Genomic DNA, 72089 nt, shown 5'->3' on the forward strand with positions numbered 1-72089 from the left:
TGATGGTCTCAAGAGGTGACAAAAGTAAGACTTCCGTAAGTTAATGAATTGCTGCACACTGTTAAAAATGTGCTATGTAAAGGAGGAAAGAAATCAAGGTCTTTTGCCCATTGACTCTTACTGACAAGAGATCAGAATACACAAGGGGAAAATCTACTTAAAAGTTAAAAACCAGAATAAACCTTTACTCTTGGAGAATAAATTGGTTTCATGTCTGCTGGGGGCTGTTTAGTTGCCTGTTTTCTTCTTAAGCCAGTGTGTTAATATGAAATCTATTTTCAGTGTCCTGCAAGAAATATCATTATTCTGAGATACAGCGCTCTGTTTGAAGGGATGGAAACATTGGGGGAAATGTTGCAATTTGTAAATTGCATAATAGTTCTTGAACTTTCAAACTGGTGAGGTATGTAAGTGGAATGGAGGACATTAAAAAATTAACAACTAAGCATACCACCACCTTTGTAATCCATACTTCCTGGGGATCACACCCCAGGAAACAAATTACAGGAAATGAGGGACATTATTCTCTTACAGTGCCAGTTTATGAGTGTCTCACAAACACTCTACCATGGCTTCGTTTTCTTCATGTTTTTCCTTCCATACGATCTGGTACCTTTGTAACAGAAATTGCTATTCTTACTCCGTTGAAGAAAACTTTTGTAGAGAGTATTTCCCAAGTCAATCTGTGTCTGAACTGAATGCAGGCTTATTATGAAAATTATGAAAAATTCTGTCAATTAGATGTTTCTAAGAAATGGTTTTTAAAAAGCCATGTTTATTATTCAGAGAAACCTGTAATTTGCCAAATTTTACCATCATTTTACTAAAAGTTTGTCAGTAATTTCTAGAAATACTTATTTTCTACATCGCCTTCTATTGATTTATTCTATTTATTTTCTACATTGATCCTATTTGCAGGATCAGTATGGATCTCACACTCTATTCCAAGAGCTGAATAGTGATAAAACCTTTCAACTTGCTATGAGAATTTTTTAAAAATATGTTCCTTTCTCATTCATTAATATGTCTGTCATGTTTTAGCAGAAAATGTGTTTTTTTTAACTGGAGAGCTTGTATACAAAAGCCCCAATAACAACAACTGGTTTGATTAATGCTATATGCACATATCTAGAATTTTCATGATGAATCTCAATCTACTCGAACATTAATTGAACAATGTATTGTTAAAATAATTTCTTCTTGTATTTCTTTGTTGGTCAAGTGGAACTAAATTGCATATTCTGAGTTACCGTACTTGAAAATGGTTGTTAAATCTAAAGGGATGGAAAGGAGTTTGGAGTTAGCATATTAAGCACATTTTGCTCTGGACATTATTTTAATTTACATTGCATTGCATTAATAGTTTCTTTTATGTTAGATTTCTCCACTGTCTTGGGTGAGAGATCTGGATATATGAGTGTCCTGGTTTCAGCTGGGATGGAGTTAATTGTCTTCCTAGTAGCTGGTACAGTGCTATGTTTTGACTTCAGTATGAGAAGAATGTTGATAACACACTGATGTTTTCAGTTGTTGCTCAGTAGTGTTTAGACTAAAGTCAAGGATTTTTCAGCTTCTCATGCCCAGCCAGTGAGGAAGCTGGAGGGGCACAAGAAGTTGGGAGGGGACACAGCCAGGGCAGCTGACCCAAAGTGGCCAACAGGGTATTCCATACCATGGGACATCATGCCCAGTACAGGAACTGGGGGGGTGAGGGCAGGGGGGATCACCGCTCAGGGACTAACTGGGTGTCGATTGGCAGGTGGTGAGCAGTTGCACTGCGCATCATTTGTACATTCCAATTCTATTATTATTACTGTTGTCATTTTATTAGTGTTATCATTATCATTATTCGTGTCTTCTTTTCTGTTCTATTAAACCATTCTTATCTCAACCCACGAGTTTTAGTTTTTTTATCAATTTTCTCCCCCATCCCACTAGGTTGGGAGGGGGACTGCGTGAGCGGCTGCATGGTGCTTAGTTGCTGGCTAGGGTTAAACCACAACAATGAGAATGATGTTCTCAATTGTTGTACTGCAAAAAGTCAACTTTTCTGTTCTCTACTAATCTGAACTAAAAATAGAATTCTTATTTTAATGGCATTTTAGACACATAGTCACTAAAAATTGATAAGTCAATATAGAATTTAGCACATTCAGAAGACAATGTTAATAACAGGTTGAAAGTTTCGTCATCCGCTGTCTACATAACTGACAGCAAAATCTGACTTTTAGTAGTATTGTGTCCTTTACACTTTCTTCCCAGATTAAAGGGTATGTGAATACATTTACAGATATATTCAGGCCCCTTTTTCATGGTCTGAGTATCAAGAAAGGGTGTCAGTTTAAAAGAAAATCATGTTGATGCTTTTTGGCAAGCACAGATCATCCCATTGCACTGAGTTGCTCAGAAGTCCAAAATGTGAGTGAAGCACCTCTGCAGAAGGCATACATGGAATTGATTCAACTGTGACATAAGGCTTTCCTGCAAACTTTGATCATGGTTGCCAACAAAGCCTGAACCATTTTTCTGTCCACAGGATTCACTAATTCCCAGCTAATTGCTGAAGGCTTACTAATTAGCTAAATATTTCAGAATATCTCTCTTCAAATCCAGAGCCAGCAGTGGACTTTCAAGGATAATTTTTTTATTTTCTTTCTCTTTTGAACCAAACAAATTAAGTAAATTTGGGTAAAGCCCATCGTAAGTGTGCAGCACTTCCAGGCTAACAGAAGTATAGTACCTTCAATGTGAAGAAGTGCTGTATTAAATTCTTGGACTTTGTGACTATTCATAAATAAGCAAACATACTTCACTATGTGGAAGTATAGTATTTTAGTAAAAATTATTAACTTTGTTAAGATTTTTCAGCTCACTAATAAACACAGAGAGAGTTGAAAAAAGTTTAGTGCAGACATCAATATTCTGTCATCTGTTCTATTCTTCATTGCCTTCAATGAGAAGGGTGGAACAAACTTCTAGAGACACATAATAATACATTAGAATTAGATTCTGATGTCATCTACAGCTCTTCCAAGAGCTCAACCATCATGGAAGCAAATCTCAAAAGATTTGTCTAGCATCAAAAGGGATGCTGTTCATAGTTCTGAAGCAATGATAGCCCACAGCTTCACTCAGCTATAATGTGAAAAGTCATAGAAGTGAACATGTTCAAAAGACTTTGCCAAATCTATAAAGCTGTATAGAAAAAAAAAAAAAAAAAAAAAAAGAACAAACAACAAAAAACCCCACCCAAACCTAAACCACATTGGCATTCAACAGCTTAAAAAAATGCATTTATAAAAAAAAAAAAAAAATCAAACTAAAAAATCTTCAACTCAAATGTCATTTTCCATCTTAGCATATGGATTTAAGAGTTGGAAATCCACCAACACTATAGACAGACTTTTGAATACTTTCAAAAGGCAAATGCTCACAAAAAAAAAATAATACTAGATTTCTGTGGATTAGCAGTATAGCAAATGCCAACAAATGCCAAGATTTGTCAAACTGACTGATGATTTTTTTTTTTTTAAATCTCTAATCATAGTCAGAAAAGGAGAAGGAAATATATTGGACCTATATGAAGAATTAAGTCAAAGCATCTGGTATACCAGGTATGGCCCAGGGGTGGGGGGGACACACCAAAAGATTCTCTCCATCAAAACAGTACATATTAAAAATAGAGAGGAAAACCTAAGAAATTTACCAAAGCAGAGGACCTCCCTACAGGAATAGAAAACAAACAATATTAGCAGAACCTGGGCTATGTCCTAAGCCACATTTTATGATCAATATATCAAAATGGAAAGTGAAGTATATCATTCCAGTGAAGTATGCCAGGCAGCTCTTCATAAAACAGAAAAGGGGAGGGGGAAGCCATGAAAAAATTCAACATAATTGGAAATAATAATAAGTGTTTTCAAGTTCTCTGTTAAAAATGAAGTATCTGTAATAAAACCAAAGTATTTCTTTTATGGGTAAATTAAGCTTTTCTGGTAAACAAAGGTGTTGTTTCCCAACATATTTTCATTCAGTCTGTGCATTGAAATATTTGTATTTATCATTCTCAAGTATATAGTGGAGGCCTTCCCCTTGTATAAACTGGAAAAGACAAACTCATCTGCTAGTTCACATGCACTGACATTCTGAACTGTGAAGTCTTCTCTACCACCTATACATCTTCCTTTATTTCATACTTGTTATCTTAACATACACCTCAGTTCAACAGAGTGCATCCCCTAACTAGGGAAAAAAAAAAAAAAGTAAACCATCATTAATTCTAAAACTTGGAATAAACTTGAATATTGTTATCTTTCATTCTTTTTCTGCTTTCCTTTCTTTTGTGAGGTTATTCCCACACTGCTCAGTTCATAACTCTTTTCGTTCCCTTTCCAAAGCATCCATGTCATTCAGTGACCACTGCCTCATCAAATTAACCCCTCTATTGGCCTCTAATTAATTTTTAAATGCATGGAAACAAAATGATCATTCATTGATCACACTTGTCCCTGCTTTCCTCTGTGAAAGACATCAATGCTAACTTTCCAAGATCTAGGGTTTTTACATGCCATACCGATTTTGATACAAACATTTTGTTTGTTTACATTGCTATCAGGTCTTAGGGCTAAACTACATAATAGATTTAATACAGTATTATCATTTCTATTCAACAAATAAATTATTTTAATGCTTTCTGCTGATATAAAGTGTATGAGTTGATAGATTGCTGCTCAATTAGTTTCATTATTGAAAGTTCTTCATCTACTTAAAACCATTCACTTCATCCTTACATTGCACAGAAGCTATGACTGAACAGCTCAGTCACATGGACTTGATAATTCTCTGCTAAAAAATCTTGAAGATCTTCTAACCCAGTGAACTGAAATGAAACATTGGAAGCTATCTCCATGAGTAATTCTCACAATTTTGATGTTTTTGGAGGGAAAAAAAAGGGAAGAAAAAAAAGCATACCAACACTCACCAATTTGTTTACAATAATGTCTGTAGAGATTCAAAAGAAGATAAATAGCAGACCAATGCCCAGAGAATAGAGGGAGAATTTTTTTTTAAAATACCTGTGAAAGTTTTCCACCATCTCCCCCAGCAAATATGTATGAGTTAATTTAAATATCTATCTTGCCCTAGTACTTCTCTTGGGAATAAAAAAGTCATATTCAAGTTATTGGAAAGTATTATTTGTAAAAAGAAAATTTAGACAACCAGTTTTGTAAAACTAAATGCACAAATATCTGTATTTGTCCCAAATGGCATTTTTACATAGTGAATTAACATGATACTTAGCAGGGAGGAGAATGTCAAGCATATTAATGGAATATGTTACATAGGTTGGGAGAGGTAAAGTAGATTGAAGAAACATGCTTAACATTGCTGACTTTCATAAAGATGTCAGATGTAGGAGCATTGCACAACACTGGCAACAGGCTGGACACCTTACCGATCACTTTTAGTGAAGGTGCACTAGTGAAAACTTACCCACAAAACCACCCTACAACACTCATTAGGGACCATCATTAGTTCCAGGAAGTATCAATATACTCTGCTTGCATAGGTATTTTTTCTTAGATGGCATATATAGATTGTCTATATATTTTTATAGACAATATAGATATATTGAAATTTAGTCTCAGCTAGGCTTCTCAGTGCCACTTTAATGGCAGGACAAATGCATTCCTTGCAGACCCTACAAACTGGATGTTTTTCTGCAATGCCAAACTGCAGGGAAAGCGATCAGTTTTAGAAGCGGATTTTTGAGGCTACGCTGTTGGAGAGACAGAAGCCTTATCTCATTATCCTGGTTCTTCTGCTCTCTTACAAGCAATGTTCAAAGATTCCTGTGGGAACAGAAGCTGCCATTTAGTGATGATTTCAGTTCCTACCTAGCTATGTTTACTTTTCAGATAAATGGTTTTGGGGTTGAGGTGGTGGTGGTGTTTGGTTGGTTGGTTTTTTCCAAATTAAATTTAAAAAATTGCAATGAAAACAGGAAAGTGGGCAGAATGTCAAAGCAAGGGGGAACAGAATGACAACCACCACAACTAACCTGTAAACATAGTGGAATCTTTCATTGTCCATAATCTGTTATAGATTTAGCACTGCTTTGATGAGTGACTCATTTACAATATTTCACTACTTCTATTGGCTGGTGATTTATCTAAGGCTATGGTTTGAAAATAGAGCAAGGCTGACTTTCAGAATCCTAGCACCAGATTGAAAATTATACAGTCACGGAATAGTAAGCACCCATCTGCTGTAAATTCCTTCTATTGCTTTAGAGGGAGTTGTTTTGAGAGCTTGTGGGGATTTTTGTTTCTACTGTGACACACAGGGGTTGAGTCAGGCCCAGTTTTGTTAGTCAACACCACACTAATCTTCTGTGGGTTAGCTGGTCTTCCTCCAGTAAAGTACAGGCTGCATGAGCTTTCTAACAGTGTCCTGGCAGTTTCCACAGAAAATAGATCATGTGCTTGGAGTTATTTGGGTCATATCTGTACTATTTTGAGATCTGAAAGTACACAGAAGCAGCATTGACAGTCTCAGAGCCCAAAGTGCATGGTGCTGTGCCTGTTTCCTGCTCTCTTCCTGTGTCCAAACTACAGAATTCAGACCAGCAAGCAATGATAAGTGTATTCCCAACACAAATTTTTGCATCACTGTACATGTATTCCTAGCATAAATTTCCAAGTTCATAGACCACTGCAATTCTCATGAATATGCAGTTACCCAAATCCTCTGGAGGAACAATACATAAAGATAGAAAAAGCAAACTGGGTATTTTTCTCCCCTTCCAAAACCTAGTTGTTTGTCTTCCACCTTTATTTATGCTATTATATATGCACTTTTTTTTAACCTCTGAAATTTCCCTATTTTCCCCTATATTTAGGAAGGAATACAGGTGTTACGACTAAGATAAGACTAAGAAGTAAGTTCTGGTTAGAGAATAGTTTCTGAACAAAAATAATGCAAAAAAAGAGGAGATTGAAGAGCAGACTCAAGAAAGAAACAGGCAAGGATAAAAAAAGGCACAGATAACAAGAAAAAGGACAAAGTAGTGCAAAGAAGAGCCAGAGGGAAGGAAAGTAAGTTGATAAAAGGCAAACGGCAGAAAGGAAGAGTGAAGGTGACAGAAGAAGAATAGACACAGGAATTAAAAACAAAACCCCTAAAACTCAGCATTTACAAAAAGGTCTTTCCAGATAATGCTCTCAGATCAGTTTCAATTTCCTTCCTTCACTATGTTTGTTGGTTTCCATACAATCTTGTTAACAGTGACAGGAAATAATTTTATTTTAAATTTAGAATCTAAGTCTTTTCACACTTTTGTTACCATTTGGATAGCCATTATTCCAGGCTAGCATGATAGAGAAAGAATTCACTGATGATTTAAATTCTCCATCTTGAATTTTCAGCATGACTGAGAAGAGCTATGTACGTAAGTTCTATTGAATGTTCTGTTAGGATTTTATTTATTACGTAGGTCCTTTCTTATTTACATGATCTCTCTAAATTGAGAATTTTCTCAAGTCTTTGGTCCATCACCCATATTTAGACTCCTTTAGATTTTCTTCTTTGGTGGAGACAGATATAAGACCCAGACCTATCACTTCTCAATTACTTTTAACAATATTTCTGTCCTATAAAATGCTGCATTTAAATAGTTAGCAGATAGAAGACATCACATGTGCCTAGGGCTAGCCCTAAGGCTAGACAGAATGCATACTCAGATATGAGATTCAAAAAATGATGCTGTGCTTTACAAATGTATTTAATTTGAATTCCAAAGGCTTACTAAAGCAGACATGTGAAACACGTACATATATAAATATATTATACACACACACTATTTTTTATTTATCTATATAATCTTTTATTTGTATATAAAGTCTAAAAAACTTTTAGACATGTTTTTTAGACATGTTTGTATTTGCAAAACCACTTAGTTGGGGATGAAATCCCAGATCCTTTTAGTCTGGGGTTTTTTTCAGCATGGTTGTGTATGGCTACAAGTATTCTTGAAATCAATAGAATTACAGTGAATTTTAATCAACTTAACAAAAATGTACAGAGTATGACAACCATATAGACCATTGCACATAGCTTACTTTCCTGATTTCTTCAATGAATAGAAATAAACTAGCTTACTACCACCTAGACTTCTTCCTGAATTGTCTTGCTTTCAGTTATTTTAGCCATCACTTTGATTTTTGAAATATATATTTGACTCAATAGTTTAAAAAAAAGGAGGTTTCATCTTGTGAGGTAAACTTAACTATTCTAATAAATACTTTCCAGCTGACTTTTAAAAGATGAACACAAAATCCTCTTATGGCAGCAGCTACCCACCTGACTTCCCCTACAAATGTCACAGTAGATGACTGGGAATCGTCTTTCTGAGAATGGCTTTACAGTGACTAACACTAGTTATTTTACTTATATTGTTCTGCTTATGGGCAGAGCAATATATATATATATATAATGAAGGTGTCTAATTCTTAGCTGATCAAGTGGGAAAATACACAATTCCAATCAAAAGAACCAAAACACTTTCTACATTGTTGAGTAGAATTTACATTCATTCACTCCATTATGATGTGTTCTCTTAGCCACCACCCTAGAACTACTCATTGCTCATTTGAAAACCTGCTGCTAAACCAGTCAATTTGGATCTGCTTTCACCAGTCAGCTGATACTTGCAATTTCCAGCACAGATGAGAAACAGCAATTGGTTTTGAGGCAAGCAGTGAGATTCTCAGCAATTCTAATTTAGAAAGATTTTTTTCTACTGCACCAGCCACCACTCTTTTGACACTCAAAGTATAATCTCTCTGATCACAGAAATTAACTTCTGCAGCTTGTAAAGGCATATATACCTTGAAATTATTTTGACTTTCAGTACAAGTAAATCCCCAAAGACAACCTAAGTTTCAAGGCAGCAGATGTATACCCCATGAGAATTCTCTGCCGACCTTCTTTAACAGAGGAAAACTGCTTTCTTGTTCAAGTCTCTTGGGCATTTATTTTTTTTATCAGAAAAAGGAAGACTATGACAGAAAATCCCAAGCTTAAGTGATACTAGTTGAAATGAAAGTGAAATTACAATCTTTCTGATCACACAGTGTTGCTGTTAGAGGGCAAGTGCCGTCGTATCAAGGGTTATTCTTCCCTATTTTCATATGCCAGGAATCTATTAGAAAACCTTGGTTTACATTTTTTTTATGTATATGAACTTATAAAAAAACCCAACCCAAACCAAACAAACATAACATGAATAATAGTAATGTTAAAAAAACAAACAAACTTCCAAGAAAAAAAGACTTCAAAATATTGTCACTTCCCTGTAGCCAATTTCCAGCTGTTACAAAATTTAACAAGGGGATTACTTACCATAGGGAAACAGCCTGCTGTTTTTCTGTAGTACACAGTGTGACAGACACAATGTTAGAGCCTGACCTGAAGCAGAGGTCCCTGAGCTTCATCAGTATTAACACTTGGTATAGCTAAAACTTAAGTCATGGATGAGTTGGGTCTTCTGATCGTACAGCTACACTTCTTGAATACAATAGGTATGTAACCTTCAAAGTGACAAAACTACGGTGAATGCAAAGAATACAGCAAACTTATAAGTACAACAATAGTTACTGCTTGACAGGAACTGTCCTCAGTTTCTAAGGCAACAGCAGTAAATTAAAATGCCTTCTGGATTTATGAAAAAGTTGGTCTTAAAAGAGTGAAAAAGCAGCAATGGCTTGCAATCACTGAAATCATTTGGAGAACAAGGTTTTTGTGCCTAGCATCTTAAGAGCTAAGAGTTTACCATATCTTTTTCAGCCACACCTAATTATGGTCACACTTTAATGAAGAGCTCAAGTTATAATTTGTTTGTTTCTTTGCATAGGGGTTTTTTTGGTTGTTTGGTTGTTGGGGTTTTTTGTTGGTTAGGGTTCATCCTACTAATACTGCAGCATTCCCTAGCAAGGACTTCAATGAAAGACCAGGGAAATGGGGCAGAAGAAAAGTAGGGTACCTCCTTCCAGTGTCAGTGCAGGTCACACATTTGCAACCAAGATGAAAAGATATGGAAAGTGGATTGTAGACTTACGGCCAGTGAAATAGTGTAACAAAAATAATTTACCTTTCCTAGTCAGAATAATAATCACAATTTTTCAGATGCTTCCTAGCATTATAAATTAATGATCTACAGCTGATTTTCACTTCTTTTAATGAACAATAAAATTAGTGAATTTTACATATTGTACTGTTCTATACAATCATTAACACCTATCTACAATGTGGTAAATGACAGAATTTTAACTCCCTTAGTGTTCAGGATTTATTCTTAAATAGATCAACTTTTTTTTTTTTAAATTATTCATTAATCAAAATTATTCAGCAGCATGATTCATGATTATGTTTCTCATTCATGAGCAGTTAATTGCTATTTGAAATATGAGCTATGCTGATTAAATTCTATGGTTACATGGTATGCTTTGATTTTTGGGGGGGGTAAGATCAAGTTCCTACATCTAGGATTTCTTTGCAGAAATAGTTGGCATTTTCCCTTAAGCAGTAATTAGATTTCCAGATTTTTCTAACAAAGAAGTCATTAGGTATATGTTTTCCAGGAAGAACCCCCAAACAGATGTCAGCTCAGTAGGAATAAATTCATTTAACATTTCAGCTGGATGTGTATGGAATTTCCCCACTGAACTTTCTGGTAAATACTCATCTCTGCTAAATGTGATAGCCTGGATATCTCTAGTTGTTTTCAGAGAAATAAAAGAGAAGAAAAAAAAGTGCCATAAATGTCAACAAAACAAGAATTTAAATGGGCACTGGCAATTTCTAACTATGCAAGTGTATGAATGCTAGTCTTTATTTATTTATTTATTTTAGATGCTGAAGGTCTCTGCTGTCCACTGGTACCTCACTTCATAGAGTATAAGAAGGGCTGGTTAAAATTTGTCATGGCAAATGTGAGAAATCTAATCTCTTATTCAAACAATGAAACCCAAGAACCAATCTTAGATTTAATGCTAAAAATATAAGAAAGTAAATACTGGAGGTTGTTTAGATCTGCCTGATTTACTATACAGGCTGCGTTCCCTTCCTTATGCAATACCACTGGCTTAGAATCATGGGCTTTTTAATAGCACCTTAAATTAAACTTAATTCCACCTTCATATCCTCTGCACAAAAAAGAATGTTCAAAGGTTAGAAGCCATTATGAAGTTTAAATCAGTTTGAATTACTTATCATGTTTCAGACTTATTTTAAATATCTTCTATAATACACACATTAAAGTCTCTGGCAAGGGCACTATTAGATCTGTGAAACAGTACTATGAAATAGTAATATTATTATTAATAAACTAATAATAAACATAATTAAAATACAGAAAAATTATGCTTTCTCCTCCGTAATAAAATTCTTCCACATATTCTGTCTATTTATGGCACATCACAATGATTCAACAGTACAGTTGACGTTACCTGTCCAAATAGGCAATAAAGTGTCAAGCTAAATAGTTTTTCCTTAACCACCAAGAGTAAAGGACATGACAAAATGCCCTTCTTTGACAAAATAATTGCAAATTTATGACATGTCACATTTTGTTGACAAATGAAAGCTACTTCAGAGGATTTCTTCTGATAATTACATGGTGTTATCAAATGACCCTGGTAGTGATTAGAACAACTCTGACAAACTATTTTTGGTGGAGAAGTCTTATCTGCATCTTAAACATAGTCGGTTGAATGCCTTCTGGTTCGCTGGAGGCTTTGCCCTGATAGCGTGCATATGTATAGCCTATTATCCTATTAGCACCATAAAATCAAAGGTTTGAATGCCTGGACTGTGATGGAGAGTGCATCTCTCTTACAAAGACAGTTTGAGTTCATCCACAACAGTGGTTCAGAGACAAGAGTATGTGGAGATGAAAAAACTACTCATGGATGGCAAACTCTCTTCATCTACTTCTTAAGTCAAAACAAAACATGCATTTCTCAGTATTAAACCTTATTCTACCTATTTTCAGGAAATAAATTATTGTTAGGAATTTTATTTTAGGCTTATGTTTTACTTTAAAGTATGGATGAAGTGAGATTCAAAATTAAGCAAATGCTATCTTGGTAAAATCACTGCTCTTGTGCAAAAAATGCCATTTGCTAGCAGAATGTAACACGAGACATAGCCTCTTCTCAGAAAGCATCAAAAGGTGATGTACCCAACACTGTAGTGACTATTGTTTCTTTCCCGTGTCATTTCCAAGAATTCACAAACCAAATACACTTCCCAAATGCCTCCAAAATTTGAAAGAAATTAACTTTATAGGGACACAGACTACTTTTCAAGCAAATTGCTGATCCCTAAAATATAAGTTAGGCAGTCAGGGGTACAGTCTGGAACAATTTATAAAAAACTATCTGTATAAACCCATACACTAGACCTAATCAAACAAAGCAGATAATGGGATAATTTTCCATTTTTTGCTACAGATGCAAAATAGATTGTCAAGCAAATATGAACTATATTTCGTTCCATCAACCCTATGCATGTAAGTTCAGAAAAGCTAAATTTCATGCTTCTCTAGTTACCCTAAAAGTGTGATTTTCCAACTCATTAAGGAAGCAAAGGAAGGAAAGGTGAGTGGTACATTGTTGCAGGTTAACAGTATTAACTAATGCAAAGAAAAAAAATTCCAGAAAGTTACAGTGTACTTGATGGAATAACAGCTGGTAAAATATTATACAGCAATTTTCATGGGATTTACTGTAAACCAGTAAACTACAGTAGGGCAGAGGGCTGACAATGAAATTAAACCAGGCTATACATCAACAGTAATTTTCTTTTCAGCAGCTTTGAACTCTGCAATGGATTATGTAGTGAATGCATGTGCATGACATTACGCTGTAAACATATGTAGACCAGGAAGCTACTAGCTCTGCAGATCTAAACTGGAGTCATTTTAACCATATAGGAAAACTTTGAGAACATTAACTATATTGTTTGTTACAAGAAGAAAAAGGAAAACAAACTAAACAAACAAAAAAAAAAAGAAAGCAAAATTTGCACAGAATTCACTATAAAAGAATGTCCTTTATAAATGTTTTATGCAGATATCCAATGACTTTCAAATAAATGACACCATTTCCTCAGTAATCCTCTTAGCCAAAGGGTGAGTTACAGTGTTACTCTTATTTAATGGAAGATACAGAAAATTAAGAAAAGTTCATTTTTCATAAAAAATAACCCCTCTTGTTATTTGAAGTTGTTTGTTTTAGAACTGTCTTCCCAGTGGCACAGTAACAAAAATATCACATCACCAGGGAATCTACATTCCCCAATAATGAAACATCACTCCCGAAGATAACATCCTCATGGCTGCAGTATTTGCAGTGAAATCTACAACACTTCAATATTTTATGTTCACTTTCAAAAATTCTGTTCTGATCAGATGAAAAATCAGGCTTAAAGAATTCCATAGAGCTGAAAGCACAAGAGATACACAACCAGCTGAAGCCAAAACTCCAGTGACTTTGATTTTTACAGCCGGGATAGAAATGTGACATGCATATCCCAGAGTAGAGATGTTAAGCAAACCTTACATGCAGCTAAAAATTAATTTAAGTATCGGTTCATGCAACTGATATCCCCTCATCAGCATCATCGAGATGCCCATAGCTCCACATGTACATTTACAGCTAGAATGTACTCCTGTTATGGTTTGAATGGTACAAAACCTCTAAGCCCATACTGTAAAACTAGTTCATGGTCTCAACAATCCATATTTATCACATTCAATGTGATAAAACAGATTTCTAGAAATGTTACATTCAACAATTAAAAAAAAAATTCTAAGCAGCATCTGCTGTTCCCATTTTGCCCTATTGTCTTTTTTCCTTATCCCTTTTAATTTATTTTAATGTCATACAGCATTTTAAGACACAAGAAGGGGTCATTCAAAAATATTTATAGGCTTATTTAGCCAGACTGCATTTGCTTCTGCTGTATCAAGTTTATATCCCATAAAATAACACAGTTAATCACATTTAATACTGCACCTCAATATGATTGTATGAACCACCCTTGGAAGATGCCACAGAGACCATAATGAGATCATCTATGGGGGATACTCTGTTATAGGTACTCCTTTATATTACACATGAGATAGTGGAAGGGCAAAAGAGAATGATTACTTATTTCAACATATATTCTCTTATACAACCAGACTGGAAAAGACATTTGAAAGAGGCATTCCTGTCATGGTATCAGCAATATTTTATAAGTCCTCAAGAGTTACAATGCTGTCTCACAGTGGGACAAAACAGCCAAAAGTAAGAAACAACTTGGACACAACTGCAAGAAAAGTATTGCTGTAAATACAAAAATTCTTAAACATAAAAAAATCATAATTGCTGTTTATAAATTATTAAAGCAGTCCTTTTTTTAAATCAGATATTTGTAAAGAACTGTAATAATTTTCACTCTAAGACTTGATTCACCTTTAATTTGGTTGCTATAGAAACTTGGGACTCGATAATTGGATACTGTGCTATAAAAAATTACAGAATCCACAGATGTCCAGTGAGGCATCCAAATTCCTTAGGTAGCCTTGAAAATCTTGGCTTAAAAACATAGATACTTGCTGTATCAGAAGACTTCTAGAAAGTTAAATTAAAAATTATTTTTAGTAGGATATTTCAAGACCAGAGTGAATAACCTGAATAACCAGACTAACTTGGTCTGATTTGACAGTTGGCCTTGCTTTGAGTGAGAATTTAGATTATAGACCTTCTGAGGATCCCTCCAACCTGAATTATTCTGTGACTTTGTATAAATGGTTCCTGAATACATCTGCTGAAAGATGGGCGGACAGGTAATGTTTAAGGCTGAGTACAATACTACACAGAGAAAAACTGGTTTACAATCTAGATTGTATCATCAGGTAAATCAGCTCTCTTGAAAAAACACAACCTGCTGCTGTTAATAAGAGGGAATTTGTGAAATAGAGCTACAGGACCTCAGAGACCTACACCGAGTTTACTTTTGCAACAGATCACTGTTTAAACTGACAGACAAGTATGCAGATTTTTGCCTACACTGCCAACTCTCAGATTTTAGAAGAGGCATGAAGTTTTTCCCTGGCATATACCCATGTTTGAGGGGCAAGATTATAAAAGGAATCTACTTTCACCCAATTGCAAAAGAACGCACATCTACCCTCACCAAGTCAGTATACATAAGGAAGTGAAGAAAAATTAAAATGCATGGTTTATCTTCATAATTGACAGCAGGCTTTAGTTCAGCCACAAGGTAAGTATAACACAGAAAACATTATAGCTTTTTGATCTTTCATTAAACTATTATGATGAACCAGTGCAAGGTGTCTACATTTGTTTTTAAAAATGGTTTAAGACAATCAGGACTATCTTTTAACCCAAAACTATTCTAAAAAGCTCAGGTGAGAGAAGGTATGATACCACATGGCCTTGAGCTGTGGTTTCATGAACTATGGATATAGCTGGAGCAAAAACAGAGCGCAAGCGTGAATGGAGATATGATATCAAATATAATATCAGATTTCTCAGTAGAAATTGAAAGGTGGATAGCAGGGGTATTATTAATAGAAAATAGGCACAAACAATAAATCTCCTGAGCCACTGAGAAAATATTCCAAGCTGGTTTCCCAATTTAGTTCCTACAAGTTAGGCAGAAGCCCATGATTTTAAGTTTTAAAAAATTCCTGCTAGGACACAAAAGGTTCACATTGTGCCTTTTGCATGTAACCAGAGCTCAGGCCTATCTTAAACTGCTTTCAATGCCTATAGTACTCAGAGTGGTGTGTTGCAATGGCAAAACTATGAACCAAGTAAGCTATCTCAGTCTTGTTACTTTTGTGAACCTTGCCTTTACAAATAATAGACATTGAGTGGTAACTCAGGCTGTGCCTCACTTTCTAATGAACTTCAAACTCCAGCAGCCATGACCATACCAATTCCCCTTCTACCTTTTGTCCTTTTTTCCCTTTAAATAGTAATTAATTCTATGTGTAATGGAGGCTCTTTTTGCAACATGTGCCAAGACCTTAATACAAGCAATTGGCCAGATCTTCAGTGTAACTTCATTGACTGTTAATGATTTATAACAGATGAAAATCTGTCTTCAAAAAGTATACTACCAATTAACTTACAAAGAGCTGGCTGCTTTCAGTATTTTATATAATTCTTGAATGTTCTTCGATGTGCATCTGAATTTCAATGAAACTTGTACCAACAGATAGATATTGACATTCTCATGAATACCAAATGAGTTCATTAGCACTTGCCCTGCGATAGTGAATACCTTCTGAATTTATGTTGAGTGGCCTTCAAATGAAACTGCTGGCCACATATCTTTGGCTCCAATTACTTTTCATCAAATTTCAAACTTTTCCACCTTTTCCATTTTCTATGTGTGAAATGGACTTAGAAAATTGGAGGGGAAAAAAAGAATTAGTGGAGAGAGAAGAGAGGCAAGAATGTCATACACCACAGGCCTGTTTACTGCACTGAAATTTTGACTGAATTAAGAATACACTACATCTGGGGACACAATTCAAGTCTGTAAAGGGTCTATCAAGAAAGATTAAAGTTTTGCACTTTGCCAAATAAAGCCATTTACTTAATAATTAAAAAAGAACTGGAATGCCTTTTGCCGAAGGGCAAAGGTTAGACGTAAACTTCAGTCTTTCAAAAATGTTTTATTCGTGCAGCACAGACTTTGTAGGCTCTGGCAATATACCTTAAGCTCTTCTCTGCTTACTATCTCATACCACCCCATCTCACAGCATCCTTTAGTCATGGTTTGGCAGCTGGTTTACATCAATTTCCCACACATACAGTTTCCCCTTAGCTTAAAATGGTCAGATCATCTTCAATACTGCTGTTAACATTTACACTGCTTGCAAAATGGCAATGAGGAAAAATGAAAGGTAAGATGGAGGCTGAAGGGGAAATATAGAAGAGCAGCAACAAAGACCTGTTCTTCTCAGCTAAAGACTAATGTATCTGAAAGCATACATTAGCAATTTGAAGAGACTAAAGAGAGTTGGGAGAGTGAAGGGCAAAGACAGGAGCCTACAGTAGTTAAAGGTAATCAGACCTTGAATGTGAACTTTTATCAGTGAGAGCGACAGAGTAAAAAGGATTGTAGAGATATAGGAGAACAATATTCTTTACTCTTCTCAGATGAACACCACCTTAATTATAAGAAAAAAGTAGTATGTAAGAGTAAGAAAGGATCAAATAAACCCTACATTCCTACTGATGGTTGAATTTTCTGGTGTCAAATGAAGAAATATCCTGGAATGAAAATTCCTAGTTACGCCATTAACTAAGAGTCCTTATATGGAAAATACCCAGAATCCAGTAAGGTGAAATTGTTTTTTGTAGATCATGTCTTTTCTGTCATCCAAAGTTTCAGTATGTTTGAGTCCCATTGATATCAACTAGACTTAAACACCATTCTACGAATTTAGAAACAAAATAAATAAAAAAATCTGGGATACAGGATGCAGACATACAAACTGATCATTGCAGCATACATGCAATTAAAATTAGTTTCAGATATAATGATCATTATTATTCTGTTTCATACATGAATGCATATCTATTATATATATAACAAAAATTGTAACACTGAGAGACTTGCGCAACTCATTTGTGCTCATGCTTGTGAGAGTCTAATAGAATTTTTTATCTTGAAACAGAGAAGTGTGCAAGACCTCAAAACCTATGTACTGGCAGGGAATCTTCTGCTTGGACAATGCGAGAAGAGATTGAAAACAGCTCCTGTCCACTATGTTAGGTGAATGCTGTTTTTAAAAAGTCAGTGGGAAGAAACAGTAAAATAAGGATGGGAAAAGTATGAGACATTAACTCTAGTTCTGTAGCAAGAAAGAAAGAATTTACAAATACAATTTCTTTTTGTATACAATTTCCAGACTATTCTAACCTCAAGACTTACATGAGCAGGTGAACAAGTAGACCTCTTTCAACCTGGTCTTCTTTTTTGCAATAGGGCATAGGAATGTCACTAACAAGTACAGAATAATGAAGAACAAACCTAAGATACACTAAACGATCAGTTCAGTTTCCCAAAGCAAATATAAACACTCAGATGTGAAAGAAAAGCTATTATTATTTAAAGGGAAAAGTATGACTTAAAAATTCTGTCACATGATCAGTTCAGAAGCATGAAAATCAGTCATCCTCACATGCTACCTTCTTAATGTTAACCTCTTATGTTCCTATTGCCTTTTTTGATGTTGCATAAGCAGATTTATATGGACATTAATAAAAGTTGTAAAAACTTGGGGAAAAATATCCAAATCTATAGAATTTTAAGTGTCAATATTTATAATTTTTTCTGCCTCCTTCTCATTTTCATCACAATCATATTTGTGGTATGTGACTAAGTAATTTTAACACAAAGTGATAGAACACTTTTACTGTCTCTCAGTGGAGGCTATTTTAACATTTGCAAGCATCAAAAGGGTTTGCTTTTCTCCAGCAAGGCCAAGAGATAGCCTGTTAAGTAATAGGAAGCATAAACCAGATTACCATTGAAAACTGAGTTTTCAAAAGATAAAATCCTTTTGTACCAGTCACTTATGTACCACTATGGGAAGAGAAGTTCCTGTCTGCAGCCTCTCATTGTATGAATATGTTGTGAGTCCTCCTCCTTTCATCTTGGCTTAGGATCAACTAAATGTTTAATGTTAATGTGAGAAATCAAGGCTGTTCAGGGAAATGCTAATTATTCCCAAGTTCAGCACCTGGGAAAGGAGAACCGTAGTCCTATCTTGTACATTCACTCAACTCTAGTGATGAGAAACATTCTTATACAGGGCAAAATCTGCCTCATGTATTGGCAGCATATAAACAAACACCCATCTGAATTCAGAAAGCCCTTTGCTTAGAACAGCTGCTGGTTGAGGGTAGAAGTATTTGAAAAAAGGATAATATTTCCATGCTGAAAGACACACCACTTTTAAGAGGATGGTTCTAACAGGAAAGCAGCCTGGATGCTAGCTGATTTGCGTATGATTCATACACTTCAAACAGTCCTGCATAAACAGACACAGTTATTAAAGAATAGCTGCATAATGTTTCCATTCATAAGGGGGTTTTTATTTGCTTTCGTTTTTTTCCTTTGAGAGAGAAGATTTCTCAGTTAACAATTATTCTATTCTTTCATATGCAATACCACCAAACTAATTTTCTCTATTTTGGATCCTCAATATGGAGTCTAACTCAGCAGCATCATTGAAGTAGCCCCATTTTAAATGTTTCTTACTTGTATTGAAATTTATAAGACTAAAGGAACTTCTTTCTGTTTAAGATGATGTTCTTGGAGCCCTGGTTCATTTTAGTTTTGCTTTTAATACTCCTGATGCTGTGAAAATACAGGCTTCATGCCAAAAGATGAATTCCTATAAAGATATACAGTGTAACTATATGACACAAGGAGCCAAAACACGAAAGTTCGAAAATAATTTCCTAGTAAAAACAAGCTAAAGAATTTAAATTGGACCTTTTTTCTTCTCTTCTTTAAATAAATGAGAGGAAATGGTTCTGTTAGACTTCACTATATAAAGGCTTTGTGAATTGCAATGTTTTTAGTAAAAGTTTTATTCCATTTAAATATGGACTGTAGTGCTTCTGATTTATGGCAAGAAACATACATTACTGAACTAGAAGCACTGAACAAGTGGGGCATTATACCTGCAGTGTGCTTGGATCAGATATAGAGTAGATGCCTAGACTGGATCTATCCCTGAATCCAGAAAGATGCTGAACTCTGGTTTAAAACTACGTGCCAGCATTTAAAACTAGCCAGCATTAGACTGACTTTAGCTTTACTGCTAACACTTTTGAAGTTATGCATATGTTTAATTTCTCCAGTAGCTTAGCACTAGAATCCAGAGCACTTCACAGCACCAAGGCATAAGCCTCCTGTAGAAAAGTTGGAATTTCACTCCATGATTTGCCACTTATTCAGTTATGTTGTTTTTGAAGAGAAAATGCCAGGACAGTGGAGGAAGGGAATAGCTATTTTCTGTTATGTATCTCGGATAGTTACCAATCTTCTCATAGAGAGCAGCCAAAGATAGGCACTTATTAGAAGAACATGCGCATGGATCTTTTTATTTAACTTTTGGAGCCTACTGTGTTGGTACCTGTATCAAAGCTGGTCATCACAGGCTTCCTTATACTGAGTACTCCCTTACTGAGATCTATACAATAAAAAGGTGCCAAGGGTTCAATCCCAACCCATCTTAAAATAAACATTAAATTCTAATCATATGAACTGCATCATTGATTATATGGGCTGCCTAGGGTGACTTTCTTGGATGTGCATACATCTTTCTTTTGATACGCACTCACATTTACTCAGATAAATCCCACCCAAATTATGTATGAGCAATTTATAACCTTCATGGATTTGCCATTTCAACATCTACTTTACTGCCAATCAGTTCATTCACTCCTCTTGTAGTGCCTGCAAACTAACTGCAATGGCTAAGGCAAACAACAAGAAATCTGCTCTTTCCTGTGGAAAGCCATGCTCTTTTTATGCCCATCTTCTCTTCCTGATACTAATCTTTTTTAATCTCTCATCAGTTCTTGCACACATCTAGATCACAGACTCTTTTGGAAACCAACATTTTTTGTACTGCATAGAGTTCTAAAATACAACAAATAGTATAGAGTGTTCAGCTGAACAGTCTATCCAAATACTTCTTAGGAAATTACTAAATCAGTGAGAGAAATTAAAAGGGGAGGTGAGGGGGAAATCAATAGATGAATGCAAATAGACATGAATTAGATGAATGGATGGCTTTTTAAAAAAAAAAAAAAAAAAAAAAAAACAAAACAAACCCCACAACAACCTGCCCTTATAATTAAAGATCAGTAGCCTCTTTAAAAACAAGCCTTTTGCATACTGGCTTTATTAAAGACATATAAATAAGGATGCAAAACAAATGAAACCAACATATGAAAGTGTAGCTAACACTCATTTGCTTCACAAGACCAAAAATTTGCAAGGTAAAGCTTTCTATAGTCTTCCAAGCAGCCAAAACGTCTTCAAATGGCTTTCAGACTCAAGAAAGAACATCTGCACTCCTAACAATCCAGCAAAGATGAGACAGAGCTGCTATACTGACTGTGTGCAGATACTGAAAATTAGTCACTTATAAAAGTCCAAAATGTACTGCTCAGCTGCAAGCATGAGGGTTTTGTATTTGGCAGTCCAATTAAACCAGTCATTCAGTAAGAGAAAGAGATTTACTGACCTTTAAAAAAGGTTCCAAGCTATTTATACATCTTCCCTGTGTCCCACTTTCACTTAAGGCACATGTTTCTGCTGCTGCAGGCTGCCGCTTCATAATCTCTCCCTTCAACATACCTGCTTATCTCTAAGTCCACCAGTAAAAAAGGATGCAACACAGACATGAATGCACCTTGACATGAGTTTTTGTGCTGTTCTCCGTCCCATTGCACAGTGGGTTTTCCTACTTTCTTGGTCCACATCTGTGTCACGGTAACAATAGACTTGGGTTGACTCAACCACCGTGCTTGATTCAGCTCACAGCTAAACTTCATACTTTTGCTGCCTTCTGTGAAAGGTATTTAATTTTTTCATCAACCTTCATGATGAATAATCATTATTTATTATCTTGAAAAGTTCCCATTTGCATTCAAACTTGCAGCTTAAGCTCATCAATAATACTAATTCACACTTACATAGCACGTTTCATCTGAAGAATATAAAGCACTTCATGATTGCCAAATGATTAAGTTTTAGAGCATCTCCCAAAGGTAAAAAGTATTTCATTCACAGAGGGCCTGGTCTCTATTAGAAAATGTTACCATGTCTGCACACACTTTGTTGTGATGTCCTGGTTTCAGCTAGAACAGAGTTAAGTGTCTTCCTAGTAGGTGGTATAGTGCTATGTTTTGAGTTTGGTAGGAGAAGAATGTTGATAACCCACTGATGTTTTCAGTCATTGCTAAGTAGTGTTTAGACTAAAGTCAAGGATTTTTTCTCAGCTTCTCATGTCCAGCCAGCAAGAAGGCTGGAGGGGCACAAGAAATTGGGAGGGGACGCAGCCAAGACAGCTGACCAAAAGTGGCCAAAGGAATATTCCATACCATGGGACATCATGCCCAGTATATAAACTTGGGGGGGTTAGCGTGGGGGTACGGATCGCTGCTCAGGAACTAACTGGGCATCGGTCAGCGGGTGGCAAGCAATTACAATTGTGCATCACTTGTATATTCCAATCCTTTTATTGTTACTGTTGTCATTTTATTAGTGTTTTCATTACCATTAATAGTTTCTTCTTTTCTGTTCTATTAAACTGTTCTTATCTCAGCCCACGAGTTTTACCTTTTTCCTTTCAGTTCTCTCTCCCATCCCACTGGGTGGGGGGAGTGAGTGCATGGCCGCGTGGTGCTTAGTTGCTGCCTGGGGTTAAACCATGACATGTAAGCAACTATGAGAACTAGCATAAAGCTTAACAAAAGACTGTACACATTTATATTTATATACAGATTCATTTGTTGTGTTCAGCACCACACTGGAGAAAGTTTTCAGCATGTTAAGGTATCATTGTGCTAAACATAACTGGTCAGTTTGCCCTGGAAGCAATACTGCATTTAACCCAGCAGTTCTCAGCCCTGTTCAGGCTCAGTATGACTGTTAACACAGTCCAGGAGTAACAGAAGAGTAAAATGAGGCAGATGCTGATTCAAGGGAAGAATCAGGAGTCAATGTCAGTTTTGCTGTCACTCTTGGGTTTTTTTGCTTTCATCATAAAACCTGCTCAGTCCGAGTTAGGTGGCTACTAGTAGATTGTTTAGATCTGCTGTCTTTATCTATAATGATTATTTTGAGGTTTTATGATTTAGTGAGAAAACTGAATCAGAATTAATTTTCACATGTATGCAACATCACCAATTTTTCCTTTCTGTTTTCAAGGCTATAAGTATAATGTGCATCCAATCTTTGGGGCGTATGACACTTGAATCAACATTTTCTCAGAGCACATTCTCTTTTCCTTGGGAAGGGGGGGGGGGGGGGGGGGAGGGGCAGGCAGAAAAATTCCACATAAGAGTTATGCCTACACTAGAAAATTTCTAGAGCCAGGCACTACCACCATTCACCTACAGAACAAGAAAAAGGGACAACACTGAGGGACACCCTAGAAAAGGGGAGAGCTTCAATGTAGTAATTCATACCCCCAAGAAGGAATAAAAAGTAAAGGAAAGCATTCAGTTGAACTCTGATAAAAGCAGCCCCAACAGATCCTCCACCAGGCATTCATGTCCCATGCTGGGTATGGGGTGACATCACAGCTGAAGTCACAGAGTGAGGCTGCAGCTAAGCACCTATGTATAGAGTATGGGGTACTGTCCAGCTCCACAGCTTCTTTGCCCTGCCAGGGTTTCACCTTCTGGAAAGACCTAGCCTGGCATAGGGCATGGAAGAGAGAGGGAGTATCAATGTATAATGGAAGATCGCTGTGGTGCTATAAAGTGAGATTCTAGATCACATCCCCAAAAGCTATACCAAAAGCAAGGGGAATTATTTAATTGAAACAGATAACCTGTCTTTCCAGAATTGACTGAAAGAGCTGTTTACTTCCATTTTGCTAATAACATTGTCCATAACCTTAATTTTACCCTGTATGCAATACTTTTGACACTACATGTTTTTGCACAGCACAGATGTCTCCTACACAACAGAGCCACGGGCAAACACCATAGCAGTTGGTGAGAGTAAACATTTAAGATTTGGTAATAGTCTTTATAATTAAATTTTCTTCTCCCTTTCTGTAGTACCTCATTTAAGTAAGTGAATAAAATGTTCTTTGCATCTATTTTTCCTGGACAATTGTTGGTTTAAGTAGGTAAACACCTACTTGTGCTACATATAATTAAACTACCCATCTGTGAAATAGCTAGTGTTTTCTGTACATTTTCATGTCACAAAATCTATGGCAGCCATAGCAACCTAAAACCAAAGATATAATCTCAAGATCTAGAAATATCACAAAGGGCCAGACACACAGAAGTGTTCCTAATAATGGTTAATGCAAATAATTTCCAAGTTGGCATTCACATACCTTGGCTAGGATTACTTTTAAATCACCAGATCCTGCTTTTTTTATGCCATCTGAATGTCAGAGCTTTGGAGTGCCATGTTTCACTTGAAACATGTCATTTCGCACTAGGAGAAGGATATTTTTCATAGTTATGCATAAAAGATGTCTCTTTTCCATGGTAATTTATGAAAGAGTTTAAGCTCATGTTAACTTTGCTGTGTAACCACTTGATAGTGCTTTCCCACACTACTGTGGTAATGAAACACAAGATGCACAACAATAGGATAGCAGTTTTTACACCTTTACCATCCATACAAAAATATTATTACTTGTTGCCATAATAAGTAGTTCTTGTAACAGCAAATTTAGCAGACATGATGCATAGATTCTGCTAGCTTATTTAGATCACCGATTCAGTTTATTGACAAATAGCAACCATCTCTCTCAAGGGTTCTTTTCCAGCTCACCATCCCCTTGGAGAGGAGTAACACCAATCCTTTTTCCACTGTTGAGCTCAAATGTAATTCTAAGGTAATAGGTGTCCTAGTGGCAAAGGACTGGGATGTTGACGGTTCTGTACCCTGAAAATATACTCAAAATGTATCGTAAAATGATATTCGCATGAATACAAAAGAGCTAGAGAGAGAACACATACTGTTCAACGTGCAATACTTCATAAAGAATATCCAAAATCTATTTAACTGTTATTATTTAGCACTACCTAACTGTACACCTAGTGTAGGTGCCTATTATTAATACTCCGATCACTCTCTAATTTTGCCAATTTGGGCCTGAATATAACTGAAGAACAATCCTAAAAGAATCATTCAATCTAAAAAAATTGAAATACATACAAGACATTAAAAGTAACTGCAGTAGTATAAAGATGAGGCATTGAGTTGGTAAAATAGACCTGTGATTACAGAATAAGCCCTGTGTTGATGTGGTAAGATCTGTGAAAAGAAGCGGTATTTAGTGATCACTCAACATAACATCTGTACTGCCTACAGTCTTACCAAGACAGACACAAAGATGCCACAATAGAAGCGCAAGGGGAGTGGGTGAAAGATGACAGCCATATAACCTTTGCTTTCTACGGTGGGCATGTAGTCATGCCTATTATATGATAGCGGAATTGTTGTTAAGTGAAGCAACTAGAACCTTGGAAGAGAACTGAGAAGCTGACTAAAACAAGGATATCAGTGTAATTAAGCCTAAAGGGATGCTTGCTTTGTTATGTCTTTAGAGTCTGCCCTCAGAGGATATTATGTTGCACATTTGCAACAGAAAACTTTGGACAAGACAAAGGAAACCATTTTTCTTTTTATTCACTGAATATTTTGTATTGCATGCAGTCTCTTGGTTAAAAATTCATAAATCCTTAGCACTCAACATTCTCAAGCAGTCCTACTTTCAACACAATTTATATTCAGTTGGCCTTATTCTTAAAAACAACCAGTAAAATTCCATTCTACAATCTATCCTGTGTGAAGGGATTTTGCAAGCAAAACAGCTCCCTGAATCCTGGGTTACCATCATTTACAATTCAAAATGAAAGAAAATCTGCCCAAATTAGCTAGCGGTTAATTATATTTCAACAAATGGGACTCCAGAGGGTGTGGAGAAAGAAAGGAAAAGTGTGAAGATAATTATTTGCATTCTTAATTATTTATGCAATGCCACAGACATGCATAGGAAAAAACAAACAAACAAACAAAAAAACCCACAGACAAGCAAAAGATTGGCCTATGCCCTGAGGTTCTTAGAGTCTCCAAAATTTAAGCACACACAAGTGTGGCATTTCACAGCATCTTGTGACTAGTGAAAAATGAAGCTGAAAGTCAATGAACAGCCAGGAGATAATTATTGTTATAATTTGTAAGAAAATCTAAATTTACATGAGAAAGAATTCTGGGGAAGAACCAATAATTTTCATGGACTTTAATCAATCTTGACTCAGCACTTATTTTTTAATTTTTTTGGTAAAACACTGATGCATTTGATTTTGATAGTTTTTAAATTAAACCTTTAGACTTTTCTTTTTGAAACAACAGGCTTCATTTACAAACTGACCTGAATTACCAAAAAAAAAGGAATAAATCACCCCTAAACATTTTTCTTCAGATGGAAAAAAGTGTTTCCAGCTGACCTTCATGGCGAGATTTTCTTCAGCTGGGGAGGGGGGTGGGAAAGACAAAAACATATGCACAAACACACAACCATGCTGTTCTAGTTCACTCAAGATTTTCCTTTATTTCCAGTTCAGCCATTTAGCTGAGGAATCCAGTATTCATCCAAATCTACTAATTATTCCATGAGAATTTAGCAGCTAAAATGTTCTTTATTGCTATGAAAATTACTATAACACTGTTTCTATTTTACCTATAGAGAACTGAAGTAGTGTTTTACTCTCCTTTCAACTGGAATAGCATATTATTCACATGATTTGGTAATTCAGTGGCTTTACGTTGTCTGATCAATGCTCCTTGAGAGTCTAAAGATGATACAGTTTTAGAAATGTTAATGAATAGATTTCAAATAGAGTTATATCTTATAACTAAATTAAAGCTAGCATTGCCCATTCTACAGATTAAAAAAGTCACGTAAGTGAAGTTTTCCTGAGATTGCACAGTGCATTCCTAGTGAGGGGGGAAAAAACAACCTCCCAAAAAACCCACAGTCCACCATTCTGAAGCAGGGCTTGTTGCTATGTTTTATTGTTATTCAAATAGCAGTAAATAAAAAAACTACTTAATGAAGTGTAATGAAGTCTAAATGTTAAGAACCAAGGAGAACTTTTCTATGTAGCCATTTTTCACATATGCAGGTCATATTGATGCAATAAATCCAAAATCCATTAGTGGTGAGCTGATCATAACATTTTCTGTGCTTAACTGTAGTAATTATTAACAGTCTTTTTCACATGAAAAAGCAGGACTATCAGTATTGTTTGCAGGTAAAACATTGGAAATTATAGTATAAACATTTCTATCAAGATACATTAGCCTTTTCATAATTCCAAGTTGCATCCAGCAGCCATTATGGCTCTAGGGTTCCCCTGTACAGCGATGTGCTTTGTCCTACATGAGGGATTGTTTTAGAGCAGTGCAGAGTGCAAGAATGGAAGAAAGCTACTGAGGCTACCTGCTAACTATGTGCATCAGGAGGCCTGTTCCCAAACACTAGAAATCACGCATCTATTAAAGCATGCCCTTCACACTGCCTCACCGCTCATCCACACAGGTTTTGTTAAAGGGAAACACAGGGAATAAGAAGCAAAGAATGTAGGAGACAGAGGGTATCATCCAGTATTTCCTACAGACAGATTCTGTACAGTCTCTGACATTTGCTGACTGGCTTCTTTCACAACTCCCCCAGCCCATTCAAACTCTCTTCAGTGCTCTCTATCTGTCTTCAGTTAATTGCTTTGAATTTAATCCCTACTTTTCCCTTTTTACTGACCGTGCTGTCTACTGTTCCTCATACACCGTCAGTCACAGCATACGTTACAGCAGACTCCATCCTTTCTGTGACCAGTCATCACCTCCACAAGCAACAATAGTATGGCTAAAAAATGAAACAATAAGGAAATGTGTCTAAAATATGCTAAGTATGGACACAGCACTGGAAATCCATAGTGCATCACAAAATGAATTCAGATCTCCCGTGCTGCGAGATATTCTGGATACAGAGTACTCATAATATAGTTAGAATCTGCATCTCATGAGTGCTCCTTCACGTCTGCCTATCTTTATAATTCTTGAAGAGCCAATATATTGCACCTTACCCTGCAGATTGCTAACTGCTGCCAAAACCAAGGGTATTTATTTCTTTAGCCTGTTGCAGCACTTAGCAGCAGACATAACACCTCCTTTACACAATGCCAATTAGTATTAGTGATTCACTTTAGTGCTAAAACTTAAGAGATTATCTTCTGATTTTCATTCTACCTAGTGCAAACTTAAAACTAGTAGCTTATTGTTATTTCATAATATAATCTTAACCCTTTTCAAGATTCTGATTAAGTTATCAAAATTCCATAAGTTATCAAAATTTTTCATATTCCAGAATTGATTTCTACATTTTCTATTCATAAATATATAAAATATTTACACATACACTTTCTTTTATTTATATATGTATGTATGTGTACATTTTTATATATATATATATACACACTGCTTTTTATAATGTTATTGACACTGTTCTCTCCTTAAGAGAAGGGCTAAATAAGGTAAAGTTGATGTGAAATTCTATATACAGATGCAAGACAAATTGGTCTGCTTGGAGCCAACTGAAAGTCATAGAATCAAGGTTAGAAGATGTTGTGGTTTAACCTCAGCCAACAACTAAGCACAATGCAGTCGCTCTATCACTCCCCCCCTCAGCTAGACAGGGGAGAGAAGATATAACAAAAGGCTCGTGGGTCAAGATAAGGACAGGGAGAGATTACTTGCCAATTACCATCACGAGCAAAACAGACTCAATTTAGGGAAAATTAACTTAATTTATTGCCAGTCAAACTGGAGTAGGATAATGAGAAATAAATCTTAAAACACCTTTGCCCCACCCCTCCCTTCTTCCCAGGCACAGCTTCACTCCTGAATTCTCTACCTACCTGTCCCCAGCAGCGCAGGGGGACAGGGAATGGGAGTTACAATCAGTTCGTCACTTGTCTCTGCCATTCCATCCTCTTCAGTGGCAGGACTCCTCACACTCTTTCTCTGCTCCAGCGTGGGGTCCCTCCCACAGGAGACAGTCCTCCAGGAACTTCTCCAATGTGGGTCCTTCTCACAGGCTGCAGTTCTTCACAAACTGCTCCAGCATGGGTTCCCTGTGGGGTCACAAGTCCTGCCAGCAAACCTGCTCCAGCGTGGGCTCCTCTCTCCACAGATCCGCAGGTTCTGCCAGGACCCTGCTCCAGCGCGGGCTTCCCACGGGGTCACAGCCTCCTTTGGGCACCCACCTGCTCCGGTGTGGGGTCGTCCCAGGGCTGCAGGTGGAGAACTGCTCCACCGTGGACCTCCCTGGGCTGCAGGGGGACAGCCTGCCTCACCAGGGTCTTCCCCACGGGCTGCAGGGGAATCTCTGCTCTGGCACCTGGAGCACCTCCTCCCCCTCCTTCTTCACTGACCTGGGGGTCTGCAGGGTTGTTTCTCTTCCATGTTCTCACTCCTCTCTCCAGCTGCAGTTTCTGTGCCCCAGCAACATTTTTCCCTTCTTAAATCTGTTATCCCAGAGGCACTACCACTGTTGCTGATGGGCTCAGCCTTGGCCAGCGGTGGGTCCATCTTGGAACCGGCTGGTATTGGCTCTGTTGGACATGGCAGAAGCTTCCAGCAGCTTCTCACAGAAGCCACCCCCATAGCCCCCCTGTTACCAAAACCTTGCCACACAAACCCAATACAGAAGAAGATATGTTAATAAGCTCAGCACCAAGCTAAGGTGTCCACATGACTTCCAGTCGAATCAAGATGCTGGCTGCCATTCAAGACCAGCTTACTTCCACTCCACCATTTAACCATTTGTTCCAATATGTTCATAATTCTCTGCTATTTCTGAATGTACTTGGTTTTTGTAGAATAATTTCTGTAATAATACAGAGATTATTAATTCCTGGTCTGTCATTTCCTAATGGATTAAGTGTCTGATATTCAAAATTTGAGCTATACTGGCTAGCTTTAATTGTATTCCAGGAAAATATTACAGATTGTGAATTCTTCTGGTTGGAAGCCACATATATTTTTCTCCCTATCAATTAGGTTTTATTGTGGCACTTCCCTCAGCCATTCTTGAACAGTTGGTGGTTTATGACCTAGGCAGTTTCTTCTGGTGTATTTCTTATACATGTCAATAGGAGGCAGAGAAATATGATTTGCTCTCTAAAGAAAATCTCCTGAGTGATATAAAATATATTGTAACTGCTGCAACAAACTGCAAAGGACAGTAAATCATCTAAAAATTTAAAATTTTAAAAGAATTTTTGAAAGGATAATATACAATCAAATAGGTGGCTACAGACCCCGCTCAACAGTATCATAATATAATATAGCACCATTTAAAAGAGATGGATGTCAAGATTTTTAGAATTTGGTGCAAATCCAAAACCCTTCTTTAGAACTGTATTTTTTTCAATTGTATTCACTGCATAGAGCACATATGGTCCAGTCCTTGAGCTAGCCAGTATCTAATTTTGCAAGAATTAACAAAGGTATCAGTTTTGAACTGACACTGCATTTATCTAGATACCTTCATCTATAGAGGAATTTATATCACCCTACACAAATCTTTGTGCTGAAAATTCTGTACCTATTATCATTAAACACAGACGGTATTCTCAGGTGACCCAGTAACACATAGGAGATATGTTCAATGACAGGCTCCTTGTCTGTATTAATAATACATGAAGTATGACCATCAATATACTGCATAAGCATCAGACAGTTGAAGTATTGATACAGTTAAAAACAAACAAGCATTTGGGCCCAGGTCCTTCGGGAAACACCTAATCTCTTTAAAATCTGGACCAAATGGTACATGGTGAGTTTCAGAGAGGTTTGCACTTATGCTGAATAACAATTCATATAAATACTTTAGCAGCCCTGTATAAGACCGTACAGGAGATGCTGACTGGGAACTTGACTAAAGTCAGAGGAGAAATGATCCTTAAGTTTTCAAGAACAATGTCACCAAGTAGAGCTACTAGTAGCATTCACTTTCTCTTAACTAAGTACAAACCAGGGCAAGGAAATTAAATTTAACTGCCTGAGAACTTTATATAATGAGTCATCATAAACAACTGTATTTGTACTATAAAAGGTAACCTAAAAAATTCAAGCACTTGTACTTTGGTACACCAGCTATTCAGAACAGAGTGGAAAATGCATTGCTATGTATTTTGAAATTTCAGCTTTACTGACTTACAGATTATGAACAAGAGAAGCTAGGCAGCTAGGCATCTATTTGTAAAGCTTATGCCAGGATTACACAAAAGATGAGCCTTAGTCCTACCAAGTTTTACTTCTGAGTTACTGTGCCTTATTATTAAACAAGGTGAATTTGAGCGACAATAACAAACTGGGATTTCTGTCTCTGTAAGTGGCAGTAAATCCAGTAAAGGCTGGTGTAGGCATACACTACCACAATAAGCATATTAAGGATTTTTCTTTTTTTTTTTTTTTTTTTTTTTTTTTTTTTTTTTTTGAGGAACATGAAAATAGGGTATGTTTCTTTCCAAGATCCAAAGGCCAGTGTTGAAAGAATGGTATTACTACACAAGGTTGTAATGAATACTAGTCCAACAAATACGAAATAGCGCTTCTCTGGCAAGGAGCAGATGTCAAGAGATGTTCTTTACTGCTTCAACCCTGAAAGAAATCCAAAATTGGGAACAGAACTTTTCACAAAAGCAAATATGAATGGCTGTACCTAGACAGGAAGATGCTTCTCTTTGAATACCCTGCCCTGAAAATCTGCATCCAAAAGATTTACCTGGGATACCAGTACATGATATATCCATACAATGTTAAACAAACAGACAGGATCTATGCAGACTACTTTTAATTTAAACTACAGAGATGACCACACTTGCTCAAATACCTATTACAAAGGAAACTTACAGATATGTTTCATGAGAGCCATCCACATGGAAGACATTTAAAGAAAATAATATTGCCTATCTTGAAATGCATAAAAAGGAAAAATATCATGCTATTGGTTTAAAAATTTTAACAACTTTAAAAATGGATTGATTTATTTATTTTTAAAGTTATTGAGTCTTTACCTTACAATTTCAAAATGGTCTCTGAAATCATCAAGGCTAAAAATTCAATTATTTTCTTTTTTAATGGAAAGTAAGTTTCTCAAGTCATACCATTGCTCTGGGACCTGAAGAGTTAAGAAAAACAGCCCATAATTGTTAGTTTCATAATAAAAGAATTGTCAACCCCAATGATCTTAGTAAGAAAAATTAAGGAAAGGCCCACAGGGAGTTGAGATGCCAAGAATGTAATAGAGAAAGCAAGGGTGAAAACATCATCAGGGAAAGAATCTTATGTAACTTATAGTAGTCTACCTTAATAGCATTATTTGAAGAGACAATAAAGCTTATTGGTTTTACACCTCAACCCATAAAAGCACTTAAATATATACTGGCCTTCTAGCACACTCAAGTAGCCCCACTGAAATGATGTCTCTCTGACTTCTGGTTATCAGCTCTGTTAATTTTTAGGTATTACTATGTACTAAATTCTAGCTCACTTCATTTCATTAAAACTTACAAAACTCTACAAGTATATCCCTTCTTTCTCAGGTGTTAAGGAAGCGAAGAGTCTGGCCAAACAGACATTTGTCTGGAACGTTTAGATCCCACTTTGTACTCAGGGAGTATAAAACCTGTGTGTTAGTCTTGGGCAATGGCATTACATGAATGGAATAACAGCAGTCTCAGAATTCAGCACAAATAATCACACTATAAAAACACATCAGCCTCTGCAGCTGAGTATTCCACATTGTGCCCTACCTGCCCCTGACACACACACACAGTCTGGTTCTTTGTCTTTCCTACCCTTATTCCTAATATAAAGGAATAAATATCTGCCTATACCTTTCTTTCCTCATTATCGAGTATACATTCTACATCACGTTTTTCCTGCTATGTAATGCACCACTTAATGTGTTTCCACAGAGTATTAACTAGCTGCATTCACTACACGTAGCAAATTCACTGGAACAGCTTATGACCATATTAATTAATTTTTATTTTGTCCTTACCCTAGTCCCAAAACAGTAGTTTTGTTTGCAATGGCTAACATGCCTTTGGAGCATACTTCATTTGCACAGTTTCCTATCATCTGTTCAAACACACTGATCTCTTCCCGGTGCCTTACTTCTGCCATGCTGGCTCTGCAATTCTAATACAGCATCAAGAGGGCAGGGGAAAAGTGGGACACAACCTCAGCTAGGACACAAGCAGTTTTTTAATCATTCTGTTATTAAGACCTAGTTAAAATAGATACAAGAACCATGCACTGAGGACCTCCCTGGTCCTGAGGGAAATTACACCTTTTGAAATACTTATGTGGTCATCATATTCATCATCCACAAGGGAGTTTCCTGGTTCCAAAAAAAAGATGGAGGCTTCACCCCTTGAGTTAGTACTGATCTGTCTCCAGATTTATGAAATACATCAAGGCAATGTGGGTAGTTTCCTTTTCTGTATGTCTTTCCTCATCATTAGCATGGTACCGGTCTGATTGTAGTTAAAATCTGCTTTACTAGAAAGTTGTATTGTGACAGACTGAAAGAAACAAAACCAAACCAAACCTACAGGTTGTGAGATTTCTTGCTTTGGCTGGAACCTCTCTCTCCACTAATGTGTAATTCTTATTCTCATAGGGATCTGTTCTTTTTAGGCAGTATTTACTTTTACTGCATCATAAGTCACCAGAAATGACAGACTCATTCACGTTTGGCTTATGTAGTCTCACCTTTGCATCAAGAGGTCTTTAATTCAGAATCTACACATTATTACTTTAGTCTAAGAAAATATTATTACATTTTTCACATACTTTTAACTTTATTCTTGCCCAATGCCTTTCTTTTATATTTTTATGCCTCTCTCTCTGGTCACACAGAGATTCTTTTTGATCTCATTCTTCTAATTCTATCAGGGTTTCTTCTCTGCAGCAGTACAGCACTAGGTTTGGAGAACTCAGTAATTTCTCTGCTACTTTAATGAATTCTAAGTTGCTGCAGGGTGATTTTTCTGTGGTTCATGCCATGGTTAATTGCTGTAATTGTTCTCTTTCTTGTATTATTTATACCCTCACGTCACAGTGCTGTAATTCTAATAACACTTAAATTAGATCACTATGGGTCACTGGTACACCTGCTAAACTGAAAGCTTTAGGTCGAAGATTAGAAACTAAATAGGGACTCTTAGATCTTGCTGTCAGTTATAAAATTTGAAAATAGAATCCATCATCTTATGAGAAGGTAATTTCCAACACTAACACAAGTTTTTTCCTTTTTGCTATTTTAAGAGTAAGAATGAGCCATTTTCCCCACTTTAATACTATTGATTGTTTTCTTTATAGCCTCCTCCGGCTGGTCATTTCTAATTCATTTCCTCCAGTGAAGGCTGCAAATGTTCTCTTTATTTGCTATAATTAAGCTTTCATTAACCCATACACATTTACACCAAATGTGTTGCAGGCTCCTTCCATGAAGATATAAATGACTCTTGGTTTGCTGTAATATCCATCAGGTAGTGATGACAAAGCTGCAGATAATATACTATTATCATATGCTGTCTGCATTTCAGTTGCAACTTCAGAACTTCTACACTCAGTCCCCTGGGAGGACCACCCCCACCCCAAACCCTGCACTGGGAGCAGTATTTTAACTCTTTTTGATTTGCTTAACCCTCACAGGAACTAAAAAAAAAGGGGGGGTGGGGAGAGAGAGAGACATAGAGAGAATTGTAAGCCTATAGACAATATGACTGCATTTTTTAGATTCCATTACAAGTTCTCTGTGCATAAATGACAGGACTAAAAGAACCTGGAGGGGGAAGGAAAGGGGGAAAACAAGAATCATTGTAAGCAATCTAAGTGTGGAAAGACTAGAACTTATAAAGAAATTCCAAAGCAGCTTCTATAAATGAAATGGTTGTGTTAAAAAAAAAAAAAACAAACAAACAAAAAACCAACAACAAAAACCCAACAACAAACCACCAAACCACAAAACCAAACACCAAAACCATTATTCATAAAAACTGTGATTCTGTGAAAACTGAGGAGATGGAATTCATCTCCAAACGTACACATTTTGAGTTTTCCATACATACAGGTAATAGATGAGGTGCAGTCTCCTCTTTGTACTTTATCCAAGACCAGGTATCAAGCCTGTGCAGCAGAAACTGCCTTCCTGGTCAGTTTAGATAAGAGTTTTAATCATCCCAGCTCTGCAGGTAATAACAACAGTCTGCCTTGCAATGGTTAGTCACTGAGAACTGAAGGACCTAAACTTGCTATTTTGGTCTAAGGATTAATTCAATCATTTTAATTTTGATGAACTTTGCTAAAAGCATTTTTGCAAATCAAGAATATGCCACAAGGCTCTAATCTCTTTTTGTTTGTGCTCTCCTCCTCTACATATGTAAACGTTGCCCCTTGAATCTGTTCATAATTTGCATATATATTTCTCCAGCTTCACAGATGCTAATGACAGTCAGACATTGTATTTTTGCTTTCATATCAGATAATTCTGACTTTATAAAATGTCCTGGAAATACAAAATTCCATAAAAGACAATGAACCAAAATAAAAGTGAGCAAAAATTTGTAATGTGAAAATGATCAACAACAACAACAACAACAACAAAATTGATGTGCAAGCTTCATCTGTTCCACAGCTATTCATTGCTGTTGATTTTGGGAAAGTCTCCTCCATGAATTTTCAGCATCGGTTTCTATTTTATTTATAGGGCTGGTAAAAGGACAAAGAGGTTCCATGGAATTAAAGTGGCTCAAACAAATCAAGGTGCACACGTGCCTTTTTGCTAGAAAAGATACAGAAGGAAACAATGGTCCAAAAAAATCTGAAGATTCTTGTTGCCTGCAGTTATCATTGCCTAAAACCAGTGCCTCATTCTGTTATGCAATGACTCAAAAACAAATGCACCCATTCCAACATTGCCACCTGCTACGTCATTGCAACTGCATTTTAAAGCATCTTGTTATCATCTTACAAAAATAACAAGGATTAAATCTTGCTCAACTTCAGAGGATTTAGGAAATGTTTGTTACAGCCAGATTGTTTTTTGTTGCATCCAGACTGGATTACAGTAATTCTTTGTTTCCAGATTTGCTGGTGCCATTTTTACAGATCTTGCAATAGGACCAAAATGCAACAAGAAGGAAATCTCCACCTGGGAGAACAGGATGTCTAGTATGGCTGCACTGTATCAGCACTTTATCCTGCAGTGATTTGAAAATCGCTTTTGATACTCTTCATTCAAGATTCTGATGTGCCTGTGACTGATCCATTGGAATGAACGTCCTAAATTATATAGTTCTTATGGTTTCCTTGACCAAATGAGTACTGAACACTGGGAAAACACAAGATGCAAAAGAAAAAGCAGTTATTTAATTTTCTTTAATGCTACAGAATTTCCTTCTTAAATATCACAAGCTCAGCCCATCTCTATATATTTCAGAAGTGCTACAATTATTTATACTCCAAATGAAAATCCAGTGCAAGTTTTCAGGAACTGCTGAAAACTAATAAAGTATTAAAAACTAATAAAGTACTATAGTAATGCATTGGAAATCATAGAGGAAAAAGTACTAATTTATTGGTTTTACTGGAGATGCCTCCCAATTAAGACAAATTGGATTTGCAGGTAATTTGAATTCCATAGTCTGGACTTGGAGTAAATTTCCAGCTTAAGTCTATTGCTTGGGACATTATTAAATATTATTTTAAATCTTAGATGTTTGTGTTGCATTCCTCTGCAATATTGTTTATGCCTCTGCAGAAAGATTGTATCTCATTACCACCCTGATTTACTTGCATTTTACGCATACTTTGCACTTATGTAAGTGACTGTAGGAGACGCAAACGAAAGAAGAATGTGGTGCCCTGAATCTTACTTTCCTCTTACAATTTGTTGACTCCAGAGCTATATGGAATTCACACAGAAACAATGAAAGTCAAGTTTTCAAAAGATTATGTAAAATCTCATGAATGCAACAAGACTTGCTTCAAAAGGCTTATTTTAACTATATTTCAGTTAGACTGCATTATTTAATACATTTTGAAGATATTACTCTTGTACATGCTTAAGCCTTCCATTGAAACTTGTGGTCCTGAAATCAGTTGGGCATTTCTATAAATTATAACCTAACAGAGTGATCCCAGGCTATTGCAGAGATTGCTTCCATTGTTTATACATAGATTGAGGTTGTGTTTAGGTTTGTGGTTTCGTTTGTTGTTTTTTTTTAATTAGATGATTACTGAATTATTAATTTAAGTGATTAAAGAATTATCTAGATAAAGCTCCTTTAAAATTTTATACATGGAAGGATAAATGCATTATAAGAAACACAAATCATTTAAATAGGGATTCTCTATTAATTGAAAATCTTTACTGTGATATAACATGCAAGAATGACAGAAACTTACAAACTCTCTGCATGATTCACTAAGTTTCATGGACAAGGGAAGAATTTTAACAGAAAGTGTGTACACAATGATTTGCAGAAGTTAGTACACATTGCAATTAACTAGAAAGATAAATCACAAAACTCTAACTGTAGCCCCACTTGAGCCATTTTTTAGTATTAATAGTGTTGATTTTTTTGTTTTGTTTTTTAAATACTCTTATATAATGGTACAAAGTACCACAGAAATATTCTGGTAACATTTTCATAGCCAAAAGAACAATTTTTTTAAGATCTTATAGTACCAAGATAATCCAGGGACCCCTGCAATTTATAGCTGCAAAACAGTCTTTCCCTCCAGTTGTACTTAAACAGAATATTCTGCAAAATAAATACTAATGAGAATTATTGTTTTGTGTTGTTTATCATTTGATGTATTCTTATTTATTCAACAGCACCCAAATCTAGGCTCATGATGCCCCCATCCCCAAAACAGAACACAAATCAGGAACTGTGCCAAAATTAATTTCAGACATGACAGAATGACTAGCTCTTTTCTGGGGAAGAGTTAAAGCGCTTCCACTCCAGTGGTAGCTTCATGCTACTGTTTTGGGGGGAGATGTGCACTTTATAGCATCATAATAGCACGTTTCTTACAGGTACAGTCAAAAACAAAATAGGGAATTAGGAAAGTGATAAACATTTTCCTGAGGTGTTCACTTCTAATTATTTTTTAACAGACTTCCCTAAACTCCCCTTTTGCCTCTGCTTCAGGCTGTCCAAATCTTACTATTTATTGCTCTAATCAACCCCCTTCCTCCTAAACCTACCATTTTAGACATTTATAGCATAAAATAAGAAACAGCTCTTCTTAAACAGCTTTATCAGATCCTCTCCTCTTCCTCCCTGAGACAGACTGCTCATATAAAGCTGCCTTCTGTATCAAAGGCAATGTTTTGTTCTAATTATGCTCCCCACCAAATCCTTATTTAAAATCTACATGATAGAATCTAGCAAGGGTGGAGAAGCAAAGAGTGACAGAAGTCAGGAAACCAGAAGATCCTGAACACCAGCACTGGGCAAATGTGCACCTGCCTCCTGAGGGTTTTAGTCCTCAGAGTAGGATGTCACTATCAGGATTGGTCAGATGCTGAGCCAAGGAAAGAGGATTAGCCAGGAGCATGCACCCCATGCCTTGCTAACTGGAGCTGCCCATGTGCCTTCTATCAGTTTCACTCCCCCATTGTGCCTGGTTTTGTTTGTCCTGTCTCTCAAAGAAAGTAAAATACTCAGGTCAGGAATGATATCCTCACCTACTTTACTGAAGCACTATTTAAATGTTTTGTGTCATACAAATGGTCTTACAGGCAAACCTGTTTTGTCAGTATATAATGACAGCTGATTCATCTTACTGTCAAATTAAAAGGTTTAAGAAAAATGTTCTTTCTCCATTTTTGTTGGCTATGAGCTTTTTCCTTAGAAAAAGAAAAGAATCTCCCCAACAAGTTACATATTTAATGAGAAAGAACACTTATTACTGCAACCTCTTTATCACATTATGTAGGCTGCATCCAAGTAGCAGAATCCCTCAAAGCCTTTGCTCTTTAAAATGCAAGTGGAATCCCTGTTTGGTCATGTTTACTCCTCTTTATGAGCAAAAAGGGAGCTGATGGATAGATGCACTGCAAAACATTATCCAAAGGGCTTTTCCTATAAGTGACAAAGCAACCCTGAAACCAATAAAAAGCCAGAAGAGAGGAGAAGAGAGAAGAGAGGAGAAGAAAGAAAGATAGTGGCAGATTTGTGGGTCAGCTGGAGAGGAGGAGGGAAGAATTTGGTTGTTTCTTTTTACAAACTTGCGAGTTTGCGCGAGGAGAGCCTGAGAAATGGGACTCCATCTCTATTAATAGGAGTACAAGTTTCCAGTGGTTTCCTCAGTGTCTGCCCAGATAGGTTCTTCTGTTGCAATCTTTTTTTTTTTTCACCTGAATATACCTGTGTATTCATTGCCAAGCTGATAGTGTATGCAAGTAGAGGCTAAAGTTCTGCTCTTCATTGTGGGTGAAGAACACACCACAATGTGTATATAGCAAGGTGCTTCCTTGTCTTCCTTCTCCTTGCAACATGTGGGATTAACCTCCTGGTATAAGTCCCAGCAGAAGCCCATGCCTGCCTGCTGCACACTCTGCTGCCAACAAGTTCTAGGAAGCTGGCTGATAGCAGAAGCAGGTTGCTCAAAGAACTGATTTGATGAAAATGGTGTATCTTCTGTACTGTTCAATTCTCCTGGATCTCTATGTCATTTTGTGTATGAATCTCTATTGACAATTCTGCAGTTCCTATTACATTCCAGATTCCTGCCCACCCTCCATTGTCATTCATACCTACAAATGTGCTAGTTCCCCTGCGAGCTGCCATAAACCAGCAAGTTACATCAGCACGAAAATTAGATCACAAAACTGGCAGGGGGGACAGTAAACTCCACCTTGTGCTTCCTTCCTGCAGTACAGATGTGGTATTGGTACCTTCATCATTTCATATTCACCATGAGGGCTGTTTTCTATTCAACCCCAAACCCCTTAATGGTTCATACTGCCTATAGCTTGACTCTCACTCCAGTTCATCCTTACTGAACCTGCTGGCTCATTCACAAATTCTGCCATAAACAAGCCACACTAGCAGTAGTGTTGACTCAACCACCTTGAGATACTCACCTCCCTAAACTCAAGCCCAGCTACTGAAGAAACTCTAGGCACAACCTTTGTGATGCTATCGTTAGCTTACTGAAAATAGAGCTTTCTAGTTTGCCAAAAAAAAAAAAAAAAAAGAAAAAGTTAAAAATCTCCACTTCCAAATACACAAATAGAAATGGGGCTCCATATACTAAGTTGGCCATCCTAGAAAGATTCTTACTGTTAATGACAACAGCTTCCAATTTACAGGGCATTTCTAACAAAGCAGCTAAAATTCTGTAACAGGCTGTAATTCAACACTGGGTGGTAATAACAAATTTAATCTAAAATGCTAATGTAACGCTCACTGCTCAGGCCAGTTTAAAGAAAGCAAAAAGAAGTGCTTCTGGCAGACACAGCTCACAGCAGGGCTGAAAAGCAGTCTTCACGGTCTCACTGACTTCAAATTCAACATGAGTTTCTAGGTGCCTCTTGTGCAAAGGAATACCTCCCCTTATATTCTGTCATCTGCTCTTTATCGGCTGATAAAGACAATTTCTGGGGTATGCACCTACCAAATAATTCTTTCATATGGTTCATCTGACTTTTTTTTTTTTTTTGCCTTTAACAAATATAGAACATGCAAACATATCTGAAATACCATAAAGTAACAGTCACATAAGTATTCTACATTAACAAGCTTTTAGACTGTGTTAATTATTGTTTGGGTTTTTTCCCTCATTTTCACTCTGAGCAATTTACATGTCTATTAAAAGTATTCACAACAGTTCCGGCAAATATGATACTTTACATGATTTATATTAACAACTTATCTGTGTATATATAAAAACACAAGTAATTAGAAACACAGCTCAAGGTCACCATTTATGGTATATATATATCCATTAAAATTGCTTCCATGTTTCATTTCTAGTTTGTTTCATGATACCTTCTCTTTAATTAACTAACTACCATGTACCATTTGCTTTAAAATAGGTGTGCTTCCAGAGCAGGCTGAAAGCTAACTGGACAACATGTATAGAGTAATTGTGATAAATGCAAAGGGTTTTTTTTCAACTCAAACTACACAAAAAGGATTAATCTAGAGCTGAAATTGTCTTAAAAAAAGAAAATATTCAAAAAAGGAAAAGGTATCTTACTTCTTTTTCTAAAAACATTTTATCTTGACCTGTCTTCCACCTAAGTTAGCACTTACAAAAATAACATTTCCATGGTAACTGTTCTTTTGCTTCATTTTTAGAGATGCTGAGGAACCTCAGCTGCCACTGATATCAAACAAATCTGTGTATGCTTCACACCCCTGAAATTCATATTGCATATATTTTCCAGTACAGGCACTCATTTTTTTGTTTGTTCTTTTTCTTTAAATTCAATGCATATCTGTCACTGAAAAGTATTTGGGCTACATAATTAAAAGTATATGCATGCCTGACAGTTTACAGAGCTGGTAAGTAGAATAAAAACATGCTCAAATCTCAATGGGAAGTCAAAGGTAGACAGACACAATAAGCTTTGGAGAATGCTGCTAAAGATGTATTTACATCTTTCAAGACTAAATTCTTGTAGAAATATGTCCCTAAATTTTAGAACAGAGATAGATCTTAAACTAAAAGATCAGCACAGCTACGTATTAGCTCACCATCATAAACATACTTTTTAATATTATGACCCAGTGTTTAACTCTATAAAGCATACATTACCACACAAACTGAGACCGAATAGTGAAACCACTAGCTACAATAGATAGGAATTACATTACAGCATTTCACTCGCAATATAACTCAGAACATCCCAAGAGGCTATTACCCTTGGTTATACTTATTCAAGGTATTTTATTCTTGAAAAGTGGTTATGGACTACAGCAACAGTATTAACTTAGTTCTCATGACACAATAGAATGCATTTCCTAAGTGACGGATGAAATATGTATGCAAATGTGGATTAAAACTGTAGGTGACTTGCATGGCAGTTCCAGTAGATGTAAGAAAAGAAAACCCAAATGCTCATCGCCTCAGGGAATTAGCTTATGTCTTAGGTAGTTGGCAGAGTGTAGATTAGTTTCATTTGATTGAAAATCCATAGAAAAAGGGGGAATGAGAATTTGATCTTAAAACATATTCAAATTCCTATGGAAATTTTGGGCAAGACTTCTGTTATTTCCAGTTATCAAAAATGAACTGAAAGTCTTTTTCCAAAAATCAGGCCAAAAAAAGGTAATTTACTAATTATTTTGCAATATCAATTATTAAAATCACCTTTCTTTTCCCATTTTTGAGAAAAAAAGAAAGTATACAAGGACTGATTATCAGCAAAAGACAACAGCTGCTGTCATTTACCCAATCATCTTCCAGACCATATTCCACACAAATTCCGTAAATATCACAGGACTGAGACCACATAAAAATGAAGACTTTTTTTCAGAAAAACTGTAGGGTAAGGCTGTCATCACTGAACAGGCTTTCTTGAAGGTTTTATTTATGAATTTAGAGTGAAGGGGTTTGTGTTTGTTTTTTTTTGGTTTTGAGGCTTTTTTTTTTAATGAATGCAGACATATTGGAAAACAGAATGTCAATATCTAGAAAAAGTGGTATGTTATTTCTGTAGGCTAGCACAGCTCTTTCCCTGAGTAAAACAGATTAAAAATTAGATAAATTTTGCATTATCTTTACATAGGGTAACTCAGCCTATCATCGCGCCTTATGTCTTAACAATAACTGTAGATCTTTTACAACTATCAATTAGGAAAAAACCCAAACAAACCACAAAAAAAAACCCACAAACCACACACAACTTTATTAAAAGTTGTATACTTCAGTCCCTGAAAATCTACATGCATGTTTTATCAGATAAATTAAGACAATATTTGACTGTTTTGCCAATGCTGTAATCTTTCTTATAATTTTTAAAATAAATTTTGTATTTAAATGCCTGTGCACTTCCATCCACAGGACTATTACAGCACTGTAGACTACCATTCTTTAGTAATAAACCACATTCTTTAACCATCTTGATACATAAAAGAAGTACGTGTCCTTCTTCTAACAATTCTGTAACTTCCTCCCTACATCACTGAGGCTCGTGTACAGCTAATCAATACTTTAGAAGGATTGGTATTTATATATGCATATTATATGTATTATTATAGATAATTATACATAATATATTACATAGTATATATTACACGTACATCTTTTCATTTATATACAGAGATAATTTTAATGTGTTTATTCCCTCTTCTATTCTGTTATGAAAATTCTTGGCTAGAAAAATATATCGGCAAACATTTTCAAGAAACTGAATAATATAAATGAGTGAGTGAATATTGCAAAAAAGTTCTAGAGGATATCTCTTTTAATTTTTAAGCATCTTTTCATAGAATATATTTCTTTTTTCTTTCTGCTTTGTTTTCATTATTTTTCTAATGAACTCCAATGGTAATTGAATTTTGGATACCTAAACAAGATGTTAAGAATGCTTATTTTGGTGCAATACTTATCATCCACCTGGGAAGCTCAAACAATATTAAACAGGTCTAATTAAACTGCCTATATAATAGCATGCTGGGCACCGAGAGTTTTATTCCTCATTTACAGTTAAGTTAGTTTTAGAATATATTACTGTTGCAGTATTTAAAAAAAAAAAAATCTGATTTGACTTTCTTTAGGTAGTTTTCCCCAATAATTTTGGAGGCATTTAGTCTAAAGTAAATTGACATGCAAGTAGTTGCATGAAATCACATTATGCTTAGATCACTGTGGATTACTCCCCCCACCCTCTACCCCAAGCAACCACTGAAAGAAGTGTTTGACTTGTATAGCAATGTAATGACATTTCTGGTATTTTCCATGACGTGGAATGACTGATCCACCACATGTTAAAGACTCTGTGCAGTTTGTCTCCCTGCTGTTTCATCCTTTTTTGTCCTCCCTCACTGTATCTTGGCTTGAACCAGTGAGATTAATTCTCTCCCTCAGACCTCTTTCTTCTCTCCTGCTCACTCCCCCACCCATTTTGCCTTTCATCCCCATCCCAATCATCATCTGCTACTTGGGTGTCTATCCAGCAAGCAGAATTATGACTGCCACAAGAACAGCAAGAGGTGGGCTGGAATCATAACAGATAGGGTATCCGAATTATAACAACCAACAGACAGGATACAGTCAAATAGTTGATTTCGTGTGTGGCTAATCTAGTTACCTATTTCTTCATCGTGCTACCCTTTGCATCTCCTGAAGACTGCTGCCCACTCACCTCTACTCATCTGATTTCTCCCTAACATAATTTTATAGTAAAATACAGATCATACTTAACAAATAAGAAAAGGGAAAAAAGTCAGCATTTAAGAGTTATTAACCTACCAATTTTACAGAACTGGGATGGAGAGCAATCAGAAAAATAAGCTGAGAAAACTAGAAGGTAGGGGATAGAGGCAGCAGACTGACACCGTAACTTGTGGGAGGCTAAATGTAGAGATTTCTATATCTGGATTGTTGGCAACCACATGGAGAGGATATTTTATTGGATTGGGCCATTAGTGAGCAGCATTTTATATTGGTATGACTACAGGCATTCTTTGTTACAAAGAAGTTTGGGTAGCAGTCAACTCAGAGTGCCAGATACCAGAAACCAGAGCAGTGACGCTGAGCAATGCAATACAGAATAGAAGCACGTATGCCCTTCAAAACGTCCCTGGAAATCCTCTTTTTATTCTCTAGCTACTTCAAAGATACCTTTAGAAAATGGACTGTAAATTTTTGAAAAAGGCTGAGGAAGGCTATTCTACTCCATGCGCAGGAAGTTAGTTCTGTCACTATCTTTTTCCCCAAAAGACCTGCTTTAAAATAATGCATCTCTCTCTCTTCATCTGATAAGGAACAATCACAAAATTCTGAGATAATGAAAAATACAACTAGCAACACATGATATAAGAGAACTTGCACAACAAAACAATGCCATTGTCAAGTTTATAGAAATAAGAATATATATGTTCTGCTAGATACTTTAAAAGTCTCTTTCTGAACACACCATTCCCTAGGGGTGAGAATTACATTTGCCACATTTATCCTGAAAGATGTTAGATGTAAATTATATTCCTCTGTATTTATTGTGCTATTTAGCTACAGTGTTGAACAGCCTGGCTCTGCAACTTCCACCACTTATCACACTCACACCAAAGCACACTACTGCAGCAAATTGATGAATTCCCATATGGTATTCAATGTAGTTTGCCTTACTAAAGGAAAAAAAAAGGTTATTGTCTACATTGCATCATAAATATTTGCTATAACCGATATGTGTCTGTATGTGTCTTGATTTCATTAATAGAAGCAGCTTGTCTTGCAACTCTTTAGGCAGGAAAACACTTAATAATTGTAATAAAAACCTCCACTTTCATCTCACAATAAAATAATAAGAACATGAAATAGCAAATCAAAGCAAAGCTTCCTAAGTAGAAAATACACTTCTGTAGATCAAATGATGCTATGTTACTTCTTTTTACAGCTGTCCATAAAAGCACAGTAAATCCTATGATGAAATGGACAAATTTAATTGTAATTTAAAATAGGCATGACACATCTGTTACCATAAAAGTTTTCCTGAACTTTCAGGTGACCCTTGTAACAACAATATCACGAAATACTGCTTCACAATTGCAAATCGCACAAGACATTCACCTCACAATAACTGTCGCTAAAATGTTTCTCATTCTCTGTGTTTGTAGTTAGCTCTATTATGTCCATAATATCTTCATAACATTCAGGCAACAACAGTATACTTGTCACACTGCACTGTAATATTACATACAAGAAAACACGATAACTCAGGGTGTGTTTGTCTTCAGTAGAGAAGACAACCTATATAGAGAATGTAGAGAATGCACAGACCTTCATGAAAGCTGTTTTAACATTGAAATGCAAAGCTATAAATGGCTACTTTTAGTAAGGTAATGTAGTCATGACAAAAAAGTAGATCAGGAAAGGGTCCGTGTGAAAAAGACAGTCACTAACAAAGGAACATCTTGCAATTCGATCATATCTGCCAGTAAGAGTAACTGCTATGGAATATCACACTCTGTAGTCTCATAGAGGCAGCACGCTAGCCTAAACAGTTTTTATTAATAATTTTATTAATTAATATTAATATTAACCTGAATATTGCAGACATATCAAAAATGTGGCCTCACAATTTTCCTGTGCCTGTGTTGAAGGGGATAACAAAACTCATTTTCTGTAACAATATAAAATATCTGTGTGCTGCTGATGAGAACAACTCACTGAAATACCACTGACCTACATAGGATTAGTCATATTGTGCTAACAGAGACTCAAAGATTCGGGGGGGGGGGGGGGGGGGGGGGTGATGGCGGGGGGGCTTGGAGGACACATATAAAATCAGCTAACACAATCACATTTTCATACTAGATTAATGAAACTAAATTTTCTTATAGAATTCCAGATTAGTACTCTTCTACCAGGGCAGAAAAAGTACATTTTTAAAGTGAGAAACAAGAATCCGCACCTTTCTGTTGAGTCTTCCAGCAAGCCTACTAATTATTACAAGGTTTTTTAATACTATGCTCTTGTGTTGTGACTGAGACCTGCAAACTCACTCAAATGGGCCATGAGAAATCAGAGGATTATGAGTTTCTCTCCATTCCCACAATCTACGAAAAGTGCTCGTATAGCTCCCATTACCAGATTATCCCCCCCCACCTTCCAGCCTTTAATGAATGTAACCTCCTAATGCCTGTATAATACCAGGAAGAGCTTATTATTCTCATCCTGCTACACCTACAGATTCAGAGGCAGTTAGGCACCCAGCTGGAGGGCTTACTGATATCACAAAACTTCTTCTGCTTTAGCTGGGCTGGGAGACTTTCTCATGGAGAATCAGAATGTCATGGCAGTGAATGTGTTTTTGATGGCCTACATACTTCAGTGCTCTTTCCATAGCAGAGTTCCACTAAGACAGGAATATCAGGGGAAACTCTGTGAATGTTTCATATCCACACAACTGTAACTACAAGGGAGATGGCAACCCTCTCCCTTCCTCACTCTTCTTAGTCACATTGTTTAACCTCCTTTCTTCCATCTACTCTTTTTCATCACTCTAATGTAACTGTTCAGCTTGGGAGAACTTTGATCATAGAGCTAGATGCTGTACAAAATTATAATTATGCAGATCTCACTCATGTTGACACTGTGTTGAATTTTTCATTGCTCCATTGCTCTCCCTTTTGGAAGTCATTTATCCTGGACTAAATCAGTATAGTAATGCTTTAGCTGCACTTTGAAACATGAAAACAAGAAGAATTGGGCCAGTTGACTTAAGCATTGTAGAGTTCTGTAACATTTAAATCCACAGGTTTATTCACATGTATAGATCTTGGTTTTGCCTTTTATTTTTGTATTCACACCTACATACGTATAGTACAGCAGGTCATATGTGCACTATACTCTAAGACCGTCTGCATTTTTTCTGGATTTCCTTTCTACTTCAGTCTGAATTCTGTTTCCATCTGTTCCTATGGCTGTCAGCCTGCAGACATTCTAATTTTGTGATCACCTGTTCTCATGTAATCCTCATTTCTTTTAGCATTTCTTCATTCTTTCTCAGAAAAATCTATATGCTTCTGACATCTGTTCCCCACAATTATCTTTTATGAACTCCCAGGCAAAAATCCATTCAGAGATGTTGACAACGTCAACCTGCTCTTTCAAAATATTACACTTGGCATGTCTGACAGCCTGCAATGTGCTGACCTTCGTTGTCTCAATGACCTTGAACAATGTCTTTTTATTTCATGGCTTTTGTGCATACTGACTTTAGCTTTTCTTAAACAACAAAATTGCTAATACAATCCAATAACCATTACTGAACTGACCACCCTGAATATGAGACATGAACTAATGACTTAGCTAGTCAGCGAGAAAGTCAGCTTGAAACACAATAATGGCTTGACTCAGGTAAGTAATGAAACCAAAATACTCCTGCCTTTTCATCTGAAAGAGAGTGAAATATCTTTTCCCAAGATCACAGCATGTGATCATGTGTGACTGAATTCAGAAGGAACATGTGGACACTTCAAATCCCTATACCTTTCCCTAAACACTGGACCAATATTTCAAAACTTATCCTTTGCTCTGTTAGGATTCAATTTGTAAGTTTTCACTCCTAAAAGGAAGAAAGCTAGTTCATTTACCGTGAAAATAACTTGGAAGTGAGAGCATTCACAATTTTCCAGGAATGTATTTACCTTGTACAAAATAAATAAAAAGGTCAATTAAATGCCCACAAAGCAGATAACCTCATCCACTGCAGAAAAACAAGAGTTGGCAGCCTATGTTATTAGTGTAAGAATAGTCTTAAAATACTGTTTCTTAATCAAAGTTCCAAACATAGAGGCACAAAGGCCTTCACATTCTCTTACTTTTTCATAGCCTTGGGATTAAACGGTGGATAAACTATAAGCACTTCATTTGCAACTGTCAGGCTAATGAACAGTGAACTGCAAAATATTTCTCTAACTGGAGGTCTAATTCACTCATAGTAAGTGATATTAAATGATCCCATGGCACTTGAGCACTGTTCGGACATATAGATTTTAACATTAATTTTACCTGTATTCCCTGTAGCAGCTGTCCACATTGTTGCCATCTTAAGAAGACTTCTTATTTATTTTAAGAAAAAACACTGTTCAATGACTGCCAGGATAAAATAAACATCAATTTTTATAATCTCTATTACATATGCAAAGATTTGTCATAGGATGCTTTTTTTACCTTATGTTTCAATACAACTAAAAGCGAGTGTGCTACTCTGGGAAAACTGGTAGATTGCCATTTGTTAGTAGAAAAACATTTACATTTTTGGTGTGCACAACTAGCTGCACTATGATTTTCCAAAAGCTTCTGCAAATCAAGCCTTCTTATATGCTTGCAATGACACTTGCTTTCAGAAATTTGAACCAATTTTTTTGTTAAAATTATGATATTAATGTCATTTTAAAACACTGTCAGTAAAGGACAAATTCTACTCTTTTATTATTACTATAGATATTATATATATATTACTATGAATTTTATCATTTGAGATTGCTTTACTGAAAACATAGTCACGTATTTAAAGAACAGTACTGAGGTTTCTTTCTCTGATGTGCAGGTTGCAATTGCCTCGTAGTAGGTATCATAACTCCCTTTGTGTCTTTATCAAACACAACTGCAGAGTTTGTGGTAGATTGCTAATAAGCAGTGAAACTGAAAATCAGGACCCTAATGCTTTGTCATTCTTCTCAGTACATGCACCAAGGAAAGATAAATAGGTGAAATCTAGGATTGCTCACTTGCTCTTTCTTTCTGTATTAGTCTGTGTGAATGTGTGTGAGTAAAAGGGAAAGTGTTAATCAAATAAAACAGCTTTTTGCCACTGGTCTTTCATTGTGGTTCCAGGCTAGTCTAGAGAAACTGCTAGGAGATGGTTTAGCTTACTGTTGCTGTATGCATGCTCCTATAGACTTGGAACATCATCTTCCTCCTGAATTTGCTGGCATATAACTGTACAGAGACAATGCTTTTGTCATTCCTTAAGATACTCTCCAGGGTTTTGGGTTTGCTTCTTATACCGATATGTTCCAAAAGCAGAATCTGGTAATATGTCCTTGTGGGGATATAGAAAAATCATCACAGAAAGAACATAGACCCTATATTGAAGGTAGGTCATGCTATGATGGCGATTACTCCTATTTACACTTAAATGCAAGATATGTATGAGTCCCACCTCCTTTAACATGGCAAGTTCAGCACAGTTTTCCCAGCTCTTTTAACTCTTCTTAAAGAATGGGGGAATCCCTTTCAGAAAAAAAAAAAAAAAAAGAACGTATAGATCTAAAGAAAAAAAAAAATAAAAAGAAAAAAGAAAGGATTAAAAGGGGGGAAAGGAGACAAAAAAGAAAATTTTAAAAAAGCTTTTTAAAAAAAAATAGCAGAACAATTATTCTCTTCTTGTAGGAAACAATTTCTGATAATAAGCTCTCAGCAGGAACCTTGTTTTATTCCTAATTGCCATACAGTATTGAAAAGAGCAGATTTACTACAATTGTTTGTTTTAACAGAGCAAAGATTTGCTCTACCTTTTAAGATGGACTTAAAATAGGGAAATAAATATCAGCTGTGGTGCATCACTGTCTGCAATTTGTAGTTTAACCATCACCTTAAATATTTTAATTAAAACTTGAAAAACAAACTGCAGTATTAGTAATGTAGCAATCACCTTCAGGTTGTCTGCTTTTTTAACTCCAGCTTTCTTCACTCAGGGGAAATATGGTTATCCTATATTCATGATGGTTTTACTAATATCATTTCCTGAGCCTACAGGAAAGTCTTGATTACCCAACCTTAATTTTAACCATTGGTAAAAGATAATCAATTTCATCTTATAAACAAAATAGGTTAATTTAACTCACTAAGTGTGTCTGAATATTAATAGTGTCTTATTTACATATCCTTCCTGATTAGCAGACGTGTAATAAGGAAAGAAAAAGAAAACAGCACTTGAATGAATAGGAATAAAAAAAAAAACAAATGAAGGAAACCAAAAAAAAATGAAAAGAATGGCTAAGAATACAGGGGAAGATGAAAGTGCAGTACTCCTTGGTAAAGATCTTGAGCACAGCTGCATGCATTTGCTTTGTGTTTGCAAATAAATTTATCAAAATACCGTCCTGCATTTATGTGAGAAGATAACTTTTGTTGTCAGTAGCAGCAACGATTTCTCATCAGTCAAAACCCTGGCATTCCAGTCTTAAGCTATCATCAAAAAGATATATATAGATACTGTTTGTTTACATGGAATATACCATAATATAAGCAATGCATGATATTATTATTTTTTAACCAACTTACCACCCCAAGAGCTCTACTTTTTGTGTAAACATATTTCATTCCTCTATGGAAACAATGTAAGCATCTAATCTGATGGTTCAGACTTTCACATTTGCTTACCCTCTCTGCAGTCTTACAGAAATCAGCATCACAGCATAGCTCTGACATTAACACAGTCACAATGTAACCCTGTTCAGAAATTCGTAAAACTGTGCAATCTCACTTCAAATTTAAGGGTGGAGCAATATTTCCCATGTCAATAGGCTGAGTATATCCCTGCTATTACAAGTGTCTCATTCTTACCATTACTTAAAGACAGGTTTTCCAGCTTTCCCCCAGATTAGCAATTTTGTGGCCAAACAAGTTTTGGATTATATAAGACAAAAATTACAAATTATTAATACTGGTATGTATATTTGCATTTATATTTATATATACACACCCAAAAGGCAAAAGCTCTGAGCTGTTCTGATAAATATATTAAAAACAAATACTGAGACATTCCTCTTACCCAAAATCTTTGTTTGCATTGTATTACAAATTTGACTGTTTAGAGCTGAGCTTAATGAATGCTTTTTCATGTCTCTGAATATCCATAAAAATTAAATGTTCCATAGGCATTTCCTGGTTAACTATTTTGCTTAATAAATCAATAAATGGAATAGGACAGCTCAGCTGGGTATGACTTAAATATATATTTCTCTTGCCTTTGAATTACACTTCATCCAGATGTAATGTTTTTCCCCCTCCCTTACTTTCCTCCAGTTGTAGAACTCAATTTTCAAGTTCCAATGATTTCATCACAGAAAACAATACAGCCTTGACAATGAGGTTTATTAACCTTTATTGTTCTAAAGCATCCACCTGACATTAAATTCCATGACGTTAACTTTCAAAGCTTAAAAAAGTGATTGCTGCTTCTAACGAGTATCTGAAAGATACTCAGTTGTATTTTCCCTTAATACACTCAATACTGGAGGAAAATATAGGCTTACAATAACTGGAAGTAGAAGACTTTTAAAAACAAACGCACAGTGCAGTCATTTTTTCATTTTCTCAGAAACTAGACCTTAATTTAATGGGGAAACTTTCATAGTTAAGTAGTTTTGTCTTGCCTTCTCTTGCCTGCTCTATTTATGTAAATTTTTTTACTAGTTTATGTATCTAAAACTAGATAGCAGACTTGCACTTCATTATGGAGGAGAGGTACGACATATCCACAGGGGTTTCTTCCTGCATTATCACTGAACCACACTGAACTTCCATGGAAAGCATAGCACAGCCACTTGTTTTAGAAAGCAACAATTGAATGGGTCAGTGCCTCAGAGAGGCAATGATCTGTATATCATAAAACAGCTTGACCTGTTTCCTACTTATTTTGCTGAAAATTCTCCAGTGAACCAATTGATAAAGCCTAACCAAGGGCAGAAAGAAGGTGCTTCATTCAACACAGCATCACAGCCTAGATTCCTCTTCTGAAAGTAGATTTCTGCCTCCATTTTTCTAAAACACAGACAGAAGATGAGGTCCAGGGATGCAATATCAAGGAGGCCAGGAGGGTTAATGAAGCCAGGATAGTGGTTAGGGAGATCTTTCTAGAAGGGAAATCTTGAGTCATAGCCTCTGATTATTCCAACCGAATTGTTTTATGAAAAGTGACCATTAAAAACAGGGGCATAATTACAGGCTGTGATGGAGCTTGAATGTAGTGCGCTATGTTTTGCCACACATCATGGTAATTCACACAACAGCTCAAAAATTTCACTGGCTTTAGGTTGGGTATGTTAATCTTCCTATCACTGATAAGATACAAGTGCAACATTTGGGCAGTTTAATCTGGAAATTGTTGTTGCCCTGGAGCAGAATAGAGGCAATCTCTGCAGTCAGAGAAAATGTGCTTGCTGTCTGGATGAGATCTGCCTGCCACACATCACAGGATGCAAGGGAGGAAGGAGAGTCTTGTTTCCAATCAAGCCATCATCAGGGTTCCCACTGATGGCAGCAGTAGCAATCTTCAGCTCAGCTAAGAATATGAAAAAAATTCTTACTCAGTGATACAAGTAAGACTTGATTACACAAGTCCTGAAGTGCACATTGATGACACTTTGATTTAAGAAATTCAGTTATCTTCATCACAGGCTACAACCTGTAACTTTTATGTTTTGGTTCTCTTCCATTAAAAGACTCAAAAACTATCCAAAAGTAAACATACTTTCATGTGTATTTCCTTGTACTTAGAGTCCAAAGTAAATAAATAAAGGTTCTTACGCTCATTAGCTTTGTTTCCTTTTTTAAATATCAGCTTCTACTTCGTAGGCTCAGCGATACAGCATATAAATGAGGCATGAAATGAAAAAGCCTTGCCTTCCCAGTGGGATAGTGATCATGCTCCCCTGCAATGTGCCAGGTTAAGATACCTACTGCCAGAAAGAGCCAAACAGGCTACCTAGCACTGCGATGAACTGTAAAGCAGAACAGCAAGGCTTGGAGGAGACAGCCAAGGACACTCCTCTCCCTCATTTGCTGCTTGCACCAGGGCCAATTACAAGAGCAGGGCCTGCAGGCAAGAACTGCTAGATGCTCCTTCTAAACCTTCTGAAAGAAAAGAAGGACAACATAAGGGCATCGGTCTGTAAACCCTTTGCCACAATGAACAGATATTTTCACTCTTCTAATGTGATGTTGACGTTTCATCTCTTCTGTGCTAGGAGTTCTAGGAGAAGCTATGCTTTACCCTCCTCCTTTAGCAATAAGAACGAGGAAATAGGTATGCTTAGCACAAGAGAGAGAAGTGTTTAGCAAACAGACTATACAGTAACGTGATTTCCTAGGGTAGGAACTGCTAGAGAACTTACAGACTAGAACTTCAGAGGTGTGAAGCACTACGAAAGAAAAGGAGGAATTGTATACATTGAAATGCCTAGATACTATGTAAATTAAATTATAAAGAAAGATAACTCCTTCTACTTACAAGGTTTCAAACTAGGAGTTATACAAGTAGTTAGACTGGGTAATTACAATGATCTCTCCAGCATTACAAACTGTAAATAGATGAATCACTCAGCATTCTGTTCAAGTTGCCTTCTTTTTCTCTTAATTCCTTTTGATCGTTTTCTTTAATCCACTATAACCAGTTGTCCTAGGCTCACACATATATGTAGCTCTACACCATTGAATTTATAGCTTATGCTTATCTTTCCATCCAATGTCAATCTGATGCTAATTTTTTTCTTGAGTTTTGATTTGTCAGCTTGCATTCATTTTAGGTATTTTTGTTGTGTAAGCACATGAACAAAGACTTCTCTCTGAATCTACCTTTTGTTTAATCCATTTAAGCCATGCATAGACTATAAGCTTTCACAATACAGCAAAAAGCAAAAGTCTAAGGTTAGTTACTTTGAATCAAGTGTTCCATTATTACAAGGCCTAAGTGGTTGGAGTCTTTCTAAATGTAGTACAAAGCTGATCTTCAGTAATTTGTACCACTGCAAGAATTATTTCATTGTTTCTACATTAGGGTTTAAAATCTCCCTTGCTGTTCCACTGCGTGATTAAAAGTAAAGCAATGTTTCAGTAATTTTTTATACCAGAATTGTAGTGCTTTCACAAGTAAAAAATTTCCTGGAAGAGGGAGGAAGGATTTTCTGAACTTCTGAATTCAATAAATACACACACTCTGGAATGACCTAGATTTAAAAAAAAAAAAAAAAAAAAAAAAAAAAAAACACAAAAAAAACAAAACAAAACACAAAACCAAACAAACAAACAAAAAAATCCCCACACCACAAAAGCCAACAACAACAAAAAAACCAAACAAAAAAACCCCCAACAACAACAAAACAATCCAAAACAAAACAACACACTTGTAGGAAGACACCGTGTATATCTCTATAGACCAAATATGGAAGAAGTTATGTTACAGAGGTGGTAAATTTCCATTATGCAGCATTGCAGCACACTCTAGTTTTTCCTGTCTCTAGTTCTAGGTAAAATAAGCAGTTACTTAGAGTAACACTGACCAGACAATCTGGCATCATTGCTCCTTGCTTCTGGAAGCCCCACATTTGCTTCTGCTTGTGCCAACACTAAAGCAGGTACTAGTTATGTGAGGCAACTGCTACCACTGATATTACTGCATGTAATGTACGTGTGTGTGTCAATGTGATGGGTTGACCCTGGCTGAACACCAGGTGCCCACCAAAGCCGTTCTATCACTCCCCCATCCTCAGCTGGATAGGGGAGAGAAAATATAACAAAAGGCTCGCGGGTCGAGATAAGGACAGGAGAGATCATTCACTATTACCGTCACGGGCAAAACAGACTCAGTTTGCAAAATTAACTCAATTTATTACAAATCAACCAGAGCAAGGTAATGAGAAATAAAATGAAATCTCAGAACACCTTCCCACCACCCCTCCCTTCTTCCCGGGCACAACTACCCTCCCGGATTTCACCACCAAGCCCCCCCAGTGGCACAGGGGGACAGGGATGGGGTTTATGGTCATCACACGTTATTTTCTGCCGCTTCACCTCCTCAGGACGAGGGCTGATCACACTCTTCCCCTGCTCCAGTGTGGGGTCCCACCCACGGGAGACAGTCCTCCACGAACTCCTCCAACGTGGGCCATTCCCACGGGCTGCAGTTCTTCACGAACTGCTCCAGCATGGGTCCATTCCACGGTGTGCAGTCCTTCAGGAGCACACTGCTCCAGCGCGGGTCCCCCACGGGGTCACAAGTCCTGCCAGAAAACCTGCTCCAGCGTGGGCTCCTCTCTCCACAGATCCGCAGGTCCTGCCAGGAGCCTGCTCCAGCGCGGGGTTCCCACGGGGTCACAGCCTCCTTCGGGAACCCACCTGCTCCGGCGTGGGGTCCTCCACGGGCTACAGGTGGAGATCTGCTCCACCGTGGACCTCCCTGGGCTGCAGGGGGACAGCCTGCCTCACCAGGGTCTTCACCACGGGCTGCAGGGGAATCTTCGCTCCGGCGCCTGGAGCATCTCCTCCCCCTCCTTCTTCACTGACCTGGGGGTCTGCAGGCTTGTTTCTCTTACATGTTCTCACTTCTCACTCCGGCGGCAGTTTCTCTCTGTCCCAACTTTTTTTCCTTCTTAAAAATGTTATCACAGAGGCGTTACCACTATCACTGATTGGCTCGGCCTTGGCCAGAGGCGGGTCCGTCTTAGAGCCAGCTAGTATGGGCTCGCTCTCTCTCGAACACAGGGGAAGCTTCCAGCAGCTTCTTACAGAAGCCACCCCTGTAACCCCCCCCCCCCCCCCCCCCCCCCCGCTACCAAAACCTTGCCAAACAAAACCAATACAGTCAAAAAATACTAAAGCATTCCAATGCCTTTATGAAAATGCCAGCTTTTAAGTTTTTCTGCGTAAAAATGTCTTTCAAAAGAAGAAAATATCTTCAGAGCCTTATACTAATGTTTTCATCATCTTCTGTTTCTCGCTTATCTCCACCTGCCTCATGAAATTACTAATATAATGTATACACAACCATGGGTCAGTCTGTAACTGTGTTCAAGAAGTGCAAAGGAGAAAAATTCCCCCCTAAAAGCAATAAAAAATAGCATTTTTTACAGAAAGACAGGCTGTGGCACAGTCAAGCTGATCTTGATCATAGAAGCCAGTTAAACAAGGGTATATTGAAATGCAAGTATATGAATTCCACAAGTGTTTCTGTGAATACCTGTTGAAGAAATTTTCTCCAAAAGCTATTAAAGAATATGTTGGGTTTGCATCAAAGCATACAGAAGAACACAATAGGCTCTGTTCAATAAAGGTAAGGGAGAGGAATAACCTTGTTAAAGGCATGACTGTGTGAAACAAAGTTGTGCATTTACCCCTGTTTAACTGTAATTATGACTTGTAGAAAACCAGCATGTTCCTTGTGAATTAATACAATGACTGCTGAACTCTTTTATACCTAAAGCACTTTCTATTTTGGTTTTAACCCTTTCTATTTCCATTTGAATGTTTTGGAGGGTTTGATTTAACACATGGCAACATATTTTCAGTAAGCACATGTCAGCAGGAAGGAAGTGACCAGGACAAGTGTCAGGGTTACATGCACTCTAGCATACTCTAGTAGTAAGGTCTCACTGCCACTTTGTGGTCAATGGACAGTGAGAAATGGACCTTTGCAAGAAACACATCCAAGACATCTTTGGAACTTCATTTAAATCCACTTTGCATAACCATTTCTACAGAGACAAATAACAAAACAGGAACAACCTATCTGAATGTACTCAATGAATTCCCACTCAGGCACAGCCTCACTTTTTTTATTCATAGGACTGTCATGGAAACAACCAGAATTACAATTTAGATCAGGTCAGAATAGAAACAGCTTATTACTATAGCTATAGGAGAGAGTAGTGAGCAACGGAGTGACAGACTGTGCTGATAAGAACTCCGCCAAAATGGGACAGTTACAGAATTTATATACCTCTAGATTACACAACTCCTTCACCAAGACTCAGTCAGATACGCTGAGAATGGTCAATAACAACAACAACCAAAAAGCTTCAGATGAAGAGACTCTAGACAGCACCTCCTTTTACAAAGAATCCACTCCTTTTTTGAATAAGCCACTCCTTTGTTAATCAAATACTGCTGATCGGCAAGACCATTAGCTAGTTTCTTAACTAAGGAGGCCTGCAAAGGCATATGAGATATTAACTATTTTGCTTTCACAACAGGCTACAGCTGAGATAGGGGATGTGCTGTTTGGTATTAATGCTTAAATCCAGATTTTTAAAGTCCCAACCTCCAGCTTTGATGCCACAATGATTTCTGTCCTATACAGCTCTGTAGTATAAAAGAAAACTCTGCAGTTGCTAGAGCTCTGGAGAGGAAAGTTGGATAAACCCGGAACCAATGCCCCTCTTGGATTTCTACTCAGTCTATGCCCTCACTGTCTGTTAGACACTGAATAAGGTGCCATTGCCTGAGCCACAGAAAACCAACACATTAAAGAAACCCCAAACGTTCAAGAATCATGAATCATTCATGTTGCCCTCCAAAGAATAGCAACTGGCATCTTGCAAAGACAATGCATGGGTTTCTTTCAGTTGTTGTTTGAACTTCTGAGGAACATGCTGCTATGTTTTGCTCTGCAAAGAAGACAACTTCAGCTTCCATTTCAATAAAGGAAGCTGTGCTTCTCACAGAAACCCAAGAATCCAGCAGATGAAAACCACCAGATTTTACATGCTTGATAATATTACTTCCACAAATAACAGGCAACTTAAAAGAACTACATAAACTAAAATGCAACTATTAATAAATGTTAATTTTGAGACAGTGTCAATCCACGGAAATATTTTTTTCCCCAGTCTAGATACTTCCCTTTAAAGCTTAACTCATTCCTGTGTAGAAAGTGTGGTAATAGGAGTGAGTTTCATCAGTGTAGTGAATACTAATAACCTCACTATGTTTTGTCTACTGGTACTTTGCTCAATGACCTGCTTTATGCTGGTTTAAATAGTTTTGCAGCATCAAGTTTGTTTCCTATTTCACTGTATTTCAGAAAAATATGCACAGCGTTACATTATTAGAGTACATCTGGAAAATATTTTAAGGCACTTTGAAGACCATTTCCAGGGTATTTGATTATCTAAGCAAAGAATGAAGATCCAAATGAGCTTTGCTAACATACATGTTTCAAGTCTATCATCAGAAGCTTCCAGTTTGGCATTGTAACCTTATTGTGTCCTGGGAGGTTTGGAAGAGGGTGGGTAGGGAGGGAAGGTAGGTAACCAGAAGTTCCAATATGTTTCTGAAAGACTCTTCAGAGGGAGTTAATTTGTTGTTCTCCTCACTTAAGTAATTTAGTGCTGGTGAAAAGTGCCAGCTGAAGACATGGTAGACAAGTAGGGAGCAACTTGGGTGAAGCAAGCCTCTGACTAGTTCATGCCAGCTTATCTGCAGGCACTCCAGGGCTGGAGCAGGGTTCAAGCAACTCACTTGTGCCTGCAGGAAGGAAGGGGACCTTCCAGCTTCACGTCCCTCTTGGCTTTTACCTGGATGCACTATGTTTCTGTGGGACATGCGTTTTGAGGGAGAGGCTCTTTCTTATTACACTTTTTTATTAGGTACTGAGATCCTGATAGCAGTTGAGGTCTACAGATACTTCTGAAAAATAATTATTGCCCTGGTATAAATTCCTAATATCATTTAGGCCCAGGAAATTAGTTTTGCACTGCATGTTTCAAATACAGTCTAGCTCTTTTTAACAACAAATAAATAAATAACTATTGAGGCTAGAAAAACTTCCCAGCAACAGTTTACAAAGATTTACAGTAGAAATTAAGGAGCTTGAGTCCTTGAACTCCAGTTTAGTTGCTGTATTATTTATACTGCTAAATTCACAATGTTTATCATTAGCTGTATCAAAATGACATCACATTCCTTTTTCTGATACAAATTAGATTTAAGTCAACGCTTTTAGCTTCAAACCATTCTGAAAAGTGCAAGGTTGTATGGATTCCCATAAGATGGGGCATCAGTTTTTCACCTCTTCCATACTGTTACTTAGAGAAATAATACTAACTAGAAGGAATTGTCTAAATGACTTTAAAATATAGATTGTGTATCAAAATAAGTGATACAAGATACTAGATCTTTTCAGTTTAGGAAATAGATATGAATCTCCTTGACTCTTGACATTCCTGTTTTCAAAGACATGACAGAAACCCAGCTAACCTCTCTAAGTAGTTATTTTATACCAGTGGCTTCACAGCCATCTGTTTCTAGTGTCAACAATGCATCAGAGTTGAAATTCAGGCTCCGTCCTGAACTGGGAGATGGTGGTTTTGAATAAACACCATCATCCAAAATGTGTCCTACATCTCCAGAGAAATAAAAGCAGGGAACAGAAGAATGGTGAGCTCTGCAAATGGGCCATTCCTCCAGTTGTGATGATTCATGGTTTTGTCTTGAATACATTGCTATCATCTGACACTGTCTTTGGACCGGCCTTGAATTTCAGTGGCTACAAAATATAAATCAGCTGCATATGTTGTTTACAGTTTAGGAAACTGCCATGGTTATAGTAAGATCAGGAAGTACAGACAAAGCATGGAGAAAAAAATGGATCAGAGAATGTTAACACATGGTCATAGAAAAAATACTGATGCTAGTTTCTTGATAAAAGAAAGGGAGGCTCACAAACAAGGAGAAAGGAGTTGTTTCATTTCAGCAGTTACAGGGGCTGAAAGTGACACATTTACAGATTTCTATAGAAATTAAACACTGTTTCAAACAGTATAATCAAGAACCACTCTGCATAATATAGCACTGGAGAGGAACATAATTAGAAGGGCAGAGGGCAAAATGGCTGTTTCACTGAAGAAGTGAGATTTAAAAATACATATTCATTCAAGCTCTAAGAGAAGCATAAACTCTTCAGAACTCTTAAAACAATAAAAAAAACCCTGTGTACATGGAATTGTTAATATCTAATAGCAAAAATAAAGAACACAAAAATACACTTCCAAATGTGAAAATAAAATATAGCGTTTCAATGTTGTTGGAGATTTCATTAGCCATCCTAAACAGAAGTTTAGCAAAACCAATTTATTTTTTTTTCTTGTGTTGGTGACGGACTATTGCCCTATCCGAGTTTCAGCAAATAGCTCTGCTGTAGGGCTAGAAGTGATAAGCTCAAACTAAATGAAATAATTTTGTCACATGCTACTGTCTTTTAATGGTTTTCAGCAAATGATACCAGTAAGTCGATTACTGTATGTGTGGTAACAAAAGAAAACAGATTCTAAATAATTCCCCAAAAAATAAACAACTACAAATGAGAAATAACAGTTTATCTCCTTGGATCTGTCACAACTTAACTGATGAAGATGTAAATGAATACTAAAACTGCCCTTCACCAAACCTGGGGGCATAATTTTTAGATCATCTTCTGAGCTATTTGAATTATGCTAGAAATAGTGACCCAATAACCTGCCGGTCAGAAAACACCTGAAGTTCCAGTGTTCTGGCCATCTTCCCCTTCTCTGTCAACACTCTCTTTTTCTACTAGTTCCTCACCACACCCTAATGACTATTTCCTTTAGGGAAAAAAAAAAAAAAAAAAAAAAAAATCCCATTTGTGCACATCAGTTAACTTTCTATTCCCTTGTCACTACCAAGCTGGCACAAAAAGTTCCAACTGAAACCACATACCTTTTCCACATTGCCTTTTAAATCTCAGCAGCTATACAATCCACATTTCAGCATTCCTTATTGTCCTAGTAACTTCAATGTTAATAGACAAAGTCTCAAGATATTAAACAAAGGAAATGCTGATTTCTTAGTGTTATTTGCTTTACACGATGCAATAGTACCATAACCTTAGATTTCACAAAGTTAATTCCTTTTATTCTTGTTACAGGGAAGGAAAAGGAAAAAGTGGAGCAGATTCCAAGTCTTGAATATAGAATGCACATTATCATCACAGCTTTCTGTACTAACATAAGCCTTGACTGCATTAGAACACATTAAGAATTCATCAACAACATGGATTGCTGAAGTGAAAAAAAAAAAAAAAAGAAAAAAAAATACCACAAAACCAAAAAAACCCAAATGCATGGAAAACTATAATTAAGAGTATAATAGCATAAAAAAATTATTACCAAGGTTTTTCATCCTTGATATACTAATAAACGTTACTTATTTCCCAAAGAGCTATTTAAATGTTTACTGGGTCCACAAATTAAACTATAAGTTTGGGTGTCCTAAGATTGTCAAATCAAAAAACATACAGAAAACTTTGGATTGCTTCTTTAGAAAAATTATAAGTCAAGTAAAAATACGCCATTGGAAAGAGCATTATCGTTACAAAGTACAAGCAAAAAGTTAGAGAATGCCAACTCTATGATGTCAGAAGTGCATTATGGTAGAGGCATATGAAGGCATCAATGTTTATTTTCTTTAATACTTCTATCTCTGCCCCCTCCTTTTCCAAACAACTTTAGAAGATTTTTTTTCTCTATGCTGTTAGCTACTTTCTCCTTTTCTCCCCTCACTTAGAGTTCTTGCTCTTCCTGCCATCTGACTCTCCTTCACTGTCATCTCAGTTCTTGTTGTTTTCCTGAAGGTTCCGATCCTAGTCATTCATTGCATTGGCAAGATGATAGAATTGATCTATCCTGTGGCTTAAATCTATAGATGTTTTTCTAATGAATTGGTAGATCCAGCAAACATTTAGTAAGGCTCCTGGTGCAAAGCGTAACCCTCTTTTCATTGTGAAACTGGTACAATACCAGACATCACTGGGGCAGTCCCTGGTATCAATACAGGCTGGGGGATGAAGTGATTGAGAGCAGCCCTGCAGAGAAAGACTTGAGGGTACTGGTGGATGAAAAGCTGGACACGAGCCAGCAATGTGCATTTGCAGATCAGAAGGCCAACTGTATCCTGGGCTGCATCAAAAGAAGCGTGACCAGCAGTTCAAGGGAGGTGATTCTGCCCCTTTGCTCTGCTCTGGTGAGACCCCACCTGGAGTGCTGCCTTCAGCTCCGGGGCCCCCAACGTAAGGAGGACATGGACCTGCTGGAGTGAGTCCAGAGGAGGGCCACAAAGATGGTCAGAGGGCTGGAGCACCTCTCCCATGAAGACAGGCTGAGAGAGTTGAGGTTGTTCAGCCTGGAGAAAAGGCAGCTCTGGGGAGACCTTATTGTGGCCTTTCAATACTTAAGGGGGGCTTATAAGAAAGATGGGGACAGACTTTTTAGGAGGGCCTGTTGTGATAGGACAAGGGCTAGTGATTTTAAACAAAAAAGAGGGTAGATTTACACTGGATATAAGGAAGACATTTTTTCGACGAGGGTGGTGAAACACTGGAACAGGTTGCCTGAAGAGGTGGTAGATGCCCCATCCCTGGAAACATTCAAGGTGAGGTTGGATGGGGCTCTAAGTAACCTGGTCTAGTTAAAGATGTCCCTGCTCATTACAGGGGGGCTTGGAATAGATGAGATTTAAAGGTCCCTTCAAACCCAAACTATTCTATGATTCTATGATTGTGGGAATTCTGCCCAAGAACTTGAGACATACAAAACACAATATTGGATTGCAGGTGCATATACACTACTGAAAAGTATATAACATCCCTTTGGCCCACTTAATGCTTAAATAATGCGTTTCTCAGTTATCTATGCCCTGTTTGAATTATTATTTACAGTATTTACTCCATAATTTGTGAGGAGATATTCTTGATTCACTTTAGAGCATGGAAACTTCCGTGTCTTTAATAGTCAGCTGTCATTGATCACATTTTTTTAAAGGAAGAAAATTTGACAAAGATATCTTTGTCCGTGTTTGTTCCTGTGACTACAGATAAATTCTTCTTACATCAACAGCAACTGCAGTATGAGAGTTGCAGTAGTGTTTCAAGGCTAAGTCTTTTGCATTACCATTTTCTGATGTGCTATTTACATTGCCTTTTAATATCTACTGTAACGGTTGCTGCAATTATGTATATACTCTGTGAACTTTAGTGGACTTATTTGTTAAAGATAAGCTAGAAAGAGTTTCTAATGACCCTGATGTTGGGCAGTGATGCATAGAGACCCTTTGCACTGAATTTTCTGGAATTTGATGATGAGGGCTTTTGGTCCAGTCAGATTTGCTGTAGACAACAGTCTAAAGCAAAGTAATAAGGATCATTCTTTTCCTCCTGGAATTTTTTTTTAATTTATACTAAAATAAAGATCAGAGGCAAACCAAAAAAAGCCCTCTTGTATGTGCATAAGAGTTTACAATAGAAAAAGGCAAAAGAAACACTGTAAAATCCATTTTACAGACTAGAAAGGAGGTACAAAGCTATCCGTTGCTTAATCTAAAGTCAAACAAGAAATACACAGCAATATTAGTAACTGAAAAATACCTCAGAAGGCTCCAGAAGCCAGAAAATTATCATTCCTACTAGAATGTATGAATCTTCTTTGGTACCATAATCAAGTCTCTGTCAATGATATATAAACTGTTGCAAAATGCCAAACGCAAAGGAAAACAAGAAAGCAGCAAGGTTCATTATTCCCTTTCCTGACAGGACTGGAGAAAGCCGTTTTCTTTAGTCCTAAAGTACTTCAACTGCTTCTGCAACACAAATGTATTCCTCTTATCTTCTGCTTCTTTAGCCATAGAGAGAAGAAAAGATCACTGTTCTGGATTGTAAAGACCATGACTTTGTTTCGCTTTCCACATGTATTTGGAGCCTACGTCTTTGCAGACAATTTTTCAGTCTGACTGAAACACTGCAGATGACTTCCATGAAGCCCATGAGAGGAGCTGTAATATTTTCTAGCTATAACCTTGTCATGAGTGTTGAATGTACTCAGCCTTGTGCTAAACATAAGAATTTCGTTCACTCCTACAGACTACTGACACTGCAAATAATACCTAAATTCTCCTCTAGGTAATGCATTAAAGGCCTGGAGATAAAATAAATAAAATACAGAAATGGAGTCTCTGTTCACCTTTATATATCCTTTAATGTGTCCACTGCAGGTAAGCTAGGAAGAAAGCAATGCTCTCATGAGTTCTACTTGCTCTTTCATATTCACCATTTAACTTTTACAAATAAACAACCTTGTAAAACACAAGAAGGTGCAAAGTTAACTTGACCAAGCATTTAAATATCTTTTTATCTGCCTTTGTTAAGCAAAAGGTGATTTAAGAGGGATCCTACTAAAAGGTGAAAAAAGATTTTGATATCACCATAATACATATGTCTGAATACACTGGTAGGATTCAATTTGGAAGCTTTTACAAAATATCACTACAAAGCAGACACAGTAAAGATATAATAGAGCAGACGGCAAATGTCCCTTCCTGTGGGAAATACAATGTTAATTAATTCATATAAACCAAAGAATGCAGCATAATTCATCTTATCAACAGCTTATTATGTAAATATAATGCAAGACTTGGAGTGCCCTAATGCACTGTAAAATATAAATGAAAATAAAGACCAAATTGGGAAGTATGTTATGTAAGAGTTAGTATAATTGTTTAGTATGGAAGCCATATATACATATGTATTATCAAGGACACACAAAAAAGCTTACATATATCCTTGATTTTTCAATATGGTTCTGTTCTATTAAGGAAGGAATGACGAACTGTGCCAACAGACAGACAAGCATGGGCAAGTACATGACAAAGCTATGACAGGGTGAAAATTTCCATAGCATTCACATTCACCTCTTAAGATCTGAATCGACGTTTTTAACACCAATGTTTCCATCTGCCCATAACTGAAAACTAACCAAAAGCTTTCAAGACACTTCCTGTATATATTTCTTTTCAGCTGTATAGTATGAGAGTGCTTCCATGGTCCACCTTTAACAGATGGCCTAGATAACAACACTTGTAAAGATAGGAATGCAAGTGTAAACAGCATGAGTGAATCAAGTCACCCAAAACTATCTGGGATGACATTTGCCCCAAATTGTTTGTGTTGCAGCAAAAGAGAACCATCAACTGGATCAAATAACAACTGAGAAATTACAGACTTCTGAAACAAAGAAGTCAGCCTGAAAAAAAATTATGGACACACAAACATTTGTAAGAGAGAAGAGACCTTGAGGTAGTCAAAACCTGGTTTGACACTGCCACAAGTTGTCCCACAATCAGCACATCTGTCAAGGTCTGACAGAGCATCTTTGTTATCAAACATGATGAGCAGCCACACTCCAGCCAGGAGAGGGAGACCTCGGGGTGCATCAAGTAGGGACCCACACCTGGAGCCGATGTATATCACTCAGAGAGGGTGGGGAGGTTGGCAGGGGTCTGAGCCCAACACCAGGTGACTGGGGGCATTAAAACTTTTGCGATTAGTTACATGGGGGTGTTTAGAATTTTGTGGGCATTTGTTAACGTTTTGGAAGTGTCTAGTTTTGTGGCTTATCTGATATTGATCCTGAATGTATAGTTCACTGATTGTATGTTAATTATATGTTGTTAAGTATTCAATAAAGTGTTTTGATCATGAACATAGTTTGAGATCACATCATGATCATGATCAAACCACATCGTAGTTGGTTTAAACTATGTGATTTGAGCAGTGGTTCTCTGTGAGGCATATCACCTAGCTCAACATTTTACTTTTTTTCCTCCCTAACAGTTCAGCTGGACAAAGTTTATATACATGAACTCCTAACAGTCAAAAAAAAAAAAAAAAAAAAATTACTGAGCTTGGAAATTTTCAGCTGCTGGTAGTGGCATTTTTGCGTCCACGATACCCCCCACTTCACAGGAATACTTTGAAACCTGAGAACCAACAATCCCTAAATTCCATTTGTTGCACTGTCATATAACTAACTTTACACTTTTTACAATTCCATAAAAATTATTTAGCTATTGCTCAAAACACATCCAGGGAAAGTTAAATATCATTAGTAACTCTATTTCTAGTGGGCAATTCAGAGAAGTGAAGAGTAGTCCAGGTTCATGCAAGCGTGGCCTAGTTCTGGAGGCAAGTTATTTAACCTGAGAAAAATCTTTCTCTGTTTAATTTTAGGAACTTCTGTGAACTAATTTAAATTTTCTTGATTTCAGCTTCCCCACCACTGAGAAAGACACAGTAATACTTGATTACCTACAGCACAAAAGTCAGTACTCTTTAGCTGTCTTCTTCAATCCAAAACTGCCCATCAGTTTGCTGATTCCAGCATTTGGTGACTGGATTGATTAATTAGTTCACAGCTCAGGAGAGAAAAGTGGTGGAAATAATTTGCTAAATCCTAGCTTTTGAAAATATTCAGGGCTTTGATTCATGACCAGGGATGGCTTGCATTGAGGGTGCAGTCATGCAATCCTGCTCCAGCTGACTATAGGGAAAGTACAGCTACTTGTGTGGCAACTACTGAATAACCACAAATTACAGCCTAATGTATTCTAGAAAAACAAAGGACAGTTTTGGTTTACCTCAATACACTATGCTCTGAATCTGTGATATTTCAGCTTCTGCTCATTGTTGATCTAACCAAACAGCTCAGTGCATTCTGATTTTAGGACAGAGGTTGAGCAGTGGGGTAGGAGCTGCTACATCCATCTTCTATTATGTGACTTGCTTTTGTGATAACAATTTAAATGCCTGAAAATTCCAAATATTTCTAGAGCTGATTCTTTTTCAGTAGCAATATGTAAATGAAACATTACATGAGGAAAAAAAATTACAATAAAAAGATGACTAGAAGTATGAAATGTAAAAAGTCAGCTATAATTTGGATTTTGCCAGTGTATGGTGCTACCAAAACAAGACATTTCTCTCTCTCTGCAACACCAGTTCTCCACAACACTCCATAACCTGTTATTTGTTATTTCATTACTATAATGTATATAAGAAAAAATAAGAAATATAATTTATTTCTAGTTTTCTTTGGATTATTTATTCACCACTCCCCCCAATTTCTTATGCAGACCTTTGGTTTTATACATTACATATCTAACATTTCCCGAGACAGATAATTATTTTAGTTGCAGTTATATACTACATTTAACAGAAGCTAACAAAACAATGTATTTTCAAAGGTGAAAATTATTTCATACACACCAAGTTGTCAGTTAAAAGTGCTTCTCATACTGCATCTTTTCACACCATTCTCATGAAATTAAAATGGGATTTACTATTAGAATTCTCCCACACATTCAGAAGCCTGCTTCTGAATGCTACAATTACAATACAAAATATCAGATTTGATTACCAAACTCTAGAAGACAGCACAGGCTTAATTATTACAGATTTGGTAAACCTAATGTGTTCTTAATTAATTGTATCTCACACTGCTGAAACTTTCACACAATTGGCAGAGATGAAGGCCAAAACAGGTCACATAGTTATCAGTCATGCCTACCTCTTCTAAGCAAAGCAGAGGGAGAGGCCTGGAAACCTAAATACAGTATGTGCTAATTACTCAGTATCACAGTTATTAGTAGGGTCTAGTTTATTTATACACCGTTCTAACAGAAGAGATTTCAGAAGGTGGTGTTTCCAAGATGAGTATATTATTAATGGAACAGGTATTGTAAAGCCAAGGTAGTTTAGAAGTGCATGGCATAGATAAAAACAGTAAAGTATAGAACAGCTCCATTTAGTAGCACCTGCAAATTACCATCCACAAGTATTTATTCTCATATCTCTGCAATACAGTGCTTCTCAGAAGAAAACATTGTGATTCCCTCAGTTTGAGAGATATATCAAGAGTATAACAATAGGCTTAAATAATATGCAATATTTGTAGTCAAACTCACCCAAGCAAGTTTTAAAAACAAAGGCTAGTATTTCCTTTTCTCTGGCTCTAGCACATCCTAGTGTGATCTTCAACAGAACAATTTTCAGTCAAAGAGCAAGTTCTAAATTCTGTGAGTTGATACTTCTGGGTTTGACCAAGACTTAACTAGAGAGAGAACATGTTGTTAAGAAATGAATTTTGCAATATTCCTTGCTGGAAAAAAGATTGAGAGTTCTAAATTATTCACTTTTTTTTTTTTTTTTTTTTTTTTTTTGACAGAGGAAGAGACAGAAACTCTGTTCACGTTTATAACACCATTTTGCAGATCCCACTGTAATTTTAGATCTAAAATATCTAATAGCTAAGAGCAGCCGCAGCGAATGTGAAACATCATTGGTCCTAATTCTAATCCATTCTACGTATTGTAGCTTATGTCATAACTCAGAAGTTTCAGCTACAGGTGCTGCTTTACCATTCAAACCAAAAAATGAAATGCAGTGCATATTGTGCATCTGAAAACTCAACCTTTTCCAAAATCTAGTATCTTTGCAGAAAAAAATTAAGAATCAGGTGAAAAAATGTGCTATATTAAAATACCATAATGTAAAAATAAGTTTGAATGAAAAAAACCTCTTTATTGTGATAGCATATTTCCATACATTCTGTATGGTATGTCTAAATATTTTGATGGTTTTAATATTTTGTACCGGCCATGGAAACTGGTTTGCTGCTAGGTGACTGTAAAAGTGAGATTTGAAAAATAATTATTAGAAATCTTATACTACTACTATGATTGAAACAATAGACAAAAGTATAGCCAAGCAATTAACTAGTAGAGGTAGTTACTCGTAAGTTTTGCAGTTCTTTGCTCTTATGACGGGATGTTTCTGTACGCTAGATGAGAACAATGTTGAAACTGACCACATGTGATTGAAACTGCATTAAGCTTCAAGATCAAAGAACAAGGACAAGAATAAAGACTTCAAGGACAGCCAACAGGAACTTCAAATGGGTCAGTGGTCGCAAAAGCAGCCCTTCAACTCAAATGGATCCTTCATTGCGCATGATCGGATGTAGGCAGTACTATGATAATCAGTTACAATAATTTTTATGTGTATGTATACTAATCTGATTAATATGCAATTAGTTATTCTATATAACCTGTTTGTGCTAAAGCTGTGGTATGCACATGCCCCACGCATCCAGTGCTGCAATAAAGAATGCCTGCTTTCTAAAACTCCAAAACAAGTCTTAGAGAGTTTCTTCAACAGGCTTTTCAGTATCAGTTGGACTGGTTATGATTAGCTTTGCAAAGCAGAGTAATCTGTGGTGGAAAATTGGAAGGAAGCAAATTAATATCTCATCACACTGGTTTCCTAAAGATAATATCAAAGCTACTCAATAAATGCAGATTTTGAAATAGTATGTAAGTAACACAGAAAGAGGAAAGTATATTCAGCATCCAGCACTTTGGCACAGTATGTTTCAGTGAAGAAACGATAGATGCTACTCTCGTCACTCCATATTATCAACTATTGACTCATTCAATGTCTCCACAATAAAAAGGACAATAATTGATTTAAACCTAATCTGTTAAGACCTGTTATTGATTTCCTTACTGGTAGAGAAAGAAAAAGAAAAATGAATCCTTTCTTCCTTCCTGTTATATATGTAATAATTAAGGCAATGAAAGACATTATGATACCGAGCAGCAGCCTAAACAGTACATGGATTGCCACCTAATAGCATCAAAGTTACTATACCCTATATATTTTTAGACAATATATTAACTTAGTGTCCTAGTGTTCCCTTCTGCAAATTCCAGTTAAATAGGATTTTTACAGGGTTACTGAAGGTAGTGGAATATTTTCACAGATCACAAGGGACAGCTATAAGCACATGAGAGATACTGCTAATGACTCAAGGTGGTATTCATCCCATGACATTGCATTTGGCAGATGATCTATGACTATAGGGATCCTTTGCCCCTACTTATAGCTCATTCCAACTTCCCTCCTTTCTTCCTACTCTGCAAATGAAGCACTGTGGTGTGCTGCTTCATCATCCTGACACTTTGCACCAGCTCACTGCGTTGTCAGACATAGCTACCCAAATTTGAAATATTCTTCTGCTGCCTTTGGGCTCTGTCAACACACAACAAGGTAAAAGGAAAGGGAGGAATAAGATTTTGTCACATATAGGTAATATATTGTTTCTTTGAACATAAATTCCATTTGTAAAATACAGGCATTCATCTTCACACTTTTTCCAAAGAATTACCAAAAGGATTACCAAATACCACAGACTTTTAAAAATCCTGCTCTCTTCCTGACTTGAAGATCATTATGGTTTATAAATAAAAACCACAGTACCCTGAGAATTTCTACATGCATCAGTCTCATTGCAGCTACAAATATTCAGTCAGAAATTATTTTAATGGCTTTCCTCCTCCACATTAACATTTCCTTCTCACAAAATGTGTTTCATATATAAATTTCACCAGATTTAATAAATAATCTAGTTTACTCTGAGAGAATAAACAATAAATTGCTGTTACCATAGTGGGATTTCAAGGAGTGTGAAGCTTTTGGGTTTTTTCTACATATCATTCATAGTTAAACTGAAAAAAAAAGGCTTTTCTTACCAATACCTCTACCACTGAAAATCATATATCACATTATAGGTGAGGGAAGCAAGGCCCAAGCTGATGTAAGGAAGCCATTACCTTGTTATTAGACATCACATGATTAGATAGTTCTCATTCCTTATCCACCCTCCAACACTGTACACAAAATTATTAAAAGTAACAGACATGATGAAAGGACTAGTGGGCATGATTTATGAGGAGCAGCTGAGGATACTAGGTTTGTTCAGCTTAATGAAGAGGAGAATGAGGGGTGACCTCATTGCTCTCTACAGCTTCCTCACGAGGGAGAGCAGAGAAAGAGGTGATGATCTCTTCTCCTTGGTGTCTGGGGATAGGAATGTAATGTAATGGTTTATAGCTGCATCAAGGGAAGTTCAGATTGGATATTAGAAGAAAGTTCTTCACTGAGATGTTGGTCAAGCACTGGAGCAAGCTCCCCAGGGAAGTGGTCATGGCCCCAAGCCTGTCAGTGTTCAAAAAGCTTTTGGACAATGTTCTTAGATACATGGTTTAGCTTTTAGGTTGCCCTTCATGGAGTCAGGAGTTGGCCTCGACGATCCTCGTGGGTCCCTTCCAACTCAGGATATTAAATTAAATTAAAAATTAATTTAAATGAAATTAATTATAGTCCATTCATGCCACTCATTCCTGTGAACCATTAAGATGTCTCATATACTTTACGTGGCCTGACTGCTGTCATTTCAGGAACCCTGATCCAATGATCAAAGCTCTTTACTCATCCACAAAATGGATAAAAATATGCTAGGAATCACTACCTGGTAGCCTGTAACAGTGCTACTAATGTAGCCACATTGACCTGAAGGTGCCAAAACTAGGTGTGTGTTTGGTCTTGGCTGCTGCTGCTGAAAACATGACGGATGTTAGCAGGGCAGCTGTCGTAGTGAGTCTCAGTGTCGGCACCTGTCGCTTGAGAAGTGAGCAGAAGTTATTTCCCCACAAGTAAGCATTTCTTGCCAGTCTAGGATAGACTTGTGACTAGCTAGTTACCTAAAAATCACAAACTTTGAGCTGAATAATACCCCTTCTTAAATGGTGTGATAAACTAGAATCAAAGTGCTTTCTTTTGCATGTTACACTGAACACAAAGAAAAAATATCATTTTCCTTTATGCCATTTGTCACATTCTATTAACACTAAATTATGCCAGCAATGTTTTTCCCTCTTCCTTCTCTGCAATGAAATCTGATTCCTTAAAAGAAAATGAAGATAATTACACCCTTTCACTTCATGTCTATACCCTGTTTTTTCTCTTAGTTCAGAGCATAAAGTTT

Source organism: Accipiter gentilis, chromosome 9 (genome assembly GCF_929443795.1).
Source record: "Accipiter gentilis chromosome 9, bAccGen1.1, whole genome shotgun sequence".
In the NCBI taxonomy this organism is placed as follows: domain Eukaryota; kingdom Metazoa; phylum Chordata; class Aves; order Accipitriformes; family Accipitridae; genus Astur; species Astur gentilis.